This window comes from Acomys minous (genome assembly GCF_964271855.1).
Source record: "Acomys minous genome assembly, chromosome: 12".
Taxonomy (NCBI): Eukaryota; Metazoa; Chordata; class Mammalia; order Rodentia; family Muridae; genus Acomys; species Acomys minous.
Genome location: NC_140493.1, coordinates 91,809,989 through 91,881,804, shown reverse-complemented (window position 1 = coordinate 91,881,804; position 71,816 = coordinate 91,809,989). Strand labels below are relative to the sequence as shown.

At 44.3% G+C, this 71,816-nt stretch overlaps 4 protein-coding genes across 4 annotated transcripts; all 4 read left to right on the top strand.

The window, feature by feature from the left end:
* The first annotated feature begins 3,217 nt into the window (after positions 1-3,217).
* LOC311578843 (keratin-associated protein 3-1) lies at positions 3,218-3,856 on the top strand. The gene has a single exon (XM_084748912.1). It carries the CDS (start codon positions 3,293-3,295, stop codon positions 3,587-3,589), a length of 297 nt encoding a protein of 98 aa, XP_084605038.1. The 5' UTR covers positions 3,218-3,292; the 3' UTR covers positions 3,590-3,856.
* Positions 3,857-13,465: 9,609 nt separating this feature from the next.
* LOC311578841 (keratin-associated protein 3-2) lies at positions 13,466-14,202 on the top strand. Its single transcript, XM_084748910.1, has one exon. It carries the CDS (start codon positions 13,543-13,545, stop codon positions 13,840-13,842), a length of 300 nt encoding a protein of 99 aa, XP_084605036.1. The 5' UTR covers positions 13,466-13,542; the 3' UTR covers positions 13,843-14,202.
* A 5,261-nt stretch (positions 14,203-19,463) lies between these two features.
* LOC311578842 (keratin-associated protein 3-2) lies at positions 19,464-20,215 on the top strand. The gene has a single exon (XM_084748911.1). The coding sequence runs from the start codon at positions 19,534-19,536 to the stop codon at positions 19,831-19,833; it is 300 nt and encodes a 99-aa protein (XP_084605037.1). The 5' UTR covers positions 19,464-19,533; the 3' UTR covers positions 19,834-20,215.
* A 5,675-nt stretch (positions 20,216-25,890) lies between these two features.
* LOC311579646 (keratin, type I cytoskeletal 39-like) lies at positions 25,891-51,604 on the top strand. The gene is made up of 16 exons (XM_084750394.1): positions 25,891-26,408; positions 27,740-27,822; positions 28,091-28,247; positions 29,476-29,637; positions 29,799-29,924; positions 30,957-31,177; positions 32,187-32,278; positions 41,642-41,781; positions 44,501-44,956; positions 45,807-45,889; positions 46,500-46,656; positions 47,339-47,500; positions 47,604-47,729; positions 49,015-49,235; positions 50,427-50,682; positions 51,092-51,604. Exons 1-15 carry the CDS (start codon positions 25,956-25,958, stop codon positions 50,671-50,673), a joined length of 2,886 nt encoding a protein of 961 aa, XP_084606520.1. The 5' UTR covers positions 25,891-25,955; the 3' UTR covers positions 50,674-50,682; positions 51,092-51,604.
* Positions 51,605-71,816: the final 20,212 nt, after the last annotated feature.

The following is a 71,816-nucleotide window of genomic DNA, read 5'->3' as shown; positions in this document are numbered from 1 at the left end:
CCCAAACTGAAGGCGGCGTTGACCTGTTTCCCATCACCCAGGCAGCTTTTCCACGGGGCCCCTTCCCTTGAGTAGAGCTGAGACCTGGACGGGATCCTTGGCCTCGCCCTGTACACAGACAGCCTCTCAATCAGAAAAACATGTTACTGATCTTACCAATCCTTTCAAATGACATCCAGACTCGACTCTCTCTTAGCAGTTGCTCTCAGCCGCTAGCATCAGCGTCCATCCTCTCACGTGGACTCGGAAATTCAGCCTGTTTCCATGCCGGCTCTGGGCAGGTTGTTTTCCTTCAAACATGAAACCTACCACTCTGCTTTAAATCAACTGAGTAGAACAAATAACTGCTAATTTTTCGTAGCCCAGTAGGATAATTAATTGCATATGTCACTATAGCTATCAGAGGTGAGTTTGAATGTTTCAAACACCATGTCATGTCTGAGCCTACAGATATGTCAGTTGCCCTGACTTGGCTTTTACACATTGAATGTATGTATTAAAATGACACACCAAAGCCCATAAATATATACAATTACTGCAAGTCAGTTGAAAACATGTAAATCATCCGGTGATTTTTTTTTCAACGTGCTTAGAATGAAATCTAACCTCCTTAGAGACTGTCCTAGAAAACCCTACCTGGCCAGCGCCCGGCTGACTTCTTTGACGTTGTCTCCTGTCATAAATCTTCAGCCACCCTGGCCAAGAAAACCTCTAACTGCCCTAATCACAGCAGCCACACTCCATTGCTATCTCCCTCTCACTCCACTCGTGAACGTGTTTTCTCTCCTTCGCACATGTCACTGTCTAAAGTTCTCGTGTGTTTAGTGGTTTATTTTGTGACTGTCAGTTTGATGTCACTGTGATGGACCGTGAACAAGGACCCTATCTGAATGCCTATTGATGTATACTTACTACCAGACATGACACAGGTCATTTTTATTGATATATATATATTCTATAATTATATGAAGTTTAGGACTGAAGCTACAGCTCAAGGATAGAGCACATGTAAGGCCCTATGTTCAGATTCTCAATATGGATATGTATGTGTATATATACATATGTGCATATATACATACATATATTTGCATAAACAACTGGAGTTAGAGAAGCCATTCTTCATTAGTAATGCAACCTTACACTCAATAATGCAATATCTTTGGTCTTTTTTTAATCTCTTGGAAAATGGGCTTAATGATAGTCCTAATCTTATAGGATATAGGAAGAAAATTCATATTAAATACTTAGGGCTAGGCCTGGGACACTGAATATATAAAGTAAGTACTAGGTTTTAGCGGGGAATTGGTGCTGCAGTCATCTTTAAAACATGAATATAAACAATAAAAATGGATCACCACCTAGGAAGCTGGTTCCCCAAAGCTGACTAACGTGACAAGAAATGCCAGGTTAAGTTTTTCTATTTATCCCTATTATTCAAGTTAGATTGGGGGGGCAGTGGGGGAAGGGTGGTCAAATTGATACAAACCAGGCTCGTCTGGGAACAGAGAGCTTCAACTAAGAAGATGCCTCCATCAGATTGTCCCATAGGCAAGTCGAGGGGGGCATTTTCTTGATTAATGATTGATGTGGGAGGGCCCCGGTCAAGCTGAGTGGTGCCACCCACACCTGGGAAGGGGGTTCTCAGGTGTAAAGAAAACAGCCTGAACAAACCATGAGGAGCAAGCCCGGGAAGCAGCATTTCCTCCGCGGCCTCTGCTGCATTTCCAGAATCCTGCCTTGATTTTCCTCAGCGGATGTGACACCGGCTACGTTAGCCCAGTAAGCTCTTGCGTTTTCAAGTTGTTCTTGGCCATGGTCTCTAGCCCAGCAATGGAACCCTAGCTAAGACACCCATCCAACTATGGCGTCCTTCGTGACAGGAACCGTGCCTCCCTCCATCCTCCATGACAGGAACCATATCTCTCTGCTCACACCCCTACATTACACAAATATCTCCCCAATCACTTCCCTCATCTTCAAATCTTCTTGTTTGTATAGGGTAGTATTTTGATTAAGAAAACAGTCTGCAAAGTCAACTTCTCTTACGGCCCCAGGACTTTTGACAAGCAGGACTCATGTTTCCTATGCACCTTGCGCTAATATTGAGAGCCTTCTTCATTCTGGTAGGAAGACCACCTTCATAGCAAGAGGGCATGTGAAGTTGTAAAGAGCATGGAATGTGGGGACACACAACCATTGGCTTCAAGTGCCAGCGTGCTCCAGAGAATGCTGACCTAATCTATAAAAATAATCAAGACAAGAAAGAATGTGTGGTCCAGGAGGTTTGAAGGAAACGTATGTTCTATCACCTTACTGAACACCTCCAGGGCCTTTTAGCATACTGAAGGCTCTGAGAAGCCCTCCCGTGGGGAAGTCAGTATCCCCCACATTTGCTTAGGAGTCTCCTTTCGTGTCGCCTGGAGCAGCTGTTCCTGGTCCTCACTCTAGGAGTACTGTACCCTTTCATCCTTAAATCCCAACACATCTTTGATTGCTAAATAATCTAAATGCATAACACAGTCAGATGAGGTGGCAAGGGCCCTGGGGCTCTTGGTCCCTATGCAGCTTTTGATGGCCACCCAAGTGCCATTCAAAACATATACAGAGGGACAGGAAAAAGAAGTGATTTTCTAGAATTCTGTAAAAATTACTTCTTTGCACGTTCCTGTTGCACACCGCACAACCTATTCTTCATAAACTCCATCCGCTTCTAGGCACCACACGACATAAGTCTACTCTGTCTCTGTCTCTGTCTCTGTCTCTGTCTCTGTCTCTGTCTCTGTCTGTCTCTCTCAATTTCAATCAGAGAGCCTAAACTATCTCATAGAAACACGTGGCTGCTGGAAGAAGAGAAACCGAAAAGCCTGTGTAATCCAAAGCCGCCTGGAAAACAGACACGGAGCACAGGGGAGACCCGCAGATACCTGCCATTCCAAGCCACCATTAGTGGTGTGTACCGACAGGAAGATAATGGCTCGGTGCCTTCGCCTTTGAAGACTGACATGACGAAACTGTGCGATGACAACTGGCCAACGTGAAGAGTCCTTATTTGACAACAAAACAACCTGAATCCCTTTTAATGACTTCAGGAATGTGTCTTAGGTAATAAACACTTAAGTAATTAGACAAATTTTTATGGAAGCAGCCATAAACTGAAACATGGGGGAAATACCTTGGCAATAGGTCGACGCCCAGGGAGGCGGGTATATAAGAGCCAGGGCAGAAGACCGGAGCATCCAGACATCAACTGACTTCTCCTCCCAACCTAACCAACAGCCCAACTCCCAAAGTCATGGCTTGCTGTGTCGCCCGCTGCTGCAGCGTCCCCACCGGCCCTGCCACCACCATCTGCTCCTCTGACAAGTCCTGCCGCTGTGGAGTCTGCCTGCCCAGCACCTGCCCACATGAGATCAGCCTCCTGCAGCCCACCTGCTGTGACCCCTGCCCCCCACCCTGCTGCCAACCTGAAGTGTACGTGCCAACCTGCTGGCTGCTCAACTCTTGCCACCCAACTCCCGGCCTGAGTGGCATCAACCTGACCACCTACGTCCAGCCTGGCTGTGAGAGTCCCTGTGAGCCCTGCTGTTAACCTAGTCAAGTCTGTTTCCCAGGTTCAGTGTCCAGGCTGGCTGCTCAGCATCCTCGAGATCGCCTGTCTGCCAGCAACTGCTTCTGCCTGTATCAAAGTTTAAGCAACCCTAAAGCCCAGGAGCAGGGGCCATGAACCTGCTCAAGTTCCTAATGCTGTGTTCCTCTAGGCGCTGATGGACTCGGTCTCTCTTTTACGCTCTATCCCTGCTTTTTTGAGAGAAAATCATTTGGACTATTCATTAATAAAGTTCATTCTGGCTTAGCATCCGTGGCCTCGTGGCTATTTATTTCTTTGTTTCCACTTAGGAAAAATGCAATGCATATCTTTACGTGAGAGCAGGTTCTTATTTAACCTGAGACCCATCCCAGCACAGTGAGAAGTCTGGTATACCGAAAGTCATTTCAAGCTCACACCTTAGTGTTTGTGATCATTTAAACAGTGGTCCTCCAACAGCTCCTCTCATAGAATTCCCCCCCACACACACACACATAATGGATATTTTTGAAGCCATGTAGGATCTAGAAATGAATGTAATGATTGAACATTTTATTCAATTCTTTTATATATATATATTCATTGTCCTGGCATGTGAAAAGTAATTTCTACTCCCTTACTCATAGTCAGCAAAAATGTCAAGCTCACAGCAGATGTAAATGTGAAATTTCAAACTGTACAAGTCAGCGCCCCCAGGTGAGTCTGGGGAGAGCTGCGCTCCTCATGGAAGGCTTCTCGGAGCTGCCATTACACTTGAGTGTGCCGTGACTTCACAACCAAAGAGCAGACTGTGGCCGCCCCCTCCATCCCGCCCCCCCCAATCAACTTGACCGTGGCTTGTTCCTGCTTTGTTTATTTTCCTAAATTAGCTTCATAGACAGGTTTTTCTAGAGAACGCTTCAGGAGAGTTAGCCATGCCTCCCAGGCTCTGGTGTCCAGAGAGAAAAGAGACAGTTATAAGTTATATCTAAGCTACTAAAACTTAGAAAATAATTTTTAGGTAGATAGGAGCTTAAAATATTGTTTTCCTCTCCTTTGGAGTGAATGTATAAAAGTGTGAGCATTTAGAACTAGCTTGCTTGGAAAAGCTTACGTGTGTGTGTGTGTGTGTGTGTGTGTGTGTGTGTGTGTGTGTGTGTGTGTGTGTTCATCTGACCTATCTTGGATAAAATAGGTCAAACTGTGTAAATAAGTAGAAATTACATAGCATGAAGCAGAGGAATGGGAAGCCGGAGACATATAAATCAACACTACTGGAGATCAAGACACAACATGAAACTGTTTTCATTTTTTAGGCATCTTTTTTTTACCAGGATGCCTTATGGTTTGGGCTCCCTGTGCTATAATTTACATTACACTCATTGCTCTGGTATTTGTTGCAAAAAAGTGACAAGCAAGATTTCCTGACCTCAAAGGGTCCTAGAGAAGATGTCTGAATAGATGCAATTTTGGGTGGATATCAACATTTATTGTTTCTTGCTCGCTTGGGTGAGGAGGTTCCCATGCGTTTACAGTATAGCCCTAACTATGCTTAGAAGTTGAATGGTTCAAATGGCATAAATGTACTATCATGTCACTGAAATATCTGTAACATATTAGACCAAAGTGAATTATTCTTTGTATGACAGAAATATCCAGATGAGGTGACAGCACAAATATACGTTCCTCTTGGGGGAAAAAAATTCTGGGGTGACCACTATGCTATTTCCTTAATTTTGATGGAAAATCTAAAAACAGTAAGGTCTTTCCAGAAAATACTCAGACTTCAATCTAGTTACATAATTGAATATTTTCTTACCTTCAGGACTTTGAGGGTCTCTCTCTCTCTCTCTCTCTCTCTCTCTCTCTCTCTCTCCTTTTTGTTCTTCTTTCTTCTTCTTCTTCTTCTTCCTCCTCCTCCTCCTCCTCCTCCTCCTCTTCCTCCTCCTCCTCCTTCTTCATTCCATAGCCTGGTATATTACAAACTACTTATCCTTGTTATTATCCCAGCCTCTGCTTCTGTCTCAGAACTGCTATGAGGACTGAATGAGGCAAGAACAGCGGCCACCTCACCCGCGGCTGTGAGTGGGGAGGGAGAGCCTCTCATCCGCGGCTGTGAGTGGGGAGGGAAGAGCCTCTCACCCGCGGCTGTGAGTGGGGAGGGGAGAGCCTCTCACAGTGACTTCCACCAGCTGTCCTCGGCTTTCTCTTCAAAAAGATATCCTCTCATTTGGAGAAATTTGCATTTTTTCCAAATGGTTTACCTAAACACTTTATTTTAATTCCTTCATTTCTTTGCTTATCAATTTGTTAAGTATCAGTGTATATGTGGTATATATGGTAACCATCTCTCCCGTGCTATGATTGTAAGGGATAAATGTTTAGTCTTTGGTTCTGATATTGAAAATAACTCTAAATGTGTTACTACAAGCACTACAGGCTTTAGCATGCAAAGGCCCTGAGGTTGTTAAAAAGCCCTGCTGCTTCAGGCTGCCTCTGCAGCCCTGAACAAGTTTCTTATGATCTCCAGGTCTCTGGTTTTAAGTCAGTAAAATGGGTTAGTTAACCACATCACATCTAAAGTGTCCTTCAGTTTTAACACACTGCGTTGTAGATTTTTGCAGAAGCATTTCAGCTAACAAATACTTTGTGATGGCTAATATTGATTGTCCACTTCACCTAGGAGACAGCTTTCCGAGCAAGGCACTCTAGATTGGGTTAACAGAGTTGAGAAGTCTTGCCCTAAACATAGGCAGCAGTGTTCTGTGGGCAGGGGTTCTGAGCTGAATGAAAAAGAGAAGTCAATTAGAACCTCAATATCAATATCTCGCTCCCTCTCCCCCCTCCTCCCCCCTCCATTCCTCCTGCCCTCCCCCTTACCCTTCCCTCATCTCTGCTTCCTGACTCTGGATACACTTTGCTACTTTCCACTTCTGCCACCATACTGTCCCCACCGTGATGCCTGGGTTATCAAAACTGTGAGCCAACTTAATCTTCCCTCCCTTAAGTCTTTACACCCCTCACCATCCCCAGTCCACCTGGCTGCCGTTACTGCTTTTAACTGGAGTGACTAACATTTGGTGACTTTGTTGGATGCACTAGAAAGTAGGTACCTACTGTGCCAGATCTCAGTCTTTTTTAAAAAATCTCTAAGAGAAAATACTCATTTCTCTCATCCAGTTTATAGATGAAGAAAGAAAGAGAGAGAGAGAGAGAGAGAGAGAGAGAGAGAGAGAGAGAGAGAGAGAGACTAAGTCACTTGCAAAAGTTTTTTAAAAAATCATTAATGACAGAGACATACTTAAACCCCAAACTAGTGGAACCCCAAATTCCTTCTCTTTATACCACACTAAATTCCACCCATCTCCATCCCAGACAGGAATGTAATTTGCTTGCAGATGGATCCTTATTCAGGAGAACATATATATGACTTGACACACATTTCTACAATCCCTTGAAATTGTAGGCTTGCCTATATATTAATAAAGTTGCTCAGCTTTATCCAGGGGTGAGGATAATGTAAGAAAAAAAATAAGAGTATATATAAAGTATAAGAGAAAATGTTTCTAAAGTAAAAACAAACCATATGTTTCTCAGTCAGACTCTAAGGGCCTTTGGACATTATCAATACTGTTGTGCTGTCGATGTCACTCAGCAGCAGTTGAGATGCAGACCATTTGGCAAATGCAACAGCAATTTTCCTAGTGAGCTTCAGGGACCCACACCAAGGCAAAACAAACCATGCTTAAATTAAGTAAATATATATGTATGTGTACATATACATGTGTGTGTGTGTGTGTGTGTGTGTGTGTGTGTGTGTGTGTGTGTGTGTGTGTAATATCAGAATAAAGAGCCAAGGCATTTTATTGCTTCTTCAAAGTTTCCCTGGCACCCAAGTCTTTCTTCCATCCTTACCGATCCAAGATTATTCTAAAGCCTGCTCTGCCCTAGTGTCCCAATTGAACTTATTTACATATTCAGTGCTTCCTCCACAAAATGGTACCATTATCCTGCCATACTTCTCACTCTTTTAAGTATCGTTTCCATTGAATCACTCAAAATCCTGTGAGGACTGGAGATCTCTGTTTTTACTGAACTACGAGGCAGCTTCTTCAGGGAGGCAGACTGGGCCCTCAGCAGCCGATGCAGTCTGACTGAGCCATTTGCCAAGCCACAGTCATAAGGAGTTTTAATAACTAATTTTTCTTTGTATTTATACATCCTGAGACATCCAGGAACCTACAGGTGACCGCAGCCAATATATGTGTTAATAAAGCAGATAATTCAAATATTCTATGTACCTTAGTGCTGGTCAATCAACCTGTGCCTCCCTCACCCCACTCCTACCTCCACACGAAAGCCTTGCACCTGAAAAACCTTCTAGGACATCAGTTCTCAACCTGTGGGTCACAACCCCTTTGGAGATCAAAAGACCCTTCACAGGTGTCTAAGATGCTTAAAACCATCAGGAAACACAGATATTACATTACAATTCATAACAACAGCAAAATTACAGCTATGAAATAGCAACAAAAATAATTTTGTGTTGGGGGGGTCATCACAGCATAAGGAATTGTATTAAAGGGCCACAGCCATTTGCTCCATAAGAACCACTGCTCTACGACAGTAAAAATTTCTAGGAGAAAAGTCTCGGTCTCCCAACTTACAAGCTTGTGCCCAATAAAGTTCTTCCTTCCCTCCCCATCACTGCCTCGGGCTTAGTGGCTTCACCATGGATCCCAGGATCAGAACTTCCGTGGTTCAGCACCCAGCCCTCTGTTCCAACACCCACCCCTCCAATCTCTGTTCAATAACACAAAGGTCACCACTATTCCAGCCTTAGAGTTGGTGGCTGCTCCTCATATAACCCCAACTTTGCCACTTTGGATGTTCCAATCCTCTGATAGGCGCTTAGCAGACTTTCTACGTTAAAGCCCTCCCTGACGAAGAGCCTTGCCTGAGACTGAATCTTTGCTTTCTTCCTCAGTGAAAGAGATACACAACCACTACACACAACAGCCTGCCAGGGACCTCTATTTGACACCCTCCCTTCTTTCATTATTTACTCACTTGTTCCAGCCTCCACAACCCACCACCCCACCACCTCACCACTCCACTAGGACTGGGAATATCAAAATGAATAAGGCACCACTTATTTTGAAAAGGATTGTAAGCTAGAGGGGAAAAGGTAAACCAAAACATGCAGCAAAGCACTGTGGGTAAATACAGCACTCAACAGGGGCACAAGAGTAGAGACGATCAATTCAGTGAGGGTTGAGAGTAGAAGCAGGATAGTGTCGAAGGGGAGACCACTGCTTTACTGTCGTAAAACGCGCTTCTTTCTTAACACTTCTGATAAAAGAACTTAACATGGCTGGTCCACAAAAGCTCTTTGGTCACTCCAGTGCTCCGCCAGAGTGTTTTTACTTACGGGTCTTCTCACAGCAGCCTCGGGAGCGGCTGCCGTTCATTGAGTCACTTTTTCTTGCAACACACAATTGCTGGGAGCTTTGCATGAGTAATTCTAATTTGCTGTTTATTTTAGCATAGTTATGAGACTATCATGGGTAGTTACTATATTTTTTTCTAAACTTGCAGTTTCAAAATTGATCTCCATATAGATTAAATACCTTTGTCTAGGCCCGACAACTCATGAGTTATAATGCAATTGAGCTCCAAAACCCCCTCATCACTTGCTTGGAAACACCATAGTCTTATCAAATGCCCCCCTTCTCTCTCTCTCTCTCTCTCTCTCTCTCTCTCTCTCTCTCTCTCTCTCTCTCTCTCTCATTCTCTCTCTCTCCCTCTCTCCTTCCCCCCCCTCTCTCTCTCTCTTTCTGTCTCTGTCCATCTGTCTCTTTCTTTTTCTGTCTCTTTCATTCTGTCTGTCTCTCTGTCTCTCTCTAGTTTTTTAATACAGCGTTTCTCTGTGTAACCTTGGCTGTCCTGGCCTCACTTTGTAGACCAGGCTGTCCTCGAACTCATAGAGATTGCCTGCTTCTTCCTCCCTGAGTGCTGGGGTTACAGGCATGTGCCACAGCGTCAGCTCGTCTAACCAAGTTCTTGAGTAAGTGCCTTTAGAATCTTACACTAAAATATTGCTAGTGGCGTCCATCAGATCATGCTCCCCACAAGGACAGGGACCATCTATATATCCTACTGTCCTGTCTCCACTTCACCTTTTAAGACATAGTAGAGATTCAGCGAGCGCCTGATTTCCAGTGAGCGGATTTGCTAACCAGTGACCTTTACTGTGGTCACACACTAGCATAAACTCTGCAGTGTTAGCACTCTAACGGAATCACAGCCGAAGGAACTTGGAAACGGTGTCTTTTGGACTACCTAATCATTGTCCGCACCAAGCGTGGCTTTGGGTAATGGAAGAGGCAGGTCAGCGGTTTAGTTCTTGTGAAATGCAAAACCGCTTCATGCTGGTTTTCCAAGAAATTCAAGCTCCTATTTTTCAGACCACACATCACCCCAAGGACCTGTATTTTAATCCATTTCCATCACCAATCCCTTGTAAACCTAAAGGCTTACTTATATTCCTATTTGCCTGCATGTCTAGCTGACGCAGTGATAATATATAGGAAACCATGTAGTAAGCTCTGTCGTCTCTGAGTGCAATCATGTTGTACATCTACAATTCTCATTTCTCCCCTCAGATCCATACAAAGTCTGGTAAGAGGAAAAAAAGTCCTCTAGGTGTGGGCCTCTCAAATGTGTGAAGGGTAAGTAGTTTGAGAAGGACTTTTCAAAATTAATTTATTCATATTACATCTCAGTTGTTACCCCATCCCTTGTATCCTCCCATTCCTCCCTCCCTCCCTCTTCCCCCCATTCCCCTCCTCTATGACTGTGACTGAAGGGGACCTCCTCTCCCTGTATATGCTGATAGGGTATCGAGTCTCGGTGACCTGTTATCCTTCCTCTGAGTGCCACCAGGCCTCCCCATCAAGGGGACATGGTCAGAAATGGGACCCCAGAGTTTAGGCACTTGAAGAATTTCAGAGAAGGACTTTTTATGAGTTCTTGGAAGCCATCACTCTTGACCGGTATAAACCGCTTATAAGAAGAAAGTATGGGGCAATGAACAAGAAGAAGCTGAGGTTAAACCCAAACATGTTAACATATCATTGAGCAAATGGAAAGCAACACTGACGCCATTTTGGAAACTGTAGCAGGAAGCAAGTTTGGGTGAAGCAACACAACCAAATAAAAAGTCAGGAGTGTGTGTCCCGTGGCTGATAAAGAAAGCACTGCGTTATTTGTGCCGGGTTGTGCAAACACCAACAAGGAAGCATGCTGAAGGCAGAGGCCATGTGCCCTGAAAATAGGTGGGTATAAAAGGCCTTCTGAGGGCAACTTGGTGGAAGAACGCCTTCCTCAGCAACAAAACCCGATCCACTGTCACAATGACTGGCTGCAATTGCTATCTCCAAGGATGCCGCAGTGTCCCCATTGGCCCGGCCACCACCCTCTGCTCCTCTGACATATTCTGTCCATGTGCAATCAACCTGCCTAGCACCTGTCCACACCGGATCAGCCTCCTTCAGCCCACCTGCTGTAACACTTGCCCCCCACCCTGCTGTGTGCCTGATTCTTATGTGTCCTCATGTTGGCTGCTCAACAAGAGCTACCCTGTCCCAAACCTGAAAGGGCTCTCTGTTTCCACCTGTGTCCCATCTTGTAAGTGGGGGCCCTCTTGTTGCTAAACAAACGCATATAAAGAGCTTACCTACCCTTCCCTAAGGGTCTGCAATGGTTGCCATTGAGGGCTGTTTAGCAAACAGCTTGAGTTAAGCATCCTGGGATAAGCTTTGACCCTGGAACTTCATTTTTGCAGAAGTATTCCTTCTGTGTTTTGAACAATGACTTCAGAGAAGTGGAAAAAATTGCTCTCATAGTTCTCCTTATTTTAAAAGTAAATAAACACCACTGCTCCCCCCGAATGATGTGCTGTCTCGATGTTTGATGCTGTAATTACACAGGGACTCTTGACACATGCGTCATGAAGCTATAAATGTGCACAGAAGAATTACACTTTCTGATGACATCAACGTAAATCTCAGAGCTGAAAGGAAGTCACTCGAGGATACATAGATACGCTCAGAAAGCTGCCTGACTCATAAAACCCATTCACAATAAGTTTAGAACTGTTTTAAGAGCACCTATCTTTAATATTTGTTTTTCCTGAATATTTATACAAACTCAACTGTGTCCTTAAAGACACAGACAAGCTGGTCGTTAGACACGGATGCACTCACATTCCAAGCATTTCTCACATGCCTCTGATGCCCCAGACATCTTCTCAGGTGCCGGAAGGAGATAAGCAAGCCTAAGAATACAGTTCCTCATTTGCAAGGTTCTTCATCTGGCATGAGAACAAGAGAGAAGGGAAACTATAGCACAGGGCAGAACAAAGCAAGGCCGACTTGATGGAAAGCATAGAAAGTTCTGGAAACATCTAGAAGGATTCATTTATAAAGGCGATACATGGGCCAAAGCCTCTAGAGTGAGTCGGTTTGAGAAGCAGAGAACAAGCGCAGGACATTTTGAGCTAAAGCAGCCATCTGAGTGAGATGGCAGGCAGACAGTACTTTTTTCTTCATGATAGATGCAGTGTTGAAACAAAAGGCAAACCGCCATTTCTTCTTGCATGTAATGCACGACACTTCACAGTGGCAGCATGTTCTAATGCTTTTTCAGCTGTCTCTCTTCTTTCAGACACGCCATGCTGGTTGAAACAACAACTCACCAAGGAATCTGCATCCTGCACATACTCAAAAATCACTTGCCATCCAATAAACTCTGTGATTTAGATGCCGGCGGCTGAGGGGTTTGTGCTGAGGAAGTGTGTGAAGATGTCAGAACCATCACCCACCAACCACCGCACATTAGACTTTGTTGTGGCCCCTCTTCAGCCTACAGGAAGACAAACCAAGGCCAGCTGAGGTGAAGAATGTTGTAGAAGGCATCTCAAAGGAATTTACCATCCAGATGAAGATGCCAGAGGGGGGAACAAACAGATATGCATATGGGAGTCCCTAACGAATGGTTTTTAGTGAAGCCCTTTGGTCTACACGGTGTCAGGTCAGTTGCCATCTAAAGCCTGTGGCTGATTCTGTGAAACAAATGACTTGTCTATCTGAGTCCCGTTTTGTCTTATTTTAAAGTTTGTATGTCACTTATGTGGAAATGAATGGAGACCGGGTTAGCTTTCTTTCCATGGTACATATGATCAAGGAGAGCCATGGAATTTTATTTTCACTCTTTCCCAATGATTTGTATACTTTGGCTCATCTTTAAGAATAGAGAAGTTGTGGACAAATAAAATGGAACACTACCTTTGAAAGGTCACTAGACCTGGGGGGGGGAGGAAAAACACTTACTATAAATTTATTTCTAACAATGAAAAAGAATATAAACCAAGGCTATTCTTTCCATCCCACTTCTTGCTCAGGGGAGTATGACTTACAATATCAATAAATAAAGGAAATGTTTGAAGTGTACATTGTCAGATGAGATAGATAGATAGATAGATAGATAGATAGATAGATAGATAGATGGTAGATAGTTTAAAATTAAGAAGAGCAGAGGAAGATTGTAAACCCTGAGGTTGCATCTGAGTCCTCACTTGATCAAATTACTTGTAACTCCTCCTAGACAGGCCAGAATGCTGTAAACATAAAATGTGATGATCTTATGACAAAAATGACAGCGACATGAGTCAAAACTCCAGTTGAATTAATTGAATTAATAAAGGCAGGAATTCTTAATAGACATGAAAATGCCAAACTGATTAGGTAATCCTAATGGAAAGGGTGTCATAACAAAACCAGGATGGACTGGAAGCCTTCTGGCTGGACTCACACCCACTGGGGAGGATATAAAAGAGTCCAGACTGAGAAGAGACATTTGAACCTCAGACACTTCATCTTTGCAAGGGACCAAAGCCAACCAGACCCCCCATCACCATGGCTTGCTGTGTCGCCCGCTGCTGCAGCGTCCCCACCGGCCCTGCCACCACCATCTGCTCCTCAGACAAGTCCTGCCGCTGTGGGGTCTGCCTGCCCAGCACCTGCCCACATACCATTTGGCAACTGGAGCCCACCTGCTGTGACAACTGCCCCCCACCCTGCCACATCCCTCAGCCCTGTGTGCCCACCTGCTTCCTGCTCAACTCCTGCCACCCAACCCCAGACCTGCTGACTGTCAACCTCACCACCTATGTGCAGCCTGGCTGTGAGGAGCCCTGCATCCCAAGGTGCTGCTGACCTGTGGCTCCCTCGCTTGCTCAGTGGCTGATGCCGAAGACCCCAGGAGCTGCTTAAACAGTTGTCTCATTGCTTACCACAATGTTATCGTAAACAGGTGGCCTAGGCCATGAAAACCCAACCTTTGATTTTAATGGCAAGAAATCAAGAAATTTGTTTATGCAAATTGGATGAATAGTCCTTTGATTCATTGGAACAGGTGAATGTCTTCCATAATGAAAATTCTATTGAAATCTTTCAGATTTCAAATTACAGGGTTTTTGGTCATGTTGCTTCTGGGATCTCATTTTCTATATTGAGTATTTTCAGAGGCAAAATAATTTCCTGATGGGTTTTCTAATAAAACTGTATTTCCCTGGCCATGTGTGTTCTTTATTTATGTTAGTGTTTGGAATACTTGCCTCTTAAAATTGATGATCATTTTTTTTTTAACTGCAGAGAGTTCTGAAGGAAGGCACCACTGTAGCTAGCTTGCTGGCCACCTTCTTGATTTGTCTGTCTTTAATGCCCATCTTCTCTCGTTTCCTTCAAACTCATCGAATCCTCCAAACAACATTACATAATAATATGAGCAGTGTTTACGTTATAAGTTTAAGATATGAGTTGTTTACATTATTAAACGTTCTCAAAATTACAAGGTTAGCTACTGAGGCAGCTGGAACTTAACCCCTGGTATGTCTGACTCAAAAGCCCAATTCTTTCCCACATCAAAAAACGTCCAATACAAACAGATGAAGAAATTTAATCAGCAGCTATGACACAGATTCAAGACATGCCTGAGAAATGTAAAACATGTAAGATCCCTCAACAAAATCATCACATCCAAATTTGACAGAAAGGGGGTAAATTGCCTCTAATCAAAACTGACAAATATTCAGCTATAAGAGCCGGGTTGCCTTGAACTTGCTTTCACTTACAGAGCTTGGAGTGGTCAGCTCCAGCATCAGGACGCTGACACACACTTTGGTTGCCACCTGTTACCACAGAGGTTCTAGTCCAGCAGCCAATCGAATGCCAGCTGCTTCTAGGTGACAGACTGAGAACCAGAGCTAAAATTTCCACCAAAACTGGGCACAGTTGTGCCTCTAACTCTAATGATTAGGAAGCTGAGACAGGTGGCTAGAGAGATCAAGGCCAGGCTGGGCAACACAGGGAGATTCTGCCTCAAAAAAACAAAAAAAAAAAACAAAAAAAAAGAGAAAGAAAAAAAGAAAGAAAGAAAGAAAGAAAATTGTCTAATTTAACATATTAGCTGATTTTATGAACTTAACCTGACAGGGAATATTCTTTTCTGGGCTTATGAAGAATGTCTATTATACATAAGTATATATAAATAAACTTATACTATGCATATATGTATATATTATATGTGTATATATAATATATGTATTATATAATATATATGTGTATATACTGACAAACAATACATATAGAAAAACACAAATCAAGTTCTGAAAAGGTCCTAAGTCAAAGCCAAAAGAATGTTTGTGTGGGGAAAAAAAAAAAGACAGGTAGGTCAAGAAAGCAGAGAAGACCATACCTAGATAGATCTACTCTAAAATACCTTCTAAGGCCCATTAAGTGTCATTAGAGAGGAATTTCCCAGAGCACCCCACAGGCTACTTGATGCCAAACTTTGAAAGTCTGCCACTTAATCAAGAATCACATGCTTTTCCTGAATCCTTTATTTTTATGAGTAAAACTTGTTGCCTATCTCTGAGGCATGGAGCTTCCATTTTACGTAAACGGTAGCCCATCGCTCCTGGACACTACACTTAGTCTTTAGCAAGTGGGTCACCATGATCTAAGGACTATTGTGTCACCTTTCTAGGCCTCACTATCTTTATTCATAAGCAAAGCTGAGCGATTTCCAGGTCTCTTGGGCCACTAAAGAAAAAATATGTTCATAAAGCACTGCATGTCTTGTCAACAAAAACGAGTGTCATCACATATCTGTTATTTAATAAGTGTTCTAGTCTATTAATATAACTTTAAATCGCATCTATGACTAGTGAAGCATAAGGCCCTACATACACAATAACGAGTCTTTTCATTGAAGATACAGAGCAATAGTGCACTCTGAACAGGAGATTGGCATCATTTGGCCACGAAAATCTGATGACCTGCACTCCACTTTTTTTTTTTTTTTTTTTTTTTTTTTTGGTCTCCAGAATATGCCAAAAGTAACATCCTTTCCTTTTTTTATTTGCTCTTGGAACCTAATCTTTCCCTCCCTATTATGATTTCTAATATCAGCAATTTACAATATGTGTGTGATAAGCCTTTCCAACTGACCGTAAATTCCATGAGGATGGAGATAAAGTTTATTTTTGTTCACACAGCACCAGGCATTATTCCTCAATAAATGACTATGTCATTAATTCTTTTTAAGGAATGAGATAGAGCAGAGGAGATAACTTAGTTGGTAAATCATTTGCCTTGCCAATGAGAGGACTTGAGTCTAATTGCCAGGATTCACATATACAAAAAGAAAAAGAAAAGTGGGTGTTGCGGCACATTCTTGTAGTCCCAGTGTTGAAGAGGTGGAGACCGGAGGGTCCCTGGGGCACACTAGCCAGCCAGCTGTCCTACTTGAGCAGTTCCATGCCAGTGAGAGACCCTGCCTGCAGAAGAAAAAGTGGAGGCTTGAAGAAATGGCTCAGAAGTTAAGAGTACTTGCTGTTCTTACAGAGAAGCTGGGTTCGGTTCCCAGCACCCACGTGGCCAGCTGTCCTTCAGGTTCCAGAGCTCTGTGCCCTCTCCTAGACTCTGTGGGCCCCAGATATGCACATGGCATACATGCACACATATGGGCAAAACACTCATGCACATAAAAATAAAAATAATAAATATTTTTGAGAAAAGAAAGGGTAAGTGGTGTGTAAGGAACGACGGTGGGGTTTGTCCTTCAGCTTCCACATACACATGCACATGTGGACCTCAATACAAACACACACACACACACACACACACACACACACACACACACACACACACGAGTGAAATATTTATTTCCCCTAGGCAATATAGTGTGAAATTTGGCAGCTAATTCACTCAGTGATAAACCTCAGGAAGGTTCCAGAGTATCAGAAACAGTCAAATCCTCTCTTTCAAAGAAAACAGCGAGGAACTCTTTTGAGCTTTTGAACTTAGCGTACACGTCGGCCATTTCCTCTTCTCTCAGATACTAACCCATACTTTTACTTTGTTTACTTATTTAATTGGCATGAACTTTCATGCTCCATGCCTGCTGTCTCATCTAAGGTTTCCCTCTTACTTGCTTCCCTCCCCACCCCCTCCTCCTTCTCTCGACTGCTTCTTTAATCTTTACTTCGCCTTAATCCGCAACTTACTTCGATAATCATTAATACTCGTCTTTGTATACCATGGACTCTAAACTCTTTTTATCCATCCTGAGGCTCACTGTGCTCCTTTAAGTAAGAGAAGGTACTCCTATGCTCTCAGTGTGCTAAGACTCCAAAAAGTGGGCTGCCCATAGTAACAGGGAAAGGGACCAGTACTCCTGGGGCCAATAAAGAGCTCCTCTGGCTCTGGATGTGGTCCTCTTGGTGCACTAAATCCGTTTTCAAAACATGCAGACACACCTACCGCAAACCACTGATGGACAGGTCACCTTACAGTAGGCAGTGAGGACAGTATGAGGCCCATGGCTTAAAGGGTGCATGAGCCTGAGCTGAGCCGGAATGTTCTAAGCTACAAGTCTAAGCCCGCCCAGGAGCACACCTAGTTTGCTCTTAAGCACGCAAGTATATCTGAAGTCTAAATGGTGCACTGGAGGGAGACTGGAAGGGGTCTTTCTGCCCACAGGGGGACAAAACATTCAAATCAATCTGGGTCAGGCCCATGAGTCCGCTTTCTAGGGCAGTGGTTTTACTTGGATCCTAGCGTTGTGGTCTTAAGTTGCTCTTTCATTTAACATTCCAGTTTCATTCTACATAAATTATTAATGAACTTCACTGAATTCACAGCTCAGCACTTAACAGCCGAGGAAACGGAGCCACAGCGATGGGAACGGAGCTAATTCTAGATGCCTAGAACACGTAAGGAGCCTGCGTCAACCTAACTTGTTATGGGAGAAATACAACAAGGAAATGTTGTCTTTCACCTTGCAAATTGGAAAGGAATTTGAAAATTATTTGCAGGACGTACAGGAAAACAGGAATTCTCAATCAAACACAACTGAAAAGGTGCCGGCGGGCCATAGTGTAACGAATGGCAAAGGCTTGAAAGCATGAGACGTTAACATCTGACCCTATAACGCTATCTGGTGATTATCTCTACTTCAGAACAATCAGGAACAAACACAAAGATTCACAGAGGGAGTCTGTACCACCACAGTTATCAAAGGAAAAGGTTGAGATTAATATTTTAAAACGCAAACGATTAATATGCAATCAGCTTCTCTCTCTCTCTCCCTCTCTCTCTCTCTCTCTCTCTCTCTCTCTCTCTCTCTGTGTGTGTGTGTGTGTGTGTGTCTGTGTGTGTGTGTGTGTGTCTGTGTGTGTGTCTGTGTGTCTGTGTGTCTGTGTGTCTGTGTGCGTGTGTGTGTGTGTGTGTGTGTGTGTGTGTGTGTGATGGTTTTTGTTTTGTTTGTTTTTGGAGGGTTTTTTGGTTTTGTTTTTCAAGACAAAGTTTCTCTGTGTAGCCTTGGCTGTCCTAAACTTGTTTTGTAGACAAGGCTGTCCTCAAATTCACAGAGATCTGCCTGCCTCTGCCTCCCTGAGTGCTGGGATTACAGGCAAACACCACCACGTCCCACTTAAAATGAAATCTTAAAATAACCCAGAAGTCCAATTACATGATAAATACTAGGAAACATAGAAAATGCCATTATTAAATATGCTTAGGAAGGCAAGATAATTGAAATATATATGCTTATACAAATAGGTACATTATAGAAACTATATAAAATGATTTCAGAAATGTAAAAATGGATGATTGTGTATAGTCAAAACTAATTCTATTATATGTACATATATATGTGTGTGTTGTGTGTATAATATTAATAGATATTAATATATAATGTCTACAAATGATATATTTATGCTTTTCTACATTTTAAGATTTTAATAAATATGTAACACTTTATGTCAAAATAGTATTTGTAAAGTTTGTCCATATTTCTTATCAAACTCTTTTCCTACTCTAATGTAATTCCAAGCTTCAAATAACTCAAAGCTTATAGGCAGTAATAAAATTAAATTCAACTCTTCAAACAATAAACAGTTCTGCATCAAGATGATACAGAAAGGGGCAAAGAGAATAAAAAAGTGAGGCGCAGGAGAGAGAGAGCAGCATTCTGCAGATTACTGTCATGCCCCTTCGGTCCCCACATAGCTTGGTGGTGCACTGTAATAGCAGAAGCCTTTTGTGGTACATCATAAAGCTCGTGTCCTAGTGACAAATAGCAAGAGTAATCAGTTAAGATTTAGCAATGAATTCAAATAAAAGGCAATTAGCAGAATAGGGACTCTTTACAGGCATCTAAATGGCAGGCCAATTAAAAGGTAATGGGAACTCGAACATAAACAAGAACCAGGAAAGAAGCCCATTGGTGGAGCCAACGCCCACTGGGGAGGGTATATAAGAGCCTCGAAGGAAGAGGAGACATTTGAACCTCAGACACTTCATCTTTGCAAGGGACCAAAGCCAACCAGACCCCCCATCACCATGGCTTGCTGTGTCGCCCGCTGCTGCAGCGTCCCCACCGGCCCTGCCACCACCATCTGCTCCTCAGACAAGTCCTGCCGCTGTGGGGTCTGCCTGCCCAGCACCTGCCCACATACCATTTGGCAACTGGAGCCCACCTGCTGTGACAACTGCCCCCCACCCTGCCACATCCCTCAGCCCTGTGTGCCCACCTGCTTCCTGCTCAACTCCTGCCACCCAACCCCAGACCTGCTGACTGTCAACCTCACCACCTATGTGCAGCCTGGCTGTGAGGAGCCCTGCATCCCAAGGTGCTGCTGACCTGCGGCTCCCTTGCTTGGCGCCTGCCTTCGGAAGATACATCCCAGAAGCTCTGGCACTTACCTGGCAGAACCTGCAATTACTTTACTCTGATTTAGAAGTAGGAGTTGAAGGACACTGTTGGGACAGCAGCCTCCCCTGCCTACCTCAACAAAAAGAAACCAGAGTCTTCGGTAACTCAGCAGCTTTTATCTGTAACCACATGCAGTTTGGACGGTTGATGCTTCAAGCCTTCTAAAGATGTTGATTCCTTCATCATAATGTGCGCCTTTCTTTGGGTGTTTTGGGCTTCTGTTTTCAGTCTTGGGTGGTATCTCTCTGCAAATCAAGGAACTTCTTGGTGATCTTCCTAATAAATTCAATGTCTATGGCATAGCACAAACGTCTATAATGGCTTTTCGTTTGTTTCTATAACTTCGTTAAATGTGTTTCTTAATTCCTGAGGTCATCATTTTCAGAAAAACCAAGAGCATAGGTAAAACTGAAAATAATGGCAGTAAAGCAAGACTTAGTGGTTTTGTTGACCTTGCTATTCTGGGAGGAAACTATGTGGTCTGGTGTCATAGTTAAGGTTTCTAGTGCTGTGATTAAACACCATGACCAAAAGCAACTTGAGGAGGAAAGGGTTAATTTTACTTACATTCCCTTATCACAGTCTGTCATCAAAGGAATCAGGGCAGGAACCTGAGGCAGAAACTGAAGCAGAAGCCATGGGGAAACACTGTTTATTGGCTTGTTCCTCATGGCTTGCTCATCCGGTTTTCCTATGCAATTCAGGACCCACTTCCCCAGGTGCCCCTGGCCCATTGCTGGTCTCTCCCACACCAATCGTTAACCAAAACCATACCCTACAGACTTGTCACAGGCCAGGTTTATGGAGGCATTTTCTCAAAGATGGCCTCTTCTCAGATGACTCTAGCTTGTGTGTCAAGTCGACAAAAGACAAAAACAACAACAACAAGAAAAAAATCACCAACCAGGACACCTGGTATACAGAGTTGAATGAGAAATGCTTCCCACTGGCTTATGTATTTGAACCCTGGACCCCAGTTGGTGGCACTGATTGAGAGGTTATAACCCTTTTAGGAGGTAGAGAAAGTTCATGACTGTACAAAGGGCTGCCTTTCAGGGTTTATACCTTGGCTCCACATCCTGGTTTCTCTGTGTGTCTTCGTGTCTTTCCTCTGCTCTCCTCTCTTCTTTTTCTTCTTCTTCTCTCTCTGTCTCTGTCTCTGTCTCTCTCTCTCTCCTCTGTCTGTCTCCTCTCTGTTTGTGTTTCTCTCTCTGTCTCTATCTCTTTCTCTTTCTGTCTCTTTGTCTCTCTGTCTCTGTATCGGTCTCTCTGTGTCTGTTTCTTTCTCTCTCTGTCTCTCTCCTCCTTCTTTCTCCTTCTGCTCCTCTTCCTCCTCTTCCTCCTCCTCCTCCTCCTTCTTCTTCCTGACTGCCAGGCCTGACTCATACTCTGGCTGCCACTCCTTCTCCACCATTATGGACCACATCCCTCTGGAATCATAAGCCAAAATAAACCCTTTCTCCCAGGTTGTTTTTTGACCACCACAACAAGAAAATAGCTAGAACCCAGCATACAAGAGTTCAGCAGCCAGACGGACCTGAAGGTAAATTTCCCTGAATTGTCTGCTCAGAGCTGCTTTTAGGCCATGGTTATTGCTGTGCTATTCATTGTGCCCTGGAAATAGAACCCTCCTAAATGCCCATCAGTAGAAGAACAGATAAGGAAAAATACACAAAGAGTTGTTCCATGTAATTAGTCACTGGGAAAAATGTAAATCAAACCTCAGCATTTGCACAGGGTAGAATGTCAGAAGTCGTAGCATCTGACGTGACTAACTGGAGAAAAATCAGATTAACCAGACAGCTCATTTATTGATGACAGAATGAGTGATATGACCTCATTATGGATTGGATATTAAATGTCCCCCAAAATTCATGTGCTGAAGGCTTGGTCCCCATTTGGATGGAATGTTGGGAGGCAGTAAAACTTTAGGAAGAATGGCCTACTAGCAGGAAGTACAGGTTTTGGTAGTGTACTACTGAAAACGTATTAAGACCCTGGCTCCTCCTCTCATTATCTGCTTCCTGACAACCACAAGGGGAGAAGCTTTTTCCTTTTCTCCTTCCTTCACTTTCTGCCATGATGTTCTTTGTACCTGGTTCAAAGTCATAGGACCAAGTCACCACAGACCAAAACTTCTGAAGTCATGATCCAAAACAAATTTCTTTTAAGTTGTTTATCATAAACATTTGCTATAGTTGTAGAAAACTAATATAATTCCTGCAAGGATAAAAGTCTCTAAGTTTCTTTTTTAAGACTTAGCTTATTTATTTTTAATATTTTTTATTTTTAATTATATATATTATATCTGTGTTGGGGTGTGTATGTGTGTGTGTGTGTGTGTGTGTGTGTGTGTACGTGTGTACACATGAGTGTAGGTAATTGAGGTGCCAGAAGAGGGTGTTAGATCTTTCAGAACAAGAAGAACAGGTGGTTGTGTGCTACCTGACGTGGGTGCTAAGAACCAAACTCATGTCCTCTGCAAGAGTTGGAAGGGCTCTTAACTGCTGATAGTCTCTGACAGTTTCTTATAAATAAAAAAAAAGAAATATAGAAACATATACCTACCAAGACCTCAATATTTTTTCTCTTAATATTGACCCAAGAGGAAAAAATACAGCTATAAAAACATTTGCAAGTGAATGCTATAGAAGTTGTATTTATAACATTCATCCACAGAAGAGACAAAAATATACCAAGGTGACAAAACGCTGATGTAACATCAGATAATTAAAAGATATAATACTAACTGAAGGAAGCCGGGCATAAAATTATGCATACTATGTGACTTTATTCATAAAACTCATGAATATTGAACAGTAAGCCATGGTAGTTGGAATCACTATAATATTTACCTTTGGAGCCAAGAGAAAAAGGATACAACATAACCTCTCAGTGTGATCTTAAGCAAGGTGATCCCAAAACTACACCTAGTCATATATAACATTTTCTAAATAAATTAATGTGAAGAAAGAAAGTGAACATGTTAATAGCTATTCGATCCTAGGGGCCCAAGATGACTCATTTAGCAGTATTAACTTTCATAAAGTAAGATACATTTCCATGTTTACTGTTTGACAACCACAGTAGGAAACACAGGTGTTGAGAGAATATGCCTTGTGTCTGTATGGAAACTTAATATATGTGATGGCCTATAGCTTAGGCAGGAAATAGGAGGTGAGACACCCAGCAAGCAGAAAGAATTCTGGGATAGAGCCAGGCACACAAGATTCACAGGGAAGATGTGAGGAGGACTGACACGTGGTACCTGAGCAGAGGTAACCAGCCACGTGGCAGAACTTAGACTAGAATAAATGGGTTATTTTAGTTTATGAGCTGGTTGGAGAAGGGCCTAACGACATGGCCTAAGTATTTGTAAATATATTTTGAGTCTCATGAGTCATTACTCAGGTAGCTTAGGGCTGGGATGGAAAAAAACCACATCAACACCAAATTTTATGGTAAAGGCGAGTAAGGCCCGAAGGGATTCTATACCTGGAAAAAAGAAATGCAGCTAATGAATAAGAATGCTGCACTTAAATGTACATCTAATTCAGCTATGTGGAAATACTGCCACTAGGGCAACAATCTTCATCCTCCACCAATTTTCCTTGTCTTCGATATTAGTATTTGTAAAGGATTGTGTATTAAAACATAAGTCCCTATAAGAGTAAATAGATTTATCTTTAGCAAACTTTAATCAGTGGGTTGTTATATGCTAAGGACCACAGACAAAACCTAGTATGTCTTAAAAGAGACTTTGGGGGGGTGGGGGAACAAGAGGATCCCTAGAGCACATTGGCCAGCCAGCCTACACTTCAGGTTCTGTGAAAAACTTCATCTCAAAAGTTAAGGTGGCACATGCCTCTTATCATACCATCCAGGAAGAGGCCAGCCTGGTTGACATAGTCTACCATGTCAACCAGAGATATATAATGAGACCCTGTCTCAATAATAATAATAAAAGAATAATAATGATGATGGTGGTGGTGGTGATGATGATGATGATGATGTAAAGAGCAATTAAGACATAAGACACCCAAAATTAATCTCTGGCTTCCACGTTCCCACATATGTGCATATGTATGCATTTGTGCATGCATGCATGCATGCGTACACACACACACACACACACACACACACACACACACACAGGTTTGGGGATATGCCATATGAAAGTGTGTCTCTGCAAATTCAATTGTTAATTCTGTACCAGCAGAGAAATGTGGTCCATCACCAGTCTCATATTTTGTAACTATTTGTTCCTTCCTCACTTGCCTTGGGCAATCTAGAATTGTATGTGGTTGGCTTTAGTAAAAATCTGACGGCTAATGGCTGGGCAGGAAGTGGAAGGTAGATCTTCCTGGAGGAGACATGGACTCTGGGAGAAGATTCAGAAGAGGGAGATTCTCCAGTGGGACAAGGAAGTGGACAGCCATGAGCAGGAGCAGAGAGGTAACGGTGGTCACGTGGTGGGATGCAGTGCAAAGAGTAGCTGAGACACCTAAGCTTTAAAATATTAATAAGCCTCTGTGTCATTCTTTCTACCACTGGTGGGTTGGAGATAGTCCCGCTCTACACAGGTGGGTGGGCTCTTATTGATGCTGGAAGCAATTTTCTCTGTGTTACTTTTGAAAATGAAATAAAACCCAAAATTAAAGTCATTAAACAACCTGAAATTACACTTTATAGCAGAGGTGAAATGCTGGAACAAATGCGAAGAAGTTCTGTTACAAATCCTCATCCCCCTGGTTCTGCACCTGAGGTGTTGACTCAATGGAACTTTTGGTTGTAACAGGCATCATAGAACCATATTGTCTAAGGTCCAATATTTTTAATTTTCATGAAATTGAAACATTCCTAAATAAGCAAGAGGAAACAGACTCCCTGTAACAGAAATCATAAATTCTGTGGCTTCCTTGGCTCTACTCCTAAGTATAATCAGCGAGGGTTCCCCAGGGACTGAAAGGGTACAGCCAAATCCTCAGTGTGGAGAGATCTCTCCTCTCCTTAGAAACACAGGTGAGGACTGGGGCTGCAGGTCGGGGTGGGTCATTTGTGTAGCATGAACAATATCTTATGAGAGATCTCCAACACCAAAGGCAAGGAAAGGAGGGAGGGAGGGAGGGAGGGAGGGGGGAGGGAGGGAGGGAAGGGAGGGAGGGAGGGAGGGAGGGAAGATGGAAGGATGAAGGAAGACTGCTTTTAAAAATAATATATAGCATCTAAAATGGAAAAGAAGGCAAAGCTTAAGTGTGTGACGTCCACTCGGAGCAGAGCCAGTCTCATAAGCTAAACAGGCTTGGGCACGGTTAGTGCTTGGCAAGAGACCACAAATTTTAGGTAGTCAAAGCTCACAATTCAGACCTTGATCACCAGTTTATCTTTTTGACTCATGAGGCACACCTTATTGTCAGCGCTCTCTAAAATGGCTGCACACACCTTTACACTCAGTATAAACCTTTTCCTTTACCACATAAGCACGTGCTTCAAGCTCTCTAAAAAAACATTCCAAGATTGCCAACCACAGTGACCGTTTCCATGGTGGCTGGTAGCACAAACAGACACATGTGATGTAATGAGCTGTGATGTCCATTTGTAAAGGAGGTGAGAGCATCCAATTCTCAAGATCAAAACCTATATATCACCTTCTGTATCTCTAGTGATCTCTACCTATAATTGCTGATGTTTCAAATTTTCTCTTTGGTCCCTTATTCTTGCCAAAGGATAATGCTTCCTATGGCCATTGCTAAAATAAGGATTTTTTAAAATAAAATAATAATAACACATATGGAAACGGCGTTAGTCCTGACTTAGTAACCTGAAGTTATCCTCCTTTTACGAGGCATAAAACTTCCTTGGTAAATAAGCAACACTAATGAGATGTTTGTAGGAAAACTGGCACCCGCGGTGCTAGAGAAAACATCGGTGTGTCCTGTAAATACCCATTTGGGGAGCGATATAAAAGTCTCGGGAGGGAAGGAGATGGTTGGAAACCAGGGGAGACCTTGGCGATACTGCATCCAGTCTGCTCAATCCTTCTTAGAAGATGGCTTCCGACGGCTCCCCTGGGTGCTGCTCTTCTGAGCCCTGTGCAGGGGCGTCGGGCTGCGTGACTGCCTCACCCTGTCCCACTGACACAACTTGCCTCCCCACCACTTGTGCCATATCCAGATGTCAAACCCTGGGCTTCCTCTGCAGGGCCCACCACCCAGCCGGTTGCCTCACGCCGCCGTGTTACTTCTGCGCTGGCGGTTGTAGCAGCCCATGCCTGATGGGGAGCTGTGCGTGGTGTGAGGAAGGGACGTTCAACAGCAATGAGAAGGAGACGATGCAGTTTCTGAATGACAGACTGGCCAGCTACCTGGAGAGGGTGAGGAGCCTGGAGGAGAACAACGCAGAGCTGGAATGCAAGATCCGAGAGCAGTGCGAGCCAAATGCCCCGCTGGTGTGTCCCGACTACCAGCGTTACTTTGACACCATTGAAGAACTCCAACAAAAGGTTGTGTGTCTCATTCACCCTAATAGTCTCCATTTTCCATTTCATTTCTGATTTCTCTCATAGTTGTACTGGAGCAGGTTGCTTTATGGATGTAAAACAAAGGAAAGAGGGATTCCCCGAACGAGGTGATGGATGACAAGTCAAATGACCTGTCTCAGTCTTAGCTAATTATTGAGTGACTATAGAAATGCCATCTCTGTAGGTTGGTGGCAGAACTGACATATGTACACGTGGGGAGGGGAAGCACGCATGTGCGTGAGAAGGCCTGAGGTCAATGGCAAGTGTCTTCTACCCCCACCCCACCCCCACCTTGCTCATGAGACAGTCTCTCATTGAACTCAGTGATGGCTGACTGGCTGGCCGGGGAGCTCCAGGGAGCCTATTGTCTCCACCTCCCCAGTAAGGGGGTTAATAGGCACTGAATGCTATACTTAGCTTTTCTATGTCAGATCTGTGGGATTGACCCCAGGTCCTCCTACTTGGCATTTCAAACACTTAACCAACAAAGCCATCTCTTCTTTTAACTGATGAATTTCTACAGCCACAGACAGAAATGCAATTCTAATAAGCACTACCAATGGCGGAAACTTTAACCAAGCCAGTGGTGACTATAAAATGCCTTAAGTCACTTATGAAGGGAACTTTGAGCTGCAGAGATGGCTCAGCGGTGGTTAGCAGCATTGTATCACTCGTGAGCGCCTGAGTTCAGTTCCCTATACCCAAGCACAGCAGCTCACAGCCACCTCTAATTTATCTCCTGAGGAACTGACACCCTCTTCTCAACTCCTAAGGCACTGCACAAGTCTAAACTCTCTCTCACGTACACATACTCTACACATACACACACACAGAGGCACACATACACACACACTCACATGCACATACACAAACTCACTCATTCACATACTCACACACACTCACACATACACAGTCACACACACATACTCACATGCATATACAGATATTCACATACACACACTCTCGCATGCACACACACACACATACACATATAGTCACACACACATACTCACATGTATACACACACACACACACACACACACACACACACACACACATACACATAACTAGAAAAAAAGACAAAAATCTTTCTCCTTAGGAAGGAACCACTTTTTTATTTCTATTCTTTGTTTCTAAATTGGCTCTGCATGGTTTTTTTTTCTGGGTGAAGTGGTACAGTTAACAGGAAACACAGGCTGAGAGTGATGTTATGCTAACTTGCGAAGACTTCCATAAGCAAATGAACGGCTGTTGAGACAGATGCGTGGGTTTGTTCCAAAGAGCTGTTGGTTACGTGGTGACTTACCTCTTAGATACTGTGCACGAAGGCAGAGAATTCTAGACTTGCTGTACAGGTGGACAACTGCAAACTGGCTGCCGATGATTTTAGGTCAAAGTAAGTCCAATTATATTTATTTTTTTTAAACCACTCTGCATTTGATGTATATAATTTACATGTTAAGCTTTAAATTTAATTTGGAAAGAATTAATGGCTTCCAGCGAGAGAAAATATTCTCTGCATAATACCTTTTAACTGAGACTGTTTGAGACTTGGGCTCCCGATTATTTGGAATGCAAGGGAAATTGTGGCCTGTGGCTCCCTTGCACTCCCAGCACTTTTTAGCCAAGCAAGCCACTCCCCTCTCCGTCGCTTGTGCTGACAGGTATGAGAGTGAACTGTCCCTTCGCCAGCTGGTGGAGAATGACATCAGTGGCCTCCGTGGGATCCTGGGTGAACTGAACCTGTGCAAATCAGATCTGGAGGCCCATGTGGAGTCCCTGAAAGATGACCTCCTTTGCCTTAAGCAAAGCCACGAAGAGGTGAGTGAAGGGGCCGCCGTGCCAAGGACTACAGGAACAGTTCTGAGAGATCTCATGGGACTAAACTGAGCAGAGCAGACATTGCCTAAGCTGGAACAAAACCGGAGGCATGCCTACTGGGCCACCTGATCACCCTAGTGTCTCTTAAGGTAGATGAGACACACAACGTGTGTGTAATTATGTAACATAACCCTAAGCGGCATGGGGGGGGGGGTTGGGTGAGGCCGTTCTCTCTCCCCTGCCATTGCAAGGGCGGAGAAGGAACTTCATTCACGGCTTTCTCCATAGCTCTGTTGTACAGCAAGAAACTTGAGCTAGTAAACAAGCTGTGTATCCGTTTCAAAAAAGGGGGGAAGGACAAATAGTCCTGCAATATTTGGGTTGTGTCTTTAGATACTGTATATCTATAATCTTGCTTCTGTCATAAGCTGTTAAGAATGAAAATCAGGAGGCTGGAGAGATGGCTCAGTGGTTAAGAGCATTGACTTCTCTTCCAAAAGACCCAGGTTCAATTCCCAGCACCCACATGGCAGCTCACAACTGTCTGTAACGCCAAGATCTGACACCCTCATACAGACATATATGTAGGCACAACACCGATGCACATAAAATGAAAAATAAATAAAATTTAAAAAGGAATGAAAAACAGAGTGATGTAACAAAATAAAGCAAAATTTACTCTTTGGCTATTTTGATGCTAACGGTAGCTAGCAATTATGGGTGCCTTAGCATGAGTCAGGGAATTTATAAATGCACTGTGTGCGTGTGCCTCACAATAATCTTCTGGGAAAATGGTACAATATTACACCCATTTTGGCAGATAAAGAAACTGAGACATTTGGACCTAATAAAAAGAGGGGATGGGAAAATGGCTCAGCAGTTAAGAGTGCTCACTGTGCTTCCAGAGGACCCAAGTTCAGTTTCTAGCACCCACTTCAGGGAGCTCCCAACAGCCTATAACTCAAGCTCCACGTGGCATATAGACACACCTATATGTAAATTTTTGGAAAACTTTTTTTAAACAGAAGTAATAAAAGAAAATACAAGAGATCCGAATCAAAACCCCAGACATTCACCCAATGTGCCAAAAATCAAAATATGGTGCTATTCTTTTTATCATATTAACATTTTACACACACACACACACACACACACACACACACACACACACACACATACACACACACACACACCACTCTGACAGTCTTTACTCCATTTCCACTCTCAGGAGGTCAACCTGCTTCGTGAGCAGCTTGGAGACCGGCTCAGTGTGGAGCTGGACACTGCCCCTACTGTGGACCTCAACAAGGTCCTGGATGAGATGCGGTGTCAGTATGAGAGGGTGCTGGCCAACAACCGCAGAGAGGCAGAGGAGTGGTTCGCTGCCCAGGTCAGTGCGGCGGCGGGGATGGGGAAACACGGGGAGGGGGGGAGGGGGGGAGGCGGGGAGAGGCGGGGGGGGGGGGGGGGGAGGCGGGAGGAAGCGGTGGGGGGGGGGAACCGGGGGGGGGGGGAGGAGCTCTCTAACAGGGGGCGGGGCCTGTGTTTCAGACAGAAGAGCTGAACCAGCAGCAGATGTCCAGTGCGGAGCAGCTGCAGGGCTGCCAGACTGAAATGCTGGAGCTGAAGCGCACAGCCAACACTCTGGAAATCGAGCTCCAGGCGCAGCAAACCCTGGTACGTGGGACGAACCGTATCAGCCTTTGTCAGCAATGTGCCCAGAGATGCTGTGGTCTTTGACAGAAGTCCAGGGAGATGCTCCACAGTTCACGCAGCAGGTCTGGGCCCCCCACTAGCCAGGGTGACATCTCCCTGCCTTTCTCCACGTACGTCACTAGTACATATTGGAAGGACAGTGACAAAGCAACAGGCTTGGTGACCTCACGGGCTGCCTCCCTGGTCCTGCTAGGCCTGAGCATGTCCCTAGTACCACCCACTAGAGACAAGAAGAGTCTCAGAACACCGTGGGACAGAGACACGCCTAGCCACAGATTTTAATTCCTCTTTATCCACAAAACAATTTTCCAGTTTCACCCTTGTGTCTAAAACAAGCAAAAATCAACTTTCAAGTGTGTTCACACTACAGCTGAGATCTGCACGTCACCACACCCCTCCCCACCCAAACATCAAGAACACCACACAGTGACAGTCACATATACTAGGTCCCAGCAGGCAGTACATGTTGGGTGGAGTCCAAAGAATACACTTAGATGAACCTCACCCGAGCATTCATCTAGGAGAGGCATGGTGGAATTCATATCCGACACCTTCCCCAGCCTCCCTGAGCCGGCTAGAGCCCAAGGAAGTGAGCGCCAGAATCACCTACAGTTCTCAGTGGAAATGGAATCCGGTTGGTTGACCCCACCAGCTCCCTACCCCCACCCCCACCCCCACCCCCATCTTCTGTCATTGTGCCAATGCTGCACTGCCCCTCCCTGCCAGGTACTGGGCTGAGTTTCTTCCAAAATGCTGTCAACCCTCCTCTAGCTATACAAATAAGTGACAGAGGTGATAGGCACTGCTCCAAGCGCTCGCTCCGCACGTCAGCTCTCTCACCCTAGCAGCCTCCCCCTTGCGTTGCATTCTCCACTGGCTAGAGAGCAAAACAGGCTCAGAGAAGCTGAGCAACTCGCCTGAGGTCTCAGAGCTGGTCCAAAGCAAGGATCTGTCATAAAAGGCTCTTTTTCTGAGGAGGTCTTCCTCTTGCAGACAGAGTCTCTGGAATGTACCGTGGCAGAAACGGAGGCCCAGTACAGCACACAGCTGACCCAAATGCAGTGCCTCATCGACAGTGTGGAGCAGCAGCTGGCTGAGATCCGCTGTGACCTGGAGCGACAGAACCAGGAGTACCAGGTGCTGTTGGACACCAAGGCCCGACTGGAGTGCGAGATCAACACGTACCGGGGCCTGCTGGAGAGCGAGGACAGCAGGCAAGTTACCCAGCTACACGCTCCCCAGAGTCCCAGAGGAGAGTCCTGTTCTCCTTAGGCCTGACGGAGGCCAATCCCCACTAAGATGTTTAAGGAGGGGTCTTCCTTTTGGAAATGGGAAGAAAAGGCCAGGCTGGGTGGCTCAGTAGGTATTTTACTTACTTCTCTGTTTTTGCGACCATGACCAAAGACAACTTAAGAAAGAGAGTTTATTTTGGCATATAGTTACGGGTGGGTCAGAGTCTGTCATGACTGGGCAGCCTGGCAACAAGCATCAGGCCTGATAGCAGGAGCAGGAAGTTTAGAGATGACCGCTTCAGCCACAAACAGGAAGCAGGGAGAGTGGACCGGAAGCGTAGCACTTCACAAACTCGCAAAGCCCACCCCTCATGATGTACTTCCTCCAGCCAGGCTGCACCACCAATCCCAGACAGTTCTGCCAACTGGGAACCAAATGTTCAAAACCCGAACCCACAAGGGACATTTCTCATCCAAACTACCACAGTGTGTAAAGATACTTACTGCCGAGGCTGATGACCTGTGGTCAGTCCCTGGAACCGACATGGTGGAAGAGAACTGACTGGCTCCATAGGCTGTCCTCTGACACCACACACACACACACACACACACACACACACACACACACACATACACACACACTAAGTATAAAAAGAAAAAATTTGAGTGAAAAATAGCTGAGACTAAATGTCCTAAAATATCTTCAAGATGTAAAACAGAATGATTTTCACAAGAGGGACACTGGGGCCCTGCATGACAGAACATTTGACAAAGTACAGAGAAGAAGGTGTGCGGCAGGCATTGCTGCTGTGCGTGGAAGCAGGCACGGAGGTGGAAGCAATGGCTGTTCTGGGTCCAAATATGGAACAGGCCAGAGTCACATGCAAAACTCCTACTAAGAATAATTTGAAAGGCGATGTCTAACGTTCCCAAGATGGCATGCTGCCAGAGTTCTCCTGCTAAACTTGATTTGAATTTGTTTTCCCCCCAGACTCCCCGGCAACCCATGCTCTACAGCGCCTGTACCAAACAGCACGTGTGAGCCCTGTGCAGCCTATGTCATTTGCACGGTTGAGAACTGTTGTGCATAAAGATTAAGTCTCTAGCATGGTGGATGGAAATCAGAGCTGTTGGTGCTCAAGAAAGAAGTCCAGGGCTCAACCAGGCACACCAATGCAGAAACAGGGATCCACCGAGCTTTCAGGTCCTGAAAGTCTGCACTAAGCACCCTGAATCTGTTGGTCATGGTTTCTGCTTTAAGCTGGCTTTTGATATTCTGGAAGCCCATAAAGTATTCTTGCAAATCTCCAAATAAAATTTGCTTCATTTCTTTGGGAAGGTAAAGATAGTTAGTTTAGCAACTAATTGCCCTTGGTTATAATGGCCACTTAACAGAAGAGAAATTGTATAAACCCATGACTGCAGTTTGAATTTGCATAAATCCAGGCTGCAAGGGTCTTCACTCTTCAAATAGATTAAACAATCCACGAGAAATGTTGTGTGTCTAGAAAGATGTCTCTATGTCTCTTTCTCAGAAGTAAATAACATTTATTTTATTTTTAATTATAAATAAGGTTCCCCTATTTTAACTTTTGCATATTAAAAAAACGTACAATTCTTCCCCATTAATGGTCAATATTTAAGAGGGATTTCAAGTTTTCATTCTTAAAATTGGTCTTCCAGTGATATCACTATCCATAAACTAACAATTATTCTTAACAATTTATACAGTTATATAATGTTTTTACTTATGTTACCTAAGCATTTTAATCCTAATTTAAAAGAAAACAGTGTCTGTGTTCATCACTTTAGTGGTTGGGTTACTTAATATAGAATAAGGTACACCTAGGTTAGAAAAATAACTATTCTGATACATTTTTTAAAAAAAGAGAGACAGATGCCATCATTCACATCTGTAATTTTAGCTCTCAGAAGAAAAAAAGCAAGGTGACTTCAAGTTCAAGAGCGGGTTTACATATTAAGAACCTGAATCAGGCGTCCATAGTGACCTTGGAGGCTATAGAGCAAAGTGTCCACAGTGATCTTCCAGACTATATGCGTCATATCCATCCTCCCAAACTTCACACAGACCCTTCCCACCTGGGTATTCTCTACTTGGTTTTAACCCACTTAGTACAGTTTGTGTTGTGTGCATATTCTCAGGGCGGGGCCATCTGCTGAAGCAGGGTCGACCTACCAAGGACCACTCCCTTAAAGAATACTGACTCTCCCTCTTGAAGAGGCCACTAACTGCTCACAGCTCCTCAGCCAAGGGTGTGGGGGCCTGTGAGTCCCTCCTCGCTCCATAATGAAATGTTGACTGTCTTGATCTTATGTGGCATGCACCGCTAACTTGGGGTCATGAGCACAGTGGTCCTGTCATCTTCAGAAGGCACAGACTGTCTCTCACAGTCTTTCTTCCCTCCTCTTTCACAATAGTGCTTGAATCTTGGGAGCAAGAGCATGTTGTAGACATCTCATATGTGGCTGAACAACCCTCTGACGTATTTTCTCTGCACTTTGACTAGCTGTGAGTTTCTGTGTCGCCACTGTACACTGCACAAAGAAACCCCTCTGATGAGGTCTGATAACAGCACTTGTCAATGGGTTACAGATGCGAATTTAGAGGGTGGGTTGATGCCATATCCATTTAGCAAAGTGATAGCAAAATATATATGCAAATGAGCCAACAGGGGTGGAGCTTGGTCAGTCCTAACATGATTTCTTCTGTGACCTGTGAGCCGAGTGTCTAGTGTCTTCAGCGGAGAATCTTATCCTCCAGTTCAGGGGAAACCCTGGGATTCTACATGAAACAAATATAATACGCTGAAAAGTGGAGGAAGAAGCTAAACCATCTGGAAGATTAGAGACTCAAAGAATAGTATTGCGGTTGGAACCCTGGGATTTCCTTTTCACCTTTTATATCCCACAGCAGGAGCTGAAGGGATCAACATCCCTGTAGCATCAACAAGTCCAAGCCAGAAGATGATGTCCCAGGGAGAACTTGACCTCTGTGAATAGAGAACCAGAAAGAGGTTTCTACACTTTCTAGGTGTGGAAAGACAGAAAACCTTTAGACGCTAGGCACTCAACTCAAACAAAACCCACAGGAGGGAAAAATGTTATTTTGTCTATCAACAGGCACATCAAGACAGGCCTTCCCGTCTTTTCTAGGCCATAATGGCCACCAAATTCCCCTCACTGGGGTCAAGTCAGAGAAGGTGGAAGAGGTATCACCCAAATTCCCACTGGGTGATACTGAGACCTGCCCCTGACGCAGGGAAGACTGTGGGGAGAGCTTGGACTTAATGTCTCATTCTAGCTGTGAAAAAAAAAATCCTCCTCAGGGCAGTGTCTGAGCAGGCCTGGAGACAAACAATAACAAGGGCATTCAGGAAGCAGTAGGAATAAGACTATCCCTCCAGGCCTGGTGGCACCCAGGGGAGAAGCCAAATCTCAGCCTTCCCACACTAAGGAAGAGACCTCCCTTCAGGTGTTAAAATAGGAAGTGGAGAAGCTGACCCCGACTCCTCTTTGGCATCATGAGGTGACATCTCCCTTCCCTTCCCAAATGTGAGGAAAACCTGTTTGAACCAGATTGAAATGACAGCCAGAGTCTCAGAATACAGTGTCCCAATGTTCAGGTGTCTATCCGAATCCACTGGTCCTTTCAGAAGCCAGGAAAACATCTATGCAAACAACAGATCACAAGGCGCCCCCCAGGAGGGGTGCTAGAATAACCTGGGGAGGGACTCAAAAGAAGTTGCCATAGAAAAGCTCCCATGGCCGCATTCTGATTGGCTCCTTCAACAAATGGAAAGCACAGGGCTGTCTCAGCAAAGAAGACATCAGGAAGAGCCAGGGGAAGTTTTCAGAACTGAAAACTACCGCAGACCCAACATGTGACTCTCAGTGGATATAGATTCAGTCACAGAACTTGGTGTGCCCAAAAGAGAGAAAGAACAAAAAGTCTGATCACTGAACAGGAAGCTGTCCCTCAGCCTGGATAACAGAGAGAGCCTAATCCAGAAGCCCCGGAGAACTCTGGGAACTTTGGGACCATATCAGAAGAGCTCAGCTCTGTGTCGTTCAACTCATGGAGAGGAAGGAAGTGGATGGCAACATGTATCTACAGAAATAAAAGTTGAAAATTTTTTCCACATCTTACAAAGATCAAACTAATAGTCAAGAAGACAAGCCAACATCCAAAAGGATAAATTTAGTAACAAGAGTCCACACAAGATATAGGATGAGCAACTTCTGAAAAACCAAAAAAGCAAACATTAAAGTAAGAATGAGGGAAGTGAGTGAAAAACAAAATTTTACCTATTAAAGGGAAAACTATTTAAGCAATGACAGCTTTGACACCATAAACCATTGTGGTTTTGTCATGGAGACAAGTATCTGAGAGGAACAGTTTAAAGTGGGAAAGATTTGTTTCTGATCATGGTTTCAGACTCTTTGGCCCATGGTCATCTGGATCCATTACAAAATGAGTGCTCAGCAGAGACTAGTCAACTCATAATGATGAAGAAGTGGAAAGACAGACAACCCTTTCAAAGGCATGCCACCTCCAGGGACTTCCTGTAACCAGACCCTACCTGCCTCTTCAAACTTCTCCCACTTCCCAAAATCTTGAGGCCACAGGCCAAGCCTTCAACACCTGAGCCTCTGAGGGGACACTGCATGTCCAAACCACTACAACCATGGAGACCAGAAGGAAGCGGCACTAATTTCTTCAAATGCTAAAAGAAAAGAAATTGCCAACATGTAACTATTTCTTATGTTTATGTGCTTATTTATTCACTCACAAGATGGCCCCTTCAGAGGCTGTGCATACAGCACAGCTGATGGAGTGCTTGCATGCTCAGAGCTCTGGGTTTGATGACAGCACTGGGCGTGGTTGGTGCAAGCCTATAATCCTGGCACTCCGGAGGGGGACAGAGAAGGATGAGTAGTTCATATCAACCACAACTACATAGCAAGAATGAGGTCAGCCTGCGATATATCTAGTCCTATCTCAAGAACAAGCAAACGCACGCAGTAAAACAACTATTTTATTACTTTACGTTAAGTGTGCAAAACAGTGGGCCTCATTGTGACATTTTCGCACACACATACAACGTGCCTTGATCACATTCAACACCCTTACTCACTCTTCCAGATCCTTCCTCACAGACCCCTTTCTTCCTCCCTGGTGGCTTCTTCTACTTTCATGCCCATTTATTTCTAGGTTCCAAATACATATGATAGAAACATGAGTGTCCCACCCAAGTCTGGCTTATTTGGCATAACATGATGATTTTTTTACTCTCCCCATTTTCCTGCAAATGACAATTTTTAGAAGATTATAGAGAACTAAAATGGCCCAATGTTTTGCTACTAAGTTCATGATTTTGCATGTAGCCTTATTAAATAAGATCTAAGTACTGGGAAAGCAAGACTCTCCGGTCCTTGGCATACCTTGCTTATAACTTCCTGTGCATATGTAATCCTTTCAAAATCTAAAACTTTCAGAGAAACTCAACAGACAACTAGAGGGGTAGTCCTCCCATTTTTTTTTCTATTTCTTTTTTGAACACTCATACAAATTATACTAATAGTAGTTAGTGTAGGTTTAAGGAAAAAAATCAAATTTCAGACCTAAGTCTTTATATCAAATGTGTTTACACACCCCATCTGGTCCTCTGATAATAAGAAGTTGTGAAAATACTTAAGACAAAAATGCTTTCCAGATCAATTAACTCATGGGCTGTCTTTCCAGCTCTAGTATGGCTCTGATGATGAAACACAGGAAACACACGAACACAGTGCAAGAAAACTACAAGTCCTACCGCGTGTTTCAGCAGATTCCTCCCTCACAGGCTGTCTGGCTGTCACCTGCCTGCTCTCTGTCTTCACCATAGCTTGGCTTCCATTGTAAGACTATATATATATATATATATATATATATATATATATATATATATATATATATACAATACTGTGTGCGAACCAACTGTGCCCCTGGGGCCCCACGCTACGTTTTGTTTCTGAGACAAGGTCTCACTGTATTTCACGCAATAGCTTCCGAATCTCCATCTTCTCCCAAAAGCTTCCCAAGTAGCTGGTGCCACAGGCACGTCCCACCACCCCTTGCCTGAGATGGTAGGATCACTAAGGAGCAGGACCTCACGAAATGGAGTCAGATCCAAATCCAGCTTTGTGAACGAATTACCATGGGGGGGGGGGGCAGGGCGGTGTATGAAGTCATAGGAAATTAGTTCCTGTCACAGTTATAAGCAGGCTGGGCACCTCCTTCTACCCACGCCGTGAAATCCCCTTACGCTCGCTGACATCCTCTGATGCTATCTGCCCCCCTCCAAAAAAAAAAAAAAACACTTCACTAAAGCTAAGCAGATGATGTTACCATCTCTTAAATCTTAGCTGTGAGCCAAATAAGCATCTTTATAGAGCACACAGCCTCGGGTTCTTGTTACAGCCGCAGAACATGAACTCAAGCACCATATACATTGCTAAATGGACCCCTTCCACGCAAAATTTGACTAATCAGAATAACAGCACAGAATGAGCGTCAAAGACTGTGCCTGACTTCCAAACCCAAAAACAACCTTGCTAGTATTCTAAAGACCTCTGGTCCCATTTCCAGCTCCAGAAGCACAGCACAGACATTACTCAAAACATGAGAAGTATGTATAATCAGGTCTATACTTCTCCATATATCTGTCTCACTGTATCGTAGCCTCTGGCTTCAACACAAACCTTGTCAACTTACGCAAACAGAGAAAATAATGGAAACCTCTGATTACCAGGAAGTGTGTACTGTCTGCTAGCCTTAGTCTTACAAATGCACATTTCTATCTCTACAACCTATTGCCTGTCTCTGTGCCTCCTGTTTGATCTTAATAAAACATGTGAATGATCAAAAAAGATTATATTAGATGCTATTATATCACTTATATCTAATTATAATATTTTTGTAGTGATATACTTTTTATTTTTATTTATGTATATATATTATGTATATTATATATATAACATATATAATATATATAACATATATATACTTGTTAAACAATTTTCTCAGAACCTATAAACATTTATTGCTGAACCATATCCATGTTTCCCATCAGAAAGATTGTCTTGGCTACCTTCCACCAGGCAGGACAATATATATGGTCAGCAAATCTGTTTGTCTTTGGGACATTAGGGGCTGGTTTTAGCCTGGGCTCCTGTAAAACCAAAATAGGAAAATCTTTATCAATGCTGGCCACTTGGGGGACCCCCAGCTACCTTTAGCCCATCACAGCCCTTTGCTTAGTTTTGGACTGACATGTTTCTAATGGTACAAGTTAGTCCCAAACCTAACCTGCTCTTCAATTACCCACCCCGCTCTCACCGGCATTAGGGTTAGGAAATCAAGATTTTTTGGCTATAGTCCACTTGCACAGGCCAAATAGCCATTCCTTTCTATCTTCCAACAGTGATTTAAAACCTCTAAAACCACAAGACCATTAGGTGGATTTCTTTTCTCACCTCACAGCAGTACAGTACAGTTACATTTGTGTAGAAACTCAAACATGTTTTTTTAAGACTGGAAAACTATTAGCCTGATATGAATCTAGATCACAATGCATTGTACAGTTCACTCAGCACCTCACAACAAATTAATTGATGCCAATGATGCTGATGCTGATGACAATGCTGCTGCTGCTGCTGCTAATGATGATGATGATGATGTTAATGACGATGATTAAACCAAGAGCAAATTATATGCAAAGGGCAGGGATGTCAGTCAAAGGAAGCTTGGCATCTCGAAACACTGCTGTCAATCAAGCCTTTCTCCACATTCGTTCCAACACTGGGCACATGTGCATATGTATGTATTCTTCTGGCTCATCAAGCATTTAAATGGCAGTTTGCTTCTGGACTGAATAATAAAATTCATGCAGTGATATGCAGAAGGGTCCTAATTTTGGGTTAAGAATATGATATTTTCATAGCATTAGTAATTCGCTTAACAGGATGCCTGCTGCTTTAACACTTTGTGTTACCTAAAAATTATGGTGACCTCTCTATGTAAGTACTAACCTACACGGGTGGCAGGGCGTGTTGCAGTCTAGGGTCGGTAGACAGCATTCCAGAAGGACTCTGGGAAAACAGTGACTTTGAACCTCACCTGCAAGAAGTATTCATAACCTGTGGGGCTCCCACTCTCACAGCAGGTATTTAGGACAGTCACGTCTTACTTCACAACATGAGTATGTTAGAATAATATGTTGCTGGCCAATATCATTTCATTTCATGAATGTCAGAGTGTGGTTATGCCAAGTTAGGTGACAGTGACCTCTTGATGCAATAAAAAATGTATATGAAAAAAATAAGCTACATGATATTGCTCTGGAGAAAAACAGCATAGTAATGTATTGGGGTTTTGCTTTTGCTTTGTCTTTGAGACAGGGTATAGCCATGTAGTCCAGACTTTCCTCAGGCTCACAGTTCTCCTACCTGAGCCACCCAAGAGATGGAATTACAAACATCCACTTCATTCCTGGTGAGCGTAATGTTTTACAGTAAGCTGTTTTATAAATAGAAAGAATGTACTCTAAAGTGATCATTAAAGGTACAGTATAGTAAATCTATGAACCAGTGAATAGTTTAATAGCATAGCCTGTGCATAATTGAGTGTGCTATAGTGTAGCACCATGGATTTGCACCAGCATAGGCACAAATGCGTCATAGAGCATCACAACGGCCACGGTGTCACTAAGTGATGGGAACTTTTCAGTTCTGATACACTGTGAGCCCTTACTGGCTCTACAGATAGGAGACAGGCCCTGCCTAGCCCTCAGCTACTCACCACACACTGGCTGCTAACCCACCTTCCACTGCCTTGCACAGCCCCACACCCAGAAGCCTCTGCCCGGAGCAGAGCCATGAGGAAAATGCCCATTGTTTCTCTCAGATTTACTCTTATAGGAGGGTAGCTGATTGTAAATTTTTACTATTCAGAAATCCCAAAGCCTGTATAATAAGCCCAGTACTTGGAATATAAAATGTCTCAGAATCATTCTTTGCCCCAGAACCTTGAGTCATAAATCAAAGACTTCCAGTCTAGAGAGATGCCTCAGTAGTTAAGAGCACTTAGGGTCTTGGCATAGACAGGGCCTTAGTTCCCAGGACTGATGTGAAGGCTCACCAATCATCTGTAACTCCAGTTCAGGGTATGAGATGCCCTCTTGTGTCCTCTTCTGGCACCAGGCCCACACATGGTGCACAGACATCCATGCATATGTCAGCAGGCCCACACATGGTGCCCAGACATCCATGCACGTATCAGCAAGCTGAGGCATAATTACATAATGGAATCGCACACAGCAGCAATAATGAGCTACTAGTTATAAGAGCATGGATGAATCTCAGATACATGACAAGATGATGGAGCCAGGGAGAAGTGTGATTATACTTACAGAACTTAATCATTCATAAACAGTATGATTATACTTACAGAAGCTTCTAGAACAAGCAAGGCTTGCCTACAGTGTGGTATATCTGAAGTGGTGGCCACGACAAAGGGGAGAGGTGATTTAGTTAAAAAGAACATGAAGTTTCAAGGCTGGTGTTTGATAATTCTATTCTATCTCCTAATCTGAGTGGGGTGTGTGTGGGTGGGTGTGTGGGTGTGTCTGTGTGTGTGTCTGTGTTAGTGTGTCTGTGTCTGTCTGTCTGTCTGTCTGTCTGTGTGTGTGTGTGTGTATTTCAAACTTCTGTGAGCTATATATTTTTCAATTGATGTATTTCAATGTAAATTAAACTGTTAAAAAAAGTTAAAATTATAAATTAAGATGTGCTGCCTCTGTACACATGACTCTTCACAACTTTTGTCATATATCCCAAATAGATCAGGGTTTCAAATATAAAGTGTAAATCACAAATATGCTAAAAAAAAGAAAATGTGGAGTTCGCTTAAAACGTCAGAAGGTGGAAGGTCCTTGTAACAGCCACTTAAAATCAAGAATCTATAAGACACTGATCAGCTTGACTATAACATTTGAGAGGATTCCTGATCTCAAAGCTGCATAAAGAAGGCTGGAAGGAGAAGGATAACGGTGCTAACAGTAGCATTCTCTTGCCATTTGTAGCTCTTCATGATAACTATCTTTTTGCAATGTATTGATTGTATCACTTTCAGGGCCGAGAACGTCAAGGCTGGAAATTAGTGTTTCTCTTCACCTTTCTGCGTCCCTCCCTTTGTAAGTTGTTTCTCCCGTGACTCACCTCCTTCTTTCCTACTATTGAATGATTCCCCTTTGATTCCTGCAAAGCCACAGTCCATCCATTAACTTCTTATTCTGGCCTCTCCCGTGTCCTCTTTACTATGTGGTCGATTTTCCTTTCCCTGTAAGCATGTTTGTGTCCCGTCCATAAAATCCCTCTTTCCTGCAGCTGCAAGGCTCTTCTTCTACGACAGCGTCACCTGCCCTCTTTTCATTGTGATAGAGCAGTGGGGATTCGTCGCCGTCCTTTTCCCACCACCAGCTCATCTGTTCACTTTCAGCCTTCTGGCTGCTCCGTGGCTGTTCTGCGTGACCTATCTTGATGTGTTTCTTTAGCACTCTTGAGATAGGCAACAAGCAAAATTTACAGGGACCTTAAGAAAGCCACCAAACATATTACTTTAGTGTGCAGAACTATTTAATGATTCCAGTGGAACAAGTTCAAGCTCTTCGTTCCCTGGCAATGATTTTACATGGCCCAGACCTAGCCAACTTTGTTCATCACACCCCAGCTGTATCCTGAGTCCCATACTCTGTGTTCTCCCTGCCTGGTCTCTCCACTGCACTCTTTTGTTTCATTGGTTATTTGTTTTGTTTTGTTTTGTTTTGTTTTGTTTTGTTTTTCAAGGCAGGGTTTCCCTGTGTAACCGTGGCTGTCCTGGACTCATTCTGTAGACCAGGCTGGCCTCGAACTCACAGGGAGCTGCCTACCTCTGCCTCCCTGAGTGCTGGGATTAAAGGTGTGCGCCACAGCTGCCCAGCATCCACTGCACTTTCATTGTTAGTAGTTTCCACCATCTTCTCTAATCTGGGTGTTTCTCACTTGCTGAGGGTAAGGGGGGAGCGTTGTATTCATCATCTCCATGTGGTGGCACAGGATTGTCCCCAGAGTGCAGCTGGGGGCCTGTATTTCCCACACTGGTTTTAAGCATCCTGCTTATCACACACTAAATCCAAATCTACTTAGGACTCTCTCCACAGGCTACTCAGTCTATTGTATCAGTCTGACTTTTCAAACGTCAATAGCATACTATTTTAATTACTAAAGATGTGCCTTTTGTTGGAATATCTTGCAATGGTTATATCTGTTTTCCTGGCTAATGTCTCTCATAAAACGTCAAAACATCATACCGAGTTGAAGAAAGCCATTTGGTTTTTTTTTAAGAGGATGTCAATACATTATTGGGATGTAAACTGAATTAACACAGATACAATTGAGATTTTACTTAATGATGTAAACTGTGTTTCCATTTAAGAACATGGCCATAACCTTCTGCTTATTCTAGGTATCTGTCCTTGGATGTAGCTAAATACTTTGTTCATGCAAATGTTGTACCTTTTTAAACAAAATTGATTCCTATAATTTTAATTTTGTTGTCACTATTATGAATTATGGGCTCCTTGCAAATTTGGCTGTGCCCCGACATCAGAACCTGTCAATATATTTTATGTGACACGGCAAAAGGGACATCCTTGCAGAGGTCCTTGTCTCGTTGCCTATGTGGAGACAGAACTTCACGGTGGAAGTGTGTGTGGAAGGAAACTGTTCTTTCCATGGCACAGGAGGCAAAGATGGTGTGCTGGTGAGTTTTTACCAATCTAACAGCCATTGCCATCCGGAAGGAAAGAACATCAACTGAGAGAGCACCTCCATCAGATTGGCCTGTAGGCCTGTCTGTGGGGCACTTACTTGGTTAACAGATGACGTGGGAGGGCCCATCCTTCTGCAGGGAATGCCACTCCTGGGCCGGTGGTTCTGGGAGATATGGAAAAAGGTAACTGAATGTGGGCCCGGAGAACAAGCCAGTAAGCAGTGTCCCTCCGTGGCCTCTGCTTCTGGTCCCGCCTCTTGAGTCCCTGCCCTGACATCCCTTCATGACAAGATATAAGATGAACCTTTCCTCCCTCAGCTTGCTTTTGGTCCTGGTGTTTACCACGGTGATAGAAGCAAACTAGGACAGAGGGGAAGGCACCAGGGTCCCAAGATCCCCTTCACAGGCACACCTCCACTGGTGTAACTCTCTCCCCACCTCCTTAAGAGTCCACCCTCTCCCTGTCATGCCACATCTGGTTGACCAGTCCAATGCCACATGGGCCTTTAAGTGACTTTACCCAAGCATAGCACATGGGGTCATCTCTAGAAGCCAGGAAACGTGGAAAATCATCCTCTCTCGCTCCATGAGGAGTCAGAATCAAGTGACCTTTTTTGTAATATTTTTTTAAATGTTTTCCTCAGAAATAGCATGCACGCCTTTTAACATCACATCAAGTCCAACAGGTTCGTGTAACACACAAACGCTGGGCAATACGAGTGCTACAAAAATAGACTTTGGGCAATCAAGAAGTAATCAGTGTCTTTCCTTAGAAACGCCCTGTTAGCAGGAAGGCTGAATGAAACACCATCCCAGCCATTGGATTTGTAAGGCTCTGTTTAAACATTTTAATCTATACTCGGCATGACGGAGTCATGAGGATGGGGAAGTGGGTTGGTCAGGTCAAAATCAAAATGAAATGCGGATTTCTACATTCCCTCACAATTATCAGACATTAGTAATAGTTTCCCTTTTCTAGAGAAGAAAGGAAAAGAAGGTCGGACTCATTCCGGGTCAAGTTGACTGTCAGCCAGAGAGGTCAGCAAGTATTTAAAGATCATAACACACATACACCTGCTTAATGATGGATGCTGTTGAGAGTGTGACGGAGTTCCTTTTGAAGACCCGGTGTAAAGCTCTGGACCCAATGACAAGTGGTAGTTGCGATGGGTAATAACTTAGTAACCACGTAAATGCACGTTTTTATGGGACACGTAACTCTTCCTGGGCAAGTAAAAAAAGCAGATTAATGAGACGTCCCTGTGGGATTTGACATAAGCAGTAGAAAGGAAAGCACCCCACCTCCTGTGTCGCCACCTGGAAGGGAGGCTATATAAGCACTTCAAAGAGGAAAAGCCACAGGCTTGGCATTTAGGCTCAGTTGAGGGTGCTTCGGGGAGGTGACCACAGACTCTGAGACAGCGTGAAACTGGACACACACTATGGACACCACGGGCTCTCCGGTGACTGTCTCTTCTTCGACCCCACCCCAAAACTGCTCTGGGAATACAAATTTGAGGGCCAGCTCTTCTAACAACAGCCGTTGTCATGATGGTCAGTCAACTGGCTGTGCACCTCGAACTCCCCAGGGTCAGGGCTGCCAGCCCACCCCTTGCCTCTCTCGCACCCCTCACTACTTGATAAGAACCTACAGCTTCCATCCCTGTCTTGATGACTGCAGCTGGTGCGGTGAAGGCATCAACAGCCATGAAAAAGAGACGATGCAGGTTTTGAACGAACGCCTTGCGAACTACCTGGAAAAGGTGCGGATGCTGGAAGGAGAGAACGCAAAACTAGAGGGTAAAATCCAAGAGGAGTGCAGCAAGGCAGCCCCTGTCCTGTGTCCCGACTACCTGTCCTACTACAGCACCATCGAGGAGCTACAGCAGAAGGTAAGAGCTCAGCCAAGTGCTGAATCAAACTACGAATCGATGGTCTCTAAAACATGGGTACCTGTTCAATTTTATTATTTCTAGAACCTTCTATGCCGATATGTTTTTATTAAGTTTAAAAAAAAGAAAAAAGAGAAAAGAAAAGAAATTCCTTGAGTGAAATTCATCTTGAGATAGCACACAAAGTTTTATGTTTCTTTTTACTTATTGCGAGTGTGTTTTGCCATTTTATTATCAAATAACTCGGGATTGAGACCTAATGAGGTGCTACCACATCTTAAATAAAAATAAGAGGACAGGGTCTGACAAGCTAAATTTTTTTTTTAATTTCTAAACAATTTTAGCTCTTATCTGTGTTACAACTGCTTGTGCCTTGAATGTCTATGTTGCCATCTTCACAGCATTTAGATAGTGTGTCTCTACACCAAACCTTGGTTTCCTGTTCAGAGGTGTTCTGCTACATACCTGGGTTCTTAATTTTTTCCCCCACAAGTATTTACCAAGCAACAAAAATATTCTAGCTGCCATTCTAGACTCTAACAAAATATGCCTAGCCTCAAGACTTGCATTCTGCTATCTCATGGTAAATTGGGGGAGAGATTAGAAAACATATACTATATATTTTAATAGAAAAAATGTACCCAAAGGTTCTTCTGCTTTTTGCTAATCTCTTAGGAAAATAACAAGAACTCGATTCTCCGATATTTCCCACATTTCTTAAGCATCACTCTGAAGAGTCAGGAAAATTCTAACTAGTCTTCTGCTAACTGGAACACACGGCCCTTTGGTTCTTAAAGTAGAGGATCCTGGTGTTTGTCTCATTTGTGTGTGTGCAATCTCTTAATTCTAGATCTTGTGCACCAAGGCTGAGAATTCCAGACTGGTCTCACAAATTGACAACACCAAACTGGCTGCAGATGACTTGAGAGCCAAGTAAGCTTGCCCAGCACTGTCACTGCGGGTAGAACTCACCCCAAGTCTGACTCCAATGTTCCCAGTGAGACTGTCCCCACATCCACTAAGCCTCCCACACCATAGCCCACCAGCGCTGACCCAGAAAAGACTCAGTGCGCTTAAGAACCCTACTATGCACACAGCACCTGCTGTGATGACACGTGGACCCACAGTGAGATAGATAGGGCCAATACTGTGTAACCTTGCTCCAGGCAAGAAAACCTTGGTATAACGAGACATAGACGTATGCAAAAGTGTGTACATAATATACAGACAGAGTCAAAATGCAGACCCAAGCTTCCTGAATCCAAACCCAATGTTTTCTTACACTGTGTTGCCTTTAGCAATGAAAGGAAAATAAAGGCCCTCACCTCAAAAGACAGCAAGGTGGTATCACTCTGGCAAACTAACTTAGGCATAGCAACTAAGTCATGGTCTGGATCAAATGATTTCACTGCTACAAAGAAGAAAATCTTCCACAGAAACATGCTCAGGGAGAGGCTCAGAGGAGAATGAAGCAGGAAGTTCTGCCAAGCTTGCCTTTTACAACTACATTCGAATGCCTTTTCCTCCTTTCTGGCTTTTAAAGCTATGAGGCTGAGTTATCCCTACGCCAGCTGGTGGAAGCCGACACCCACGGCCTGAAGCAGATCCTGGATGCGCTGACTTTGAGCAAGGCTGATCTGGAAGCACGAGCCCAGTCTCTGACAGAGGAACTTCTGTGCCTCAAAAAGAACCATGAGGAGGTGAGAAAGAGGCCAAGAGTCAGTACAGGATGAACCTCTAAAGTCAGCATCGGTTTCTCTCTGAGTTGTACATAGCAAAGTATATCCCCACTAGACACTTCTCCATTTGTCAGCTGCCACCCAGACTGCTGGGTTACCATATTACATCTAATGCAATGTGGGTAGGATATTCTCCATCGCTCCGATTTCCTCTTCATCACTGTTTTTTGTAGACATCCTTGAACAAACTTCTGCCACATCCTAATGGGAAAGGCCAATTGTGGCACAAGCTCATATGAGCACAAGAGTGATGGTGGGCTTGCCATTAAAAAAAAAAAAAAAAACCTTCATGATACTGCCTCCGCTTGTTACCCATACAAATGATGTTAAATTTTCTGGAACTTGGATATTGTTAATTTCTTCTTCTTCTTCTTCTTCTTCTTCTTCTTCTTCTTCTTCTTCTTCTTCTTCTTCTTCTTCTTCTTCTTCTCCTTCTGCACATGTTCAAGCTTAGCCATGCCTGAAGTCACCTTCAATCACTATAGAGTGTATCAATAACACCTATAAGTCATGCATCCCTTTGTTGAGGGTTGTATTCCAGACCCAATTCAACCAAATTATTTTTGTTAGATCAAAACTAGAACATGGTATAGAATGGCCACCTCTTCACTAAATAACTTCACAACTCCTCTTCCTTCCGTAGGAAATCAACTCCTTACAGTGCCAACTTGGGGATAAAATCAACATTGAAGTAATGGCTGCCCCTTCTGTTGACCTAAATCAAATTCTACAAGAAATGAGATGTCGGTACGAGTCCATCATGGAGACAAACCGTAAAGATGTGGAACAATGGTTCAACACACAGGTAGGGAGAACAAACAAGTAAAAAAAAACAGTAAGCTACATTTTTCTAGGAGCCCTTGTGTGTCATGTTTCCTTGCAAAATACCTGGAATCTCTGTGTTTCAGATGGAGGAACTGAATCAACAAGCAGTAAGCAGCTCTCAACAGCAGCAGTGCTGCCAGAAGGACATCATCGAACTGAGACGTACCCTGAGTGCCCTCGAGGTTGAACTCCAGGCCCAGCACCGAATGGTACCCAGGAGGCTGACCAAACCTTACCTTACACTGGTGGCAACTCTGAATGTTACACTGTTCCCCCAGACTGTGTCTCTGTTGGGTAAAGGGTCTGTGGCTAGAAAAGGGCTTCATGGTCAAGTAAGTCTTGGAAATGTTGGATTCCACAAAGGTTAGCCTTTCTGCAAGCTAGCCTACAAATTGACACATGCCATGGATCTCCAAGGAGATGTGCAGTACTCAGCATTCCAAAACTTATTTGATTATGGATGCTCTCCCCAGCTCCCCACCCCCTGTGCCCCCACCCCACCACCATCAGAGTATGTCACAGTGATCGTGAGCCATGTAAAACACTTTTAGAAACGCCAGGAGAACATTTTGTTTTTATGCAAAGCATCATTGTAAACTATCCTAGTGGGGTTATGAAACAAAGTTCTAAAAGGGGTGATGTAAACCGTTAGCTAACTTTACTAGGGAGGTTCTGAAAACCAGGGTGATTTTTCCCAAGCCAGGTCCACACTAAGAGCCATCACATCTAACTCACAGATGGAGGCACTGAGATCTCAAAGCCATAAGTGACATCCCCAAAGTCACCGAAGAAATGTGTCAGAGTGGGACCCCAAAGTCAGGAGCACCTCTGCTTCCTGAGACTGAGTCTCGGAAACAAGATGGCACTCAAACACCCTGCTAGGAAGGGCACTGGGAAAACCTTGCCCCTCATTTCATCACCTGCAGGCCACGTGATGTTGGGCACCTCATTAAGCCTCATTTTCTTCATCTATAAAAGCCGAGGTAGCCGTGTGAATAACTGGGGTTATTACAACCTAAAATCGCAGCATGGTCTGTAGGCTTACAAAATGATAGGACAGGAAAAAGCCTGACACGTTCACGTTTCAACACTCATGTTTCACTTCTAAAGGGATCGACCCACTGAGGGAAATGCCTCCAGTAAAGCATTGCTCACTTCCTTTGAAAGGCTCTAACGAACACAAGTTGAACGAGGGAGGTGTACTGGTGTGAGTCTAACGCTTGAGCCTTCAGTGAAGTGAGGTTGATTTTTTTTTTCTCTCTCTCTCTCTCCCATGAGACAGAGGGTAAGAGATTGAGTGGCAAAAAAAATCCTAGAGGGCATAAAGGTAAGCAAAATTATCATTTTTTTTGTTTTGGATTTATTTGGTTAGGAGGTAGTAAAAGTCATGGAGAGTCAGCGATTGCTTTTAAGCCATCTTAATGGCTTTAACAATGACCTTAAGGGAATTTGGAAAGAGTCATCATCAGGATCTGTTTCCCTCCCCTTTTGTAGAGAGATTCCCAGGAGTGCATCCTGGCTGAGACGGAGGCGCGCTACACAACCCTGCTGGCCCAGATCCAGAGTCTGATCCATAACCTGGAGGCTCAGTTGGCGGATATCCGGGGTGCCCTGGAAAGACAGAGCCAGGACTATGACGTTCTATTGGACATCAAGACCCGGCTGGAGTGTGAGATTGCCACCTACCGCAACCTGCTGGAGAGCCTGGACGGCAGGTATGTAAAGTTAAAACAGCATGCATGAGAAAGAAGTATACGCATGGACACACAGACACACACAGACACACACAGACACACACAGTGGTAGGGGGCCATCAGAGAACAAAGCGTTGATCTTCTTGTCAGTGAAGGGAAAATCTGAGCGGAGATTATCAAATATTCTCTAAAGACCTACAATGGTAACCTAGTCCCAGTCTGAGATTTTGTTAGCAGGTGGAACTAAATTGGTTTGAAAAGCAACCTGCCAAATTAAGCAACTGTCCCAAAGTGATCAGTCACCTTCATTCACCACATGCCCTTTACCGGCAATGTGCACACAGCACACGTGCAGTAATAACAGACACTCTTCCTTTAAAGAACTACAGTATACACACCAAAGGCCACCAGTTACTCAATAAAAATTTAAAAAATTAAAAATAAGATAAAAATCATGTATTGCAAAAAAGAACACTGGGTACAAAATATGGGCTACTCCAATCTTCTAAAAAAAAAAAAGAAGGAGGAGGAAGAAAGAAAAAAAGAAAGAAAGAAAGAAAGAAAGAAAGAAAGAAAGAAACTTATATAGCCAACGAAAGGGCACTTTGACACTTCCTGGTGATGTGCTAAAGGCTCCTAAAGTGGGGTTCAGACCACCTCTAATTGTATGACAAACTCCACACACACACAAGAAAATGATCTAGTTCGTCTTCATTGTCCAGATAGGACGCCCCTCCCCCTTGCTACACGGCCCTGTTGGTGTATGAGTTTAGTCCCCATCACGTCCGTTCTGCTCATGCAGAACTAAAGCCCAGGAAAGCTTGTTGGTTCAGCCAAGGTCTCCCAGTAGCAAACAAGAGAGCTGGGCTCCATCCCTGCCTTTGACTGCTGCTGCAGTGCGATTCCCATGGAGCTAGGGCAGAAATTCAACCTAGGTAATACTCCTCAAGCCAGGAGTATTATCTTCCAAGGGATCTGCTCTCATTCTGGTTCTCCTACTAACCACAGCACAAAATGAGTGAAGAGGCATTTAGCAGTGCTTATTTTGAGTGACAGGTATTGAAAGTTTAGCCACTCCCATTTTCTCCATTAATGGTCATGGCCCTTCCTCACTTACAGCTAAAATTAGGTTGCTGTCGTCATTGTTTCCGTTGCTGTTGTTGTTGTTGTTCCTGTTGCTGTTGCTGTTGCTGTTCTGTTGTTTCTACTTAGACTTCCCTGTAATCCATGTGCCACCAAACGGGAGCCATCTTGCCAGGCCAGAGCTACGAAGCGTTTGGCTCCAGTTTACACATCATCATCGCTCCCCGGGATTCACAAGCCCTGCCGTGCCTCTGGACCCCCATCCCGGATACTGGTTAAGATATGCACCATCACCAAGGAGATCAAGGATGGGAAGGTCATTTCTTCTTATGAGCACGTGCAGCCTTGCTACATCATCAGACCTGCCAAAGTCTAGCATCCCAAGGTGATGAGACTGACCCACATTCATGAAAGAGAGGCCAGTGCATGCTCCAGCCAGAAAGGTTTAAGAAACCCCCCAGTCCCTTAAGGTACCTAGTTTCTTACTACTACAGCGGGTCCCCGTCTCTTATTCTTCCCCTTCCCTAAGTCGCTGCTACTAACATGACAATAAGTCACATATCTCTGGAAGGACACTTCGTGCTGTCACAGGGATGGGAACTGACTAGCGAGTGCCGACATTCCTTGTATAGCCAGATGACGGACAGGCAGGTTTTTCTTTTGTTTGCTCAAGCCTTATTTCTCTCCATGCCTCCGTAGAGCCAGTCAGACGAGTTCTGGGATTGGTTTTGGCAATTGGCACGTGAAGGTGAAAAGCCACAGCCTTGCCTTCTAAATTCCTTCTTTGGATATAGAATGAAGCCAACACGGGGAACAGAATAAATAAGGAAGACCCGGATGTCTAGATTCCAGGAGTGAAGCAATGACAAGCCTGGATGCTGCTGAACCTTTGCTACCTCAACCACTTTGTTTTTCTGTACTATTACATTTTTTCCCTCCACCAAAACACAGCTGTGAGGGCTTTCCGTGATCTATATTCTTCCTCCACCCTGATTTTCACGTTTTATTTTCAGGCTTGGTCTTACTACATTTCCAAGGCTGACCCTGAACTCACTCTGTATCCCAGCTTGGGACTTAAACTTGTGATCCCCCTGCCTCAGCCTCCAGTATTTGAGATCATAGGTCTACGCCATTACAATACGGCAGATAGCCACAGTCTCTGAAACTTTGGGAGCCACGAGGCTCTTCTCCAAATATTTCCTTTTAAGAATCAAGATTGTGGGATGAAGCTCGGATTCTGTCCTTTGGAGACATTTTGAAGCCATAGCCTGGGTCCTTTCATTAAATGTTGGTTATTTCTCTTTCTATCCCTTAGGGTGTGAGAGTTTGATCTGCTTGTTTGACAAGGGGCAATAGAGCTGGATTTCTCAAGACATAAGACTCGATGGGTAACAATGGCAAAATAGCTTAGATCCCAGCTTCACTGTCTCCATCAGAGAGAGCTGGAATTAGAATCCCCAAACATTCCAAAAGAGCATCAAAAATTTCCACTTGCAAACAAGAGGCCACTCCAAACGCCAGCAGCCACCATTCCACAACAGCCAGTATCACAACTTCTAGAGCAGGCAGGCCCACAGAGCAGGGAAGGCATTCTTTGAAAAAAAAATTATTGGACCTTTTCAGAGGTGTTAGTTTAAAAACAAATCTGAATGAAACACAACTTGTAGAGTCCAAAGGCCTGACGTCCTAAACTTGCCCATTCCCTACCATGACCCTGCACACACACACACACACACACACACACACACACACACACACAGCCTTCCTCAAAAGGCTCCCCTTGTGTGTTCTCTGAGAATCACTCCTACTGCACAGGGCTGTTGTGCAGATCACATGGAACCTACTCTGTACCTGTCATTGTGTACGCTTTGCAATTAGCTCCAACCTAGACCAATTTATCTATTATCATCACTTCACTTGAAAATTCTTTCTCTGTGAATTTAATTATCCAGTCATGATTTGGAAGTTTCAACAATGTTCAGCGTTGGGGATGGGAGTGGGGCGGGGGGGGGGGAGGGCCAGGGGGCGGGAGGGGGGAGGGGGAAACAAGAAAGAACATCTCCTGTGATTACACCCACAATTATACTAAATAAAGTATATTTAAATTCTTAGAGTGTGTGTCAGGTACAAGCTGATGCTCACATCAAAGACACTTGCTTTGTTGAACTCAAAGCTCAGCCCTGTTCTTCCTCCAGACAAGCAGTGGCTTACACAAAGCAGGCGAGATGCAGAACTCCCAGAAGAATCTCTTCTGTTGTTAATTTCTCATCAAAATATGCAGAGTAGCTCCTGTCAGCATCTCACTGCGTATTATCTCAGCCCGCAAGACAGAAATATGGAAATAGTAAAGAAAGAACTGGTGCTCAGAAGCCATGAGTGGCCGCCACCCAATCTGTGTGACCTTGAGGGAAAGTGATTTAACAACATTGGCCCTGCCTGGCATAGAATGGAAGGATTCAATGAGCTAATGATGGTGAGCAGGCTTTGTACATGATGCGTAGTAATATAGGCAGAAATAAGGTCTTAGTCCCTAAATTAAACACCGGACATGTTGTTCCCATCCGTAGTGGCTTCCTTGTGGTTTGACTCAGTGCTAGACCAGGTAGATCCTGGCTGGTACACATCAAGGCTAACTCTTCACCTTGCTCTTTTGATTCCATCTGAATCTAGTTTTTAAGAATTTCTAACCTAGGGATGATGCAACAATGACATTTTCTGATTATGCCCCAAGAGAAGACATTTTTCCCCTGCTCCAATCCAAATATCCCCCACAACACCCATGCTAAAAATAAAATATTATGACCTGCATAATAAAGAAAGAATCTAGCTCTTCAAAGGCCTATAATTTGTAATTGTCTCCTTTACATAAAACCATGTAAAACCATCTTAACAATTTTGTTTACCTATGACCAAAAAGAAAAGAAAAGAAATAAAAGCAGTATGAAGCCTAGATTTTTCTAGAAGAGAAATAAGTATCCTACATGGCCAAGTGGTTGGGGGGGCACCTGTTTGTTTGCCTGTTGTTTGTTTTTTGCATACTTCAGCAGTTGGTCAGCAGGATGAGAACGTGAGTTTGGATCCATAGAGCAAACATACAAAGCCAGTGAGGATGTTAGAGAGGCAAAGAGGAGGGTTGCTGGAGCTTGCTGGCTAGCCAGCCTAGCCAATTGGTGGGCTACAGGTTCAGTGAGGGACGCTGCCTTTAGGAAATGAAAAAAAGTGATTTTTTTAAAAAAGACACTTGACACCAACCACTGCCCCTTCCATGCACCAGTGCACACACTAGAAGACACAAACACACACACACACACACACACACACACACACACACACACACACACACACACGACCTCTATGTTAACACAGTAATTGTGCGTTAATGAGGACCCACTGTGACCTGTCTACACATGCAGAGAGTGTGTACTGATCATCTCCATCTGCCCACCCCTCTGTTTCTGCTCCTCTCTTTTAGACTCTGACATTAGCCTTATAGATGACCACACTCACACGCAGTTCCACTTCTACATAGCTACCTGTCTCTAAAATGGGGCAATATGATAATAATCAATACATTAACAAGTTTTTTAATTCCTTTTTTTTGTCTTTGGTTTTTGAACTCATTTGATTATCACACAATCATCATCAAGTGGCTGCTACCAATAATCTCACTTAAACCTTGAAGAAGCCACTGGTTACAGAAGTCAACACTCAGTGCTTTGTGGCAACACAGTGATGATATTGAAAATGCCCTTGTTGCGTGATATATTATGTAGTCTGCTGTAGCAGAAATCCACAAGAGAACTGATTTTGTTTTTCAGTTCTTTGGCATTCCATTCCCACTTGCCGACTCTAATGAGAAACCGTTTAGGAGCCTTGTCATACGCACCAACCATCCTCCGGATTCAAGCTCATGGGCTGGGCAATCTTTAACATTAGAAAGGTGTTTGGAAAGCAGCTAGTTGCCTCCTTCATGTCACAAAAAGAGAACAACCTAGGGCCCAGAGGAAAAGGGAAATGGACAATGAGAAAATCCAACTCTTTCTTCTATTTCACATCCCAACCTATCTGCACTGTGCAGCCGTAAAAACCAAAACAGGGGTGCTGGGCAGGGTCTAATGGTGGAGTCAACCCTGAACCAACTACAAGTCATTGGCCTCTGGTTCAGTCCCAGAGGCACCATTTGCCTTCTCTCATGCGTTCTTGAGTGCTGCTCATCATAGACTCTTCAAATCTAATGTCCTTGGCTTCTCGTATAAATAATGATGTGATGTGTCTCACCCTGTTGTGTTTAGTCATCTATATCTGTAAACAGGACATGATGCCACAAATAACATCCTCATGCCCCTCCTCTGAGTATCTTTTAAAGGCTATAAATTGTGTCAGTGATCTCTATATGATTTCCAGCACCTAGATTCCTATGTGATTCCCATGCAGCTAACAATAGGAAATGTATCTTATTCTGGGCAGAAATGAGCTTATTTCTGGGCTAAGCCCATTTTGTTTAAAATTAAAGCTTTTTTTTTCTAATGAAGAAGGCTTTTAAAAGCAAATCTCCTCTTCAGATGAAAGGAATTGAAAAGGAGAATAGTTTAGAAGCAAAGGAAAATATCTCTCTCTCTCTTTCTCTTTCTCTCTCTCTCTCTCTCTCTCTCTCTCTCACACACACACACACACACACACACACACACACACACACACACACACACGCACGCACACGCACACACACACACACACACACACACACACTCATTTTTAGGAAGACTTCAGGGGCTAGGACAACCAGCAGCCACAACACAGAGCCTCGGGTTAGCATCAGCACAGGCAAGCCTGGAATGTGTTCAGTGTTTCAACACTGTAATCAAATGTCTTTTATAGGAAATGAATCCTTCACCTATTTGGCAGGCTGGAAATACCTGGCCCATGTGCTCATGCAGGATTCACAGCTTCGTGGGAACAGCCTACGCAGGCAGTCAAATGGGAGCAACCCTGTTTGGCAACACTGGGAAGGTTTGTGTTCATTGGAATGAACCTTTCAGGCTGAGCATCGTGCTTGGGGGGGGGAGGGGTTTTCATGGGCAATGCCTTTGAGCTACAGGTTACCATTTCCAGGCAGATAAGAACAACGTAGAAAATGCCGGTTTTCTAAACATCTCAATAAAGATGTCACAGAAACAACGCTTCTGAACAAGTTTTCTCCTTCATCCTTTCTCAGACTCTGCTCCCTTTCCTTTTCCTTTTCCATCCTTTCCACTCCCTAACCTTCTCCTTCTTCTCTGTCTGGCGTGATGCAACAGCTGAGGAGATATACTGGTAATACATGCAGAAACTATCTAAGCTCCTTTTCCCGTGTCCTTCTCAGAATGAAAGAAAAATAAATCAAGAAGACCTCCCTTCTAAACCAGAAGTAAAAAGTCTGATATCATAGCTCCTCAGGATGGCTCAGTGGGACCCAGCAGGTGTTTAGGAGTTACCCTGGAAATGACTTTTACTACATTTGGTATCCGAGGCCATCAGAGAAGCCACTTAACTGACTGACCCAGAAAATTCGGGAAGAGACTGCATTGCTCTGAAGCTGTGTGCTTGGCCATAAAGAACTAGCTCTCTGTCCAACTGTAGGTAAAAGTCCTGTGTCCACATAAGTAGGGATCGTTGATCGGTTTATGTTTCCACTGACCAACCAGAAAAATAAGAACTGTGCCTTCCTGCTTCACTGTCACCACCCAAGAAGCACCTGTCCTACCTTCCATCATGACATTGGTTGAAGAGAGAAGTCTCATGGTGAAAGGAAAAAAAAACAAACAAAACTACAGCCTATTCAAGAAGAATCTGCAACCTGAAGAAGAAAAGGAGAGTAAGGCAAAGATCTAGAAGAAGCACTCTAGAAAAATCCAGAAGTGAGACATTAGCCGACTTTAAAAGAGAACTTGGTCATGTCTGGTCAAGGAACAGAATCACATACCAGCTGAGAACCCTCGCCAGTCATGGCGGGCGCCCGCCTTTGATCACAAGACTCAAGAGGCAGAGGCAAAGAGATCTCTATGAGTTCAAGACCAGCCTGGTCTTCATAGTGAGACCCTGTCCCAATGCCCAAACAACAAACAAACAGAAAACAAATACTTGAATCTAGACAAGCTGGGTCAGATTCCCCAGTTGTGAGATTCTGTGGAAGTTTCTTAACTTCTCCACTTCCTTGTCTGTATAATGGAGCTATTAATAGCATGTGCTTCATAGTGTCAGATGATGACACTAATTAGTGTACGCAAAGCACTTAGAGCATGTTAGACATCCCATAACATTGCTAGTAAGCTGTCCTTAGGATGTTTTGAGGAACTTACATTCCATTGGTAAAACAAACGCACTAGCACTAACAAGCTATTTCACTTAAGCTAACTGACAATGGAACAGTTGTTGAAACCCATCCTAACAGCTTCCTTCCTCTAGCGAGTGGAGCCATGGAATAGTCCAGAGGGAAACAAATCACAGGCCCCACTCTTCTAGAATGTTATGGAATTCAGTTGGAAAGGTCATCCTCCATAATAACCAATCTTTATATTTCCTGTCAATCAACAGAAAGAAGATGCCGCCCAAAGGAGAGCGACAATCTTGAGGTTAACCCTGTACATACGACAATCAATATTGTGGAAATGAGAAATAGCAGGGCAGTTCATATGGGTCTGTCAGCCTCCCTTCCCCCAGGACAGTATCCGGCATCCTTATTCTTCACGGTCTTAGTGTTTCCTAAGCCAGGTTAGCGGGTTATAGAAAAATCAATAGGAAGAATTCTGCAAAACTTGCCATAAATTATCTCACTTAATTCTCATGATCACCCTGTAAGGCTACCATTATTTGCCCAACTGACAACTGAACCAAGGCTTAGAGAAATCAACTAAACTTCTCAGTGTCTTGCAATTAGGGCATTGCAAAGTCAAAATTTAAACAAAATCGTATCTTCCAAATTCATACTCCAATGGTCCAAATGTAGGGAGTGGATGAAGTCCTGAGTGGGTGTGTGTTGACACGAGTGTGACCATGTCACGGACCCCAGTGTCTCAGACCCATGGGAATGACAAGGCCTTAGCCTAGGGAAGACTGTTGACAGTTTGTGCAGAAAGTACCAACTGGCTTCCTCCTCCTGAACGACGGAAGCCTGAGGCTGCTCTGCTACAAAGACACCCTACTCTACCCAGATTAGCTCACCAGCCTCCTAGTTCTCGGTATATAAGTATATAGAGTGTGCACCTCCATCAGAGTGCACAGCCCACTTGATCCCAGCTTTTCTGTATGTGTATCTGTCTTTTCTTCATTTCCTCATTGCTCTAGTCAGGTCAGTCCCAAAGCTGTGAGGGTCATACCGTCAAACGGCTTCCATGATTATTCAAGCTTGCTACTGTAAATATTTGTAGATTAATCAAACACATGATGGTTCCAGAAAGGTTTCCCATGAAATTCTAAAGAAAGTGAGCCCTACATACACAACACAACAGTAGGTGGTATATGGTCCAGTCCAGGAAGGAATGGGGCTGAGCACAAACGTCGAAACATATAGAGGTGGGGCAGGTGCTTCAGAACTCATCCCTTAACATCTGGGATCTCTTTTATAGTCTCATCTTTGCAAATGAGTTAATGTATCTACTCTCAGTTGGGGATGAAAAGGATGCTCCGAGATTCTGATGGAAACTAGTAGTCGCAGATTCATTGCCTCTGGGTGTTGATAAGTTGCAGTCTAGCTCATGTGGCATTTAAAAGGTGCTGTGGTGAGCCGGCTCTTGGGAATCCCTTTGGTTCTCAGGCACTGATATAAATGGTACTTTGAACTCATCAGTCTGAGAAGAGATACAGGCTACCATAAACCAAACAAAGGTCTGGTCTGGTCTTAAAGACCAGAAGACTACACTGCATAGCATCCAACCCCATTCGTTCTCAATGTAGAAGTCGAGTTGTTGGGCTCACCTAAGTTCATTGCTCTGATGCCAGTTCTGCCGCACTAGCTGCAAAGGAGAAACAAGAAGGAAAGGGAAGCCTCAACTATAATCTCATTCATGATGAGTGCAGCATCAAAACGGCAGCTTCCAGATGTCCATGTTTCCAGCATTCGGCTCAAGGTTTCATCAGCTGCTGTGGGCTGTCAGAGCTGTAGAGGACCTGCTGGTTCGGATCTACCCCACAAGTAACAGGACACAGGGCAATAGGATGGGGTATCCAAAGTCCATTCCCAGGATCTCTTCAAAGAAGGGTACAAATTGGGCGGCAGGGACAGGAGGCGTACAACAATGAAGAAAAGCAAACTTGTTTGCTCTATGGCCACAGAGTGAGTGAGGAGAGCTAAGGAGGGAGTTTCCTGGAGCTCACCCAATCAGGACAGAATGTCCAAAGGCTCTAGGTCATGGAAGCGCATCCATTGTCCCAGTTACAGGGCCGTCGCTTCAGATTAATGTTAAGCTCGTGCAGTAAATAGCAATTAGTGTTGAAGAAACCCAGAGCCCAGGTGACCTTGTCTGAGAAGAAGGTCCATGAAGGACTTTGAGAGCTGGGGACAAAGTAAGAGACTAGGAGGAAATGGGCTTGAGTCATAATGAAAAGATAATATATTCATTTAAGTCCTAATTGTGGAGCCTGGGGGTACTAGCTGTTCAGAAGGAGCACACATGTGTGCACATGCGCGTGCGCACACACACACACACACACACACACACACACACACACACACACACACACTATATTCTCTGCTGAGACTGTAACAAGTTACCATGGGCTTAGTGGTTCAAACTCACATAGACTTCTCTTTTTTTTTTTAAGATTTATTTATTTACTATTTTTATACAGTGTTCGGCCTGTAGAGTACACCTGCAGACCAGAAGAAGGCATCAGATTATGTTATAGATGGTTGTGAGCCACCATGTGGTTGCTGGGACTTGAACTCGGAACCTCTGGAAGAGAAGTCAGTGCTCTTCATCTCTGAGCCATCTCTCCAGCCCACACACAGATTTCTCACCTTACAGCTGGCTGTTTTAAGCCCAGCATTGGCCTCCAGATGCTAAGACCAAGGTATCCGCAGAGCTATGTTCCTTCTTGAATGACACAAAGGAGGATCTGGTTCCTTACCTTTTCCATCATCTAGGTATTGTGCGCCATCCTTGGCTTGTGATCCTCCTTCCACTGTCAGAGTGAGGGGGGTCATCACTTTCCGCACTGCCTTCCTCTCATCTCCCTCTTCTCCTTCTGTCTCCTTCTCTAGCACTTCCTTTCCCCTCTTCACCATTAGAGATGACGTTAGGCCTACCTAAATGACTGAGGATAATGTGATTCTAAGGCCAATTGATTAAGAACCTTAATTCTATCTAAAATTCTAATTCCACTTTGCCACATAATATACATCCTATTCACAGGTTCTGGGTATTATAAAATAGAAATCTGGGAGTATATTGCCTGTTGTACTCACACTTGCTTATAATAAACCAAATAAGAGGAAGGGAAGGAGGAAAGGAGTAGAAGAAAGGAAGAAAGAGGAAAAAGAAAGGAGGACAAGGGAGGGAGGGGAGAGGGAAGGGAAGGGAAGGGAAGGGAAGGAAGGAGGGGGAGGAGAGGCAGAAGGAAGGGGGAGGGGAGGGAAGGGAGAGAAGCTGAGATCCCATTGTTATCTCCTTAAAACACCAGCACGCAAACTGGATAGTAATATTTATAGAAACGAAGACATATGTGTTGAAACCCTACGACCAATCACATTTCTGTGCAGTTCCTCAAGCCTCAGGGGACACAGCTAATACAAGGATAAAACATGTTTAAGGCTACATCATAAGTAATGGTTTGCAGGTGTAAACATATTCCATAGCCTTTAGAGGTCATCTTTTCATAGCAACAACAACAACAATTAACATTTACTGAGCGCTTACAATGTGCTTTTTCTGACAACCACTCATTTGACAGACAAAGAGCATGAGGCACTAGAGGCTCATAACTCACCACAGTCAGACAGTGGCAGAGCTAAGATTCGATCCTAGGACTGTGGGGCTCCCAGCTTTGCCCTTCCAAGCATTGCACAACAACTGCCTCTTCCTATTAGGTCACAATACATACTTGGAAATAATTGATTTTCTAATGGGCTGGTTGCGATCTAGGGGCAAAAGAAAAAGGACAACTCGCTGATATGAGTCTATCCCATGGTCAGTTTTGGCTGTTATCCTCTGATCTCGCTTGTAATTCTTGGAGAGAAAGAAAAAATGGGGCATAACCATTTAGGAATGAGCAGGAAGGGAGAGTAGAGGAAAAGTGTTGGCCTAACAAAGGCATGTGGGAATGGCTGTCACTTGCTCAAAAGATGTACGGAGAATCCAAGGTTCTCAGGAAGAGCTGTAAGACAGGTTTATGGTGCACCACCCTGCCCTAAGCCCTAGTTGTTCTAACACAGCATAACATATAGAATGTTCCAGTAGCTTTCTCAAAGGGGAAAAATATACTTAATCCAAAATATAAATAGTTCTGAACAGGTACCATAGTAAAAGTGAGACTCAAATATACCAAAATAAAGAAATTGAAGACTGTACTTAAGATATCTACAATTTTTAAAATGCGAACTCAAAAGGCACCAAGGTCACTGAAATGAATTCTCTAAGTATAAAGCATACTATGAAAACTATTTTTCCCAGCAAACAATATTCAAAGCAGAACACAGAAAGCCAGGTAGATGACACAGTCAGCAAAATGCCGCTGCATAAGCACGAGGAAGTGATCTGGGATCGCTTGCACCCATGTAAAAGTCAGGCACACATCTGTAATCCCAGTGATGTGATGGGGCCAGTGAGAAGACAGCCAGGCAGATCCCCGGAGCTATCTTGCCAATAAGTCTACTGGAGTGTCAGCTCCAGATTCAGTGACAGACCTTGTGGCAAAAAAACTAAGGCTGAGGAGTGACTGAGGAAGGCATCCAGCATCAACCTCTGGCCTCTGCATGCACACACACACACACACACATGAAACATGTGACATGCATATATCACACAAACACACACAAAAAAAGAGTGAACTGGAAATATAAAACACTTTCTTCTTAATCAACACATAATCACAATGCATGGATGTCTGTGTACCATGTGTATACAGTGTCCCCAGAGAGGCCAACAACAGGAGTTGGATTTCCTGGGGCTGGTATTACAATTGGTTGTTAGCTACCAAAACCCCGCTTCTTAAAATGAATGAATGAATGAATGAATGAACGAACGAACAAACGAACACTTTGTACTCTCATTCATTCATTCATTCCACTAATGTTAACTGAACCTGTGTTACTAGAGTAACTAGAGAGAGAACAGAGCAAGATGGAACCAGGGAGGCCTCCAGATGCTGCTTTGGCATGCTGCCTCTCGAGGCCTTTGTGCCCTTTGGAAGTGACAGAACCACAGCAGACACCACAGTGGGTGACCCCCCCCACACACACACACACACAAGAGAAAGTGGGATGGAAATACAGGCTATTTTTTCTTAATCAGCACATAATCTCAGTGCATGTTTTGGGACACTGTGCAACATTTCAACACCTGTGTGCCATGTGTTATGAGCAGTGTGCCATGTGTGACGACCAGTGATGACCAAACAGAGCCAGTAGAATTGCCCCCTCATTGTTGCCTTGTTTTTGGAAACTCCAAGCTGTTCTCTTTGCATTTCCTTTGGATATGTATTATTTTATCTACCCTCTCTTACTCTGCAGATTCACCTCCAGATGCTAGCGATCTCCCCAGAGCAGCTGTGGTCCCTCTGCTTTGCTGATTATAAACTGTCAGCCACAGGTCTGCCTTTAGGCTTACTCTTCCTCATCCTCCCCCTCTTAGTTTTTTTTTAAGCTTTGGAACATTTGCTTTTATGTTCCTTTAGCTTAATATTTTTTTCCTTTTTACATAAAAAAATCACCTTGCTATGATGCAGACAAATAGAAAGGATTGTGCTTGGGAGTCAAAGTTCTCCTTCTGTTATTAACCCATGTAACAACCTTGATCTTCCTGGTCACACTGGCATTATGTGGAATGGACCACCAATGAGAGTCATTTACAGGGTTGTTGGGGGGAGTGGATGGATTAATGTACAGAGAGGTGCTTTGTAATATGTATGGTGTGTGTGTGTGTGTGTGTGTGTGTGTGTGTGTGTGTGTGTGTGAAACAAATACACACATGAGCTTTGTACATTGCCAGACAGATGATGGTGATGTTGCTGGTGATGGTTTTAAATATCCCAATCTTACCTTGTAGTCATGACCCCACATACATGAACAGGAAGGAAACTGTGGGCCGTCGGGAAGTCATGAGGGCAAAGGCAGACTTCTATCTCCAAATGAGTTCAAAGAGAAGGTTGACTTCGGATTTACATTTTATAAACACAGACATGTAGAGATCCATCCAGAGGCAGATGGCTGCCGGTCTGGTGACCAGCCTCTCCCGACTCTGCCACCTGTATTCCAAGCCCCCTGGGATCAGTTACCACAGCTTTAATCTGAACTGAGATGGTAACCCTCATGTGAGGAATCACAGCATTGATCATAAAACATGCGCATAGCACTACTATTAAACCATGTATATGGCCAGGCACGGTGGTACACACCTTTAATCCCAGCTCCTGGGAGACAGAGGCAGCTAGATCTCCGTGAGTTCGAGACCAGCCTGGTCTACATCTCGAGCTTCAGGCAAGCTGGGACTGCATAGTAAGACCATGGTCAAATGAAATTATTATATATCTGAGGGGCATGGAAAGCAACAGCTTGAAGCTTCCAAAAAGAAAGAAGCAAGAGTGAGGTGGGAATTCTGGGAGCTCTGTTTGGTCAATACACATGACAAACAGGTATTGTAATGTTGCACAGTATCCCAAAAACATACACTGACAGTGTGCAAATTAAAATTTTTTAAAAAGATAACAAAAAGAGTTTTAATAGTCTGTATTTACATTCCATTTTCTCTTTGTGTGTGTGTGTGTGTGTGTGTGTGATAAATGCACATAACACATTCCATGTTCATGCACGTGTGTTTGTTCACATACACACATGTGGCCTCCACAAACACAGGTATGGTGTGCAAAGCCTGTGGTCATGTGGCCATGTGGCCAGGCAGGCTCAGGACCCCTCACCTCTGTCTCAGAACACAATCTGAAGCAAGGCTTTCTTGTCTCACTGTTTTACTTCTTTCATCTACTAAAAAAAAAAAATGAAAAAGAATCACCAATTATAAAGTTTCTTATCTATAAAACAAGCCCAGAACCTCAAGCAAAAGGATGCATTAGTGGCACATCTGGGCACCCCCATCTGAAGGCATACTGCTTAGCACACGTATCAAACTGTACAGTCAGCCAACCTAACGAGTGTATTTAGTGCACACTGCTGACTAGACAATTCCACAGGCATGCTCTATGGCGCCATAAAAGCCATATGTTGAATTTTACTTTAATGCCTTCTTTGCCATATCAGGAAAGTGGTTGACATTATGACGCCACCCTGCCATCTCTGCAGATCCCACCAAACCATTCTGCTACCGAAGGTCACAAATCGATCACCAAACACCCTTCTCACTGTCCCCACGTGCTTGCTCCTGCCCCCGTTCACTTTCCACAAGGCACAGGATTTTCCACGACTCTGATGATCACAGAGCTGGAAGAGCCTGGGGTCACCCACTGTGGTGTCTGCTGTGGTTCTGTCACTTCCAAAGGGCACAAAGGCCTTGAGAGGCAGCACGTCAAAGCAGCATCTGGAGGCCTCCCTGGTTCCATCTTGCTCTGTACTCTCTGTTCTAGTAACTCAACACAGGCTCAGTTAACATTCATGGAATGAATTAGTGATGAATGGATGAGCAAATGAATGAATGAATGAATGAATGAGAGCACAAAGCAGTGAAACTTTTATTATTTATTTATTTTAAGAAGCGGGGTTTTGGTGGCTACCAACCAACTGTAATTCTAGTCCTGGGGTATCCAACTCCTGTTTCTGGCCTCTGGGACACTTCATACACATAATACATCGGCAAGCATGCAGCCAAAATACCCATACACGTTAAAAAAATAATGAATAAGTAAAATTTTAAGGGTGTTAAAGAACAGAAGAAGAGTAAAAAGAAGCTAAGCTTTATGGAGTCAACCACATGAGTGGCTGAAGTGGAGGTTTCTGGTTTCTTTGAAGACTCAGTTGTGCTGTGTGGTGTTTTGCTGGAAGATGTCTTGTGAGAAGGTATGTGCTGTTTTGCTGGGAGGCGGCGCATGATTTTTGGAAGGAGCAGAAACAGAAGCCCACGGACAGTGGAACAGCGCCTTTGCATTGCTCCGCCGTGGTGCAGAGCTTCAGTGGGCTTCGCTTCACAGAGAGAAACATTCCAGAGAACTTTTCGTGAAACTCTGGTTCCGGCAGCTTCCGCTGACGCGTGCCGATTGGGAAGAGCCTCGCTGTTTCTGCTGTGGCATGATTTGTGTCACTGCTCGCTGCTGGTTACTGGACTGGACTGCTGGTATCCTGACAACACAGAGCAGAATTAGCCCAAGGAACCACACCTAAACAGATCCAAAAACCCTTTCTCCTTTTACCATTCTTTCTCCCCTTCCTCTAGTCAGTGGGTTAGAAGTGGGGTTGAAGTGTTTAAGAACCCTAAGTACCATACGTTTTGAAAAATCTAAGCCTACAAATGGCTTCATTTCAGGTCTCCAAATGATCAACTAGGGATGGATTCTGATATGAGGAGACAAACAGAAACTCTCCAGTTCCGACTGGCCCTGTCACACCCAGAACCTCTGGGCCAAAGGTAAAAACCTCTAAGAGCAAGAGTTTAGGCAAACTGCATGAGGTAATTCCTCAGCCAACCAGCACCAGGGATGCTCAGATTATGCCCTTCTGTGGCAATAGGAAAAGAAAGTGACACCCAACGAGCGTCGAAGCTAGCACGCTGCTTAGCTCAAGGATTATTAGTGGCAGAAGCCTTTATCGGTGAGATTTGTGGGATTAGCTGCCATATTTGCTGGATTAAGGTGCTAATAAAGAGAAGAGAAAAGTGAAATCACCTGGGCCTGGCAATGGCACACCCCACCCACTGGTGGGCGTCTTCTGTTCTTATGCCACCGCCAATGAACAGGATCACCTCAACGGGCCTGGCGCCATGTCAAAGTGGCTCAGAAGGACTCATGTATCTAAAGCCAGGCTTATGGCACGGTGTCCTGGCACTCCTCACAAAAACCTTACACAGCTGCAGCTTCTGCAGCCTTCTCAGAAAGGTTCGGTGTCATCTGGGAAGGAGACAGACGACATAGGGCTTCTCTAATGGGAGTGAAAAAAAATGACAAACAAAATGATGTACTATTCTCGGCATCGTCTGATAGGCCAGACCACTCCTCTGCGGTGTAGACCTATGTGTAGGGGGTGACAGGCATGTGGCCCAGACGATGGTGGCAGAGCTACCACCAGGTGAAAAGACCTTGACAACCAGGAAAGGATGGCTTTTTATTTGGGTGATGACTCTAAAGTGCTATGTCTCCATGAGAACTGGCAGTTCTAAACTGAAAGCGTAGAGTGATGAAGTGGGGCTGAGGACTCAGGTCCAGACCCTTAGATGACAGGTCAGATGCGGGGGGGGGGGGGGACAGCAATGCAGAAGGGGAAATGCAATGGGCATGAGGAATCCAATAGTGACATAAAAGTAAGCGCCCTCACCCTCCTAGGAACTAGTCTAGCCAAAGGTCCTTCATGTCCTATAAAAAGAGGACAGGAAACGTAAACATGTGCTCCCGTGGTGTGTTGCTATAAAATGGGGAGTTGCTAAAACCCTCAGTACTTAGTTGGTAACACAAGGATAACATCGGAGAGAAAGCTCTAAAAAGCCTTATATCCGTGGCCCCTAACCTTTCTGCTGCATCTTTTTCTTTAGAAAGTCACAAGCATGGTGGCCCATGCTGGATTCCCATTTTCTGGGGCGGTGAGGAAGGAAGACATCTGAGCTCAAGGACAGTCTGGGTTACACAGTGAGATCCCATTTCAAACACACACACATACACACACAAACATATACATACATACATGTATACATACATACATACATGCATGCATATATACATACATCAGATGTCTAAACACTCTACTTCTTCAAGGAGGAGAGGAAGAGAATAAGAACATGGGAAGAAAAATTACATACAAAGTTTCAAGGTTTCTGCTAACTTTTTATAGTCAATCTACTGAATTCCTGTTTTAAAAATCTCAGCTTAACATTAAAGCACTGACTTGATCTTTCACTTAGGAAAAATTTTTTCCAGATGAGTGAGGAGCTACAAGAGCTGAAGGATTCGTGACCACACGGAAGTGACATAGGCACTTTGTCCCCCTGTGGACAACAGGAAATACACAAGACTCTTGTGAGGTATTCTCACTAGAAAAACCAAACCAAAATCCACTAAAACCATTAGATCTCTGCAGCTTTCCAGGACTGTAAGGGTCAGGTGATCGTGTTTCTAAAACTAATCCAAAGTTTGAGAAGATTTGGCGGGATTAGTACTCCAAGCTATTTCTTTCTGGACAGAAAGAGCTTCCCCCCTCCTTCCCAACTGCGTCTTCCCTCCGGGCCTTCTACCATCAGGCCATCAGAGAGCACGGACCCTTTCAACCGCTCCTGCCCACAACCAGCCTTCACTCCTCTGCCCACCTGGTCTCACAAAGACTTCTACGCATGCCCAACCACTGCTTTACCTCTTTCTCAGCACCAGCCCCCAGCAATCATCGCTGCCACATGCTGGAAACACTGGGGAATTAAAGATGAGTCAGTGCCTCGGCCCTTAAGCATCTCAACAGTTAAGTGGTGGGGTAACTAGGCAGTGGTTTGCCATGTGGCATGTGCAGCAGACGTGCCTTTCAGTCACGTATTCATGTGTCCAGATTGCCTAGAACACGTCTTAATGTTTCCTGATCTCAAGTCTCGCTTGCATTATGATATATGTCCTCTTCCTCAGTTCCGGTATCTCCGCCTCTTCCAGTTTGTTTCTGCCCTTAAAGTCCCAGATGCTATTGGTTGGTGGTAAGGCCCTGCCCACCTCTGTAACCTATGAATATCAATATCCTATAAACAAGTATCAACCTATTTCTTGCTTTTGAAGATACAGCTAAGAGGCCGGAGAGATGGTTCAGTGGATAAAGCTCTTGCCAGACAAGCATGAGGACCTGAGTTCAATTCCCAGCACCCACGTAAATAACAAGAGGGCATGGCGAGCCTGCCTGTTATCCCTGCACTGGGGAAGCGAAGATGAGATCTCTAAGGCAAGACTTGCCAAATCGGGGATCTGTGGGTTAACCAAAGACTCTGCCTCAATATAAGACAGAAAGAGGTGGTCAAGGAAGGTATTTGATGTCAGTCTCTGACCCTCACATGCACAAACATGCAAGCACGCATATACACATGCATACACATCACACACACACACATAAAAATCAAAGTTAAAAAGGTTCCCACACTGATTATCTCACACTTATCATTTCATAAAATTTCCTTCTGGCATCTTAAAACATTTTTGCTCACGCATGGGTTTGGGTTTGGGTTTTTTGGTTTTGGTTTCTCCTTGCCTACTTGTCACCACGTACCTGAACTATTCAGAAGCAGCTTGGAGCCAGCTCTACCCACGGGAGCCTGAAATAGCACACTGGCTGCTTCACTTCCTCCTGTCGCTTCCTTTTACCTAGACAAACAGAGATAGGAGGATATCAGTTTCGCTTGGGCCCTAGTTCACTAAGCACAGCATCCTCTCTGGTATCGCCATCACCACGGTTGCTAGGCTCTGCTCCTGTGCGTGTTCTATATTTTATGTAGCCCTCCCAAGCACACGACAGTGGCATAGGACTTGTGCCTGGAGTTCTACTGCCATCTGTCCTGAAGTGCTATGCTTAGGAAAAAACATGCTTGGTGATCCTTGTGACTAGCCTGCCACTCTAAGGAGAAGGGCGTCCTTAAGCGCTTCAGCGATGGAACGGTTGTCTTTAAAAGGCACAAGCAAACTGTGCTCTCATCTTGTACTCTCACATGCTAAGAGAATTTTTGATATGAGCACATATCATTTTTATGAACTCAAAGCCAAAGCCATCATTTCTTTAAAAAAAAAAAACCAATAGATTCTCCATAGAGGGTACAAGGAAATTTGCTGTAAGGCCGATGATGTAAGGTCGATGACGACAAGAGATTGCCTCTCCCCAGGCTCTCAAATTACACCATCAAAGTGTCCCCACCCTGTTCCGCCTGTGCAATACCAAAAAAAAAAAGCCATTTTGTTCGATGTTAATTCTTATAAATCAAAACCCACACATACTGATGTAAAATGTGACGGGAGCCAAGTACATGGACTAGTAAGCCGCAGCCTCTCAGACACACCTGGGGTGGCTGGGATTGGGATCAGTTCCGTGCAGATTCTTGTGAAAGAATTCAGGGGTGCAGCCTGGACTTTGCACTCACTGGAGGCAAGGCTGTTTATTTCTCCTTCCAGAAGGAGACTCAGGCTGGGTCTGTGTCAACAGAACCCAGAGACAGCCACAGACCTGAGTCAAAACCAGTGACCAAGAACTTTCCGTGTTCTTCAGAACATGACTTACTGCCTGCTGCGTACAATCTCTGCAGTTTACTCACTTCCTGAGTCAGTGTTCACAGTATCGATGTGGCCAAGTGCCTCACAAAAACAGCCTATGAGAAGGAAAGGTTTATTTCAGGTCCTGGTTCCAGACAGTCTCTATCTATCGTGGTGAGAAAGATGTAATAAAACTAATGGTGTTGAAAGCTTATGGCAGAGACTCGGTGTAGACCAAGAAGTGAAAAGAGCAGGACTAAAATAGGGGAGCTATTGCCCCCCCCCCACTAAAAGGCCTCCCACCCCTCCACAGCAGCACTACCAGTTGGGACTATTCAAACCTTGAGCCTTTTAAGGGAACTTTCAAGTTCAAATAAAATGTCTCCACTAGTATAATTGCCTCTACCTCTTGGTCGTTTTGTTGTTGTTGTTGTTGTTGTTTTCCTATTGGTAGAACAGCTGAGGGGTTAACTTCTTACAATACTAGAGGCATGAAGTTCAAGGCTGAGGAGCCACATTTGGTAAGGGTCTTCTTGACTCTCTGAAGAGTCCTGCGTCAGGACAGGTTATCACGTGATGGAGGGAGCCCATAGCAGAGATGGAGGCGTCAGACTGCATTTTACAACAGATTCACTCTCAACCTGCCACCCGACCAGCCCGTCAGTACATAGACTAAACCCATCCATGAAGGCAGGGCCATTGCTGGCTAATCACCCCATAAAGGGGAGGCCACCTGTTCCCACCTCACCACACTTTACAGATTAAATTCCAGTGTGAATTTGGGTGTTTTGGGGGCGGGGTGGGGGGGGACATTGAAGCCAAGCATTACCTTTGGTTTTTTTCCTCATTGGAGACATGAGTCATCCCAAGATCCCCTTCTAAGAACCACTGAGCTTTCCTCAGTCACAACTACAGCTTTCCCGCATTTTTATATAAGGAGAATCCGGGGCACAATCTTTGATCAGTCTTTGATGTGAGGGCAGAAGGAGCAGCTCGCGGTGTGCCTCGGTGGTTTTATTTATCATTGCAATGGGATGTAATTGGGTTGGCTTTTCCTACTCGAGTCTTATGGCTTATGCCATTTACAGGGACAGGAAGGGTCCGAGTGTACATTCTAACTCTAGAAAACATCAATACTAAATTTATTAAAAGACGCCATTTATGAAAACAGTTCAGTGTTCCAATGCTTCAACCCAGCTGTGGCACTGAGAAGGTGGCAGGCTAAACCCTGCTTCGGAGAAGGCTATGGTCTCAGAGACACGTAACAAATGCAGCACAGTGCAGGACTAGGGCCTGGCTTGCCCACTGTTGTAAGAAGCCCTGAGACTGATTCCCAGCACCGTATAAAGAGCACGTCAGGGTGCGTGCCTATAACCCCAGCACTCAAACAGCAGAAACAGAAGACTCAGAGGTTCGAGGCCCTCCTCGGCTGCATAGCAAGTTTAGGGTCAGCTTCAGCCACATGAGACCCTACAGCAAGTGTGTGAAGAGGAAGCGTTAAGCGTAGGAAGTAGCTGGACCCTGTGCCTGTTTCCAGCTTCCACGGCAGAGCCGAGAGACCAAGTGGCCCGTCCTGTTGGAAGACTGTGGATACTGAGGAGGCCGTTTCCTCCCGGCAGGGTATCAAATTCATTCCAGAGAACTCAGGAAATGATTATTGAAGGAAGTAACCCTTGAACCTGTATTTCCAAGGAAGAACCAAAGTCGTGCCCTCGATTACCCTGTGCATGCAAATAACTGAGTCATTCATCTATATCCGCAAAATGTGTTACAGCTGGGCATCGGACTCAGGGTGGAGGTCAGTAGCAAAGCGTCTGCCTACCCCCGGTTATGGGGTCCATTCTCAATACCCACTACACACAGACAGACACACACACAGACACACAGACAGACAGACAGACACACACACACACACACACACACACACACAGTGATAATGAAACAACCAATAAGGATTAAACAACATCTACGTGATTATGGCAGAAGAGCTGTGTGGGACCCCTTCAGGACTGCCAACAGTGCTATGTGGCGGGGACAATCCTGCTGTGACTTCCCTGACTCACAGGTCATCTTCCCCACGTCCTCTTGGGGTCTCATTTCCCTCTTATCTGTGTAATTCGTGGCACTGAACAGCAACACTAAATTCTCTTCCAATAAGTGATATTTTTTTTTGTCTGCTGTGTCTATGTGCGGCATAGGGTGCGTGTTTGTGTGCACGGTGCGGGGATGAGCACGCAAAAGACAGCGTGGAAAAGACAGCGAACGACACTGGGTGTCCCACTCTGTCACTTTCCGCCTTACCCCACTGAGACAGAGTGTGAACCTGCAGCTGGACTGGTGGTCACCAAGGCCCAGTGATCCTCCTGTCTCTGCATCCACTCCGGCAATGATAACGGTTACAACAGGAAACTCACGCCGGGCTCTTCACATAGATTCCGGGGATTTGATCTCTGGTCCTCCTGCAAGCACAGCAAGGACCCTTCCCCCACCGAGCTATCTCCACAGACCCTGACATTTTATTTCTTAGTCCTCTTTAAATCAAGTCAGCAGTAACCAGCACACAGCCCTTGCCCCAAGCTACATCCTATTCGTCCCAACCCTTTACCTTGGCAGAAAGTTAAGATGCACTGAGCATCTTAGACCTACCACGACAGGTTCCCTGTTTCCATAGTGTCCACTGTAAGTCACATGTAAGCCAATGATCTGAGGACTCATCCGAAAACAGGGACGGGGCTGCTGGGCAAATAACAAAGCTGTGTGCTTTCTCCCTGGAGCCCAGGGACATCCCAGGCACAGGCTGGCTTGTTTGGTTTTAAGGTGTGCTGGGATGAAAGGCATCCTGGAAGCGGAAGGCTGGTCATTCATTAATTAATTATGACTGTAATTGAGGGTTTGTTTTGAAGAGTGAATCCTTTGAAATTACTTTCCATCAAACAGCCACAGTCACAAAGGAATCAGATATTCACTGCGTTCTCT

Excerpts from the sequence above, each read along its gene's own strand:
- LOC311578843 (XM_084748912.1), top strand. The coding sequence starts at position 3,293 with ATGGCTTGCTGTGTCGCCCGCTGCTGCAGCGTCCCCACCGGCCCTGCC.
- LOC311578841 (XM_084748910.1), top strand. The coding sequence starts at position 13,543 with ATGGCTTGCTGTGTCGCCCGCTGCTGCAGCGTCCCCACCGGCCCTGCC.
- LOC311578842 (XM_084748911.1), top strand. The coding sequence starts at position 19,534 with ATGGCTTGCTGTGTCGCCCGCTGCTGCAGCGTCCCCACCGGCCCTGCC.
- LOC311579646 (XM_084750394.1), top strand. The coding sequence starts at position 25,956 with ATGGCTTCCGACGGCTCCCCTGGGTGCTGCTCTTCTGAGCCCTGTGCA. Across the intron at positions 27,823-28,090 it reads GCCGATGATTTTAGGTCAAA|GTATGAGAGTGAACTGTCCC; the intron begins GTAAGTCCAATT and ends TTGTGCTGACAG. Across the intron at positions 41,782-44,500 it reads CTGCTCCGTGGCTGTTCTGC|CACACTATGGACACCACGGG; the intron begins GTGACCTATCTT and ends TGAAACTGGACA.